The 72,089-nt window shown below is 46.3% G+C and overlaps 1 protein-coding gene across 4 annotated transcripts; it reads left to right on the forward strand.

The window, feature by feature from the left end:
• The first annotated feature begins 8,574 nt into the window (after window positions 1–8,574).
• Window positions 8,575–60,217, forward strand: CEP20 (centrosomal protein 20). Of its 4 annotated transcripts, none has more exons than XR_012724874.1 (5): window positions 8,575–8,646; window positions 11,371–11,568; window positions 14,619–14,703; window positions 23,978–24,118; window positions 26,397–26,620. XR_012724874.1 is itself a non-coding variant. In XM_075319121.1 (5 exons), exons 1-5 carry the CDS (start codon window positions 8,619–8,621, stop codon window positions 59,648–59,650), a joined length of 465 nt encoding a protein of 154 aa, XP_075175236.1. In that variant the 5' UTR covers window positions 8,575–8,618; the 3' UTR covers window positions 59,651–60,217. The 4 variants fall into 4 exon arrangements, 3 of the variants coding, with proteins under 3 accessions (XP_075175236.1, XP_075175235.1, XP_075175237.1); XM_075319121.1 differs by lacking the exons at window positions 23,978–24,118; window positions 26,397–26,620 and adding exons at window positions 31,617–31,750; window positions 59,631–60,217; XM_075319120.1 differs by lacking the exons at window positions 23,978–24,118; window positions 26,397–26,620 and adding exons at window positions 31,617–31,750; window positions 56,890–57,173.
• The last annotated feature ends 11,872 nt before the right edge of the window (window positions 60,218–72,089 follow it).

The following is a 72,089-nucleotide window of genomic DNA, read 5'->3' on the forward strand; positions in this document are numbered from 1 at the left end:
GTGCCATAAACACGGCTCATGCAGGGCAAAACGCACCTTTGACACATCCGTGAAAAACGTGCGTGGTTTTTCACGGACCTGTGAAAGAGGCCTAAGACTGTTATTTACTTGGATAGTATCATTGACTTACAAAGAACTGATCTGTTTGCCATATAGACACTTCACAGCACTGGGTTTCGCTCACACTGTCATTTAAAAAAATCGGTCTCATTCTCATCCACAAACTTGGGATGAGTGAAGTCCGTTTGGTATTCTGTATCTCATGCGAATGCTATGCGAGTGTGCAATTGTTTTTTTTCTCACTTAGTATCCATATGACATCTGTATACAGCTATTGTTCTATAGTACTATCATTTACAGGACCATGTATACAGTAATGTTCTATGCTACAGGATGATAATGTATCAGTAAAAAATGGAGGGGTTATGAATGGTCCATGTGACGTCTGTTTTTTTCTGGCACCAATAGACCTGAATAGATGAGTCTTGTAGGATACACGCGTCCATTCGCAACATGCTGAGATATATTCCTCAGGCTGACTACATCTGAGAAAAAAAAAATCGCAACTCTGCCCTGCCTCATTGAATAACCGTGATCCAACTGCAATCCCTTTTCTTTTCACATTGCACTTGTCCGAGTTATACGTCAGTGTGAGCATACCCTTAATCTTGAGTCACACAAGCAAAGGAAATAGCAGAAGAAAACAAAGCACATGGGTTCCGATTCCCCAAAGTTCATTGTATATTCATTTGAAAAGTCGCAACATTTTTGTGCAATGTTGAGTTGTTCAATAACGTTGCAACTTTTGGCATTTTCATGGCAGTTTTGCCCAAAATGGATGGAGCTGGGGTATGACGGGTGTGATAGTACAACTTGTTTAATTGTGGGCGCTACCTTACTACAGAAATCCTACTCCAGTCTCTGAGTGGTGAACGCTTTGGAGCAAGGCGCAAGGAGGCGCATTCCACTTGTCAGTTGCTCCTGATTCCATAAGGAGCCATGGACTTCTTATCAATCAGGAACATCTGCCTCCAACACCTACTCATTAACACAGTGAAATTCGAAGGTCTTAAAGAGGTGGTTCGCTACTCTGAAATAGTAGCCTAATTTCTGTAAAACTGATAGGGAAGGCTTTTTCTAAATACCTTGTGTTGCCAATTTTGTCTGAGCGGCTCTATCTAGGTCCACTCATCCATGAAGTGACTGTGACCTCTGGGAGAAGCATTGCCCTGATCTGCAGAAAAGCTGCTCTTCTCTCACACACGGCCCTCTGCTGGCTGTGAGACGAACTGACTCATGATGACTACAGTCATCACATAACCCTGTGCTACCATGGCAACCATCGTAAGTCACGTGATCACGTCACGTCGCGTCACGTCACGTGACTTCCGATGGCGCCGGGTAAGTGAATGTTGGCGCCGGATAAGTGAATGCTGGCGCCGGGTAAGTGATCAGCTGCTGCCTCTTATTGGCCGGCGGCTGATCATTGCAGTAGCTGTATACAGAGCTCGGCCCTGCACAGCACCTGGGAATCTGTCCTCCGATATAAAGCACTGACTACGCGGCCCCAGCACAGGCTGTGATTAGTAAGGGGTCTACAGGCCTACACGCCGCAAGCAGCATCAGGGGCCGCCAGCATGCGGCTACGGGCAGAGTCTTTGAGACCACTGCACTACGGGATATGTGGGAGGGTGTGGGGAAGGGGGGTGTGGACTCCAGGCACAGTACCCGCCCAGCAGGGCAGCAACATGAAGTCTGCTGTGCTGCTCGTCAACAAGGTCCTGCGCCTGTCTACGTGATGTCACAGGAAACAGTAAAATCACGTCAGGAGTGGTCACATGACCGATCTGAGCCGGGGGAGTGGGGCTGACAGCAGGGCAGGTAGGTAGTCGCTATCTACTTACCTGCCCCTATTAATGACTGGAGAAAAACAAGAGATACGGCAAGGAACATGTGTCAAAAATTCCATTTTATTCATAAAAATATCAAATGTAATAAAATCACAACAATATGTGATAAGAAGGACAAGGATCGGACAGAATGTGGGGAAAAAGTGGATATATCCACTTTTTCCCCACATTCTGTCCGATCCTTGTCCTTCTTATCACATATTGTTGTGATTTTATTACATTTGATATTTTTATGAATAAAATGGAATTTTTGACACATGTTCCTTGCCGTATCTCTTGTTTTTCTCCAGTCATTTATGCTTTATGGAGCAGGCAATTCCTTATGGGACACTACTGAGTGGTCCCATAAGCTAATACTTTATTATGGCCAATTTCTTGCTAATTACCTGCCCCTATGTAGCCTAATAGTGAAATGACAAAAAAAAGGCAAAATAAGCCGGATAACCCCTTTAAATAACCATTAGTGTAGGACTATAACAATTTTGGCCACATGACATTGAAAATGCTTTGTCACGCAGCTAAAGTCACAAATATTAGTGTATTGGTTACTTTGAAATCTTGCAGGTTTACATTTTTGTTGACTGTAACCACATTCACAACTTTTCAATTTAGATTCTTAAGGACAAAGAGGATTTTTAATGAGGTCAATTGCAAAGTTGCTTATTTTTACAAGGAACTTGAACTTTTTCCTACTTATAAACTTGACTCAACCCTTCTAAGACAGCTTTCCCCCTTAAAGGGAAATAAAATATATTGATATATTGTAGATTATACTATATGTAAATATGGCCATTTTAATTATGTGGGGCACACTGACAGTAGAGATTACTCTGACTGACACTGTTAAAAGAAGTACTGAGGAAGGCACTGCTATAGGGAAGACTCTGGAGGGCATTGTTGTGAGGAGAACTCTGGAGGGCACTGTTGTGGGGAAGACTCTGGAGGGCACTGTTGTGGAGAGGATTCTGGAGGACACTGGCTGCTGTAGGGAGGATGCTGGAGTGCACTGCTGTGGGGAGGACTGTGGAGCACATTGTTGTAAGGAGGACTCTGGAGGGAGGATTCTGGAGTGCACTGTTGTAGGGAAGACTCCGGAGTGCACTGTTGTAGGGAGGACTCTGGAGGGCACTGTTGTGAGGAGGACTCTGGAGGGAGGATTCTGGAGTGCACTGTTGTAGGGAGGACTCTGGAGGGCACTGTTGTGAGGAGGACTCTGGAGGGAGGATTCTGGAGTGCACTGTTGTAGGGAGTGAAATAAAGGTATTTCAGCTCACCTGCCGACTCCACTGCTGTGATCTCCTGGGTGCACGGATCCGCTGGAAGGTCCAGGCCAGCCAAGGTAATGGGAAAATAGAACGAAGGAAGGAGGGATCCAGCACAAATCCTCGTGGTTAAAAGTAAAAAAACATCCTTTATTTCAAAAATTTAAAAGATCATCAGAGACCCGAAGTAGGGAACATATTTACAGTGGGCGCATAGGCAAACTTTACGCGTTTCGGACTGGGGGGGTAAAAACAACAGAGTCCTTAATCATAAGTGACCTATGCTTAGCTGGAAGCAACTCATATAGGGGAGGAAGTGAAATACACACCAGGAAAAAGGGGGGCGGAAGTGAAAAAAGTCCATAGGTGGAAGGAACAAACCAAACCACCTGTACCCACTTCAATTAGGAGACAAAAGGACACTCAACATACATGAGATAGATATATAAATATACAACCATATTGTCATATACAAATAGACATCCAAATGTAGAAAAATCTTAGCCAAAAAAATCACATGGGAATAAATGGGTTATAAACAGAAAAGCAAGCCTTCCCTAACCACAGCAAATAAACGAAAATCAATATAAGCTGATAAAAAAATGAACACCATACAACATGATTGTAAGATAAAATCCGACAAAAGGCAAGATAATTAGTAAGTAGAAAAATATATATATACATATATGCGTATAAATAAATATGAATTATATAAGATGTTGATGATAAAGATGTCAATTTAAATGTCAATCTGAACAAAGGCAAGACCTTATGCATAAAAAATACGGGCATAATAATCCATACTAATATCCCTATGTGGTGATGTAATGCAAATCTAGGAGGGGGGGGGGGGAAACAAAACAAAAGAAAAAAAAAAAAAAAAAAAAAAAAAAAAAAAAAAGGGGGAGAAGGTAAAATGTATATAAGTGAAATACATATAATGTCAATGGCAAAAAAGCCAATCTGAAAGATGACAATATCTCACAAATAAATATGCGGGCTAGATGATTTATGCAGAAATCCTGATGTGATAATGTGCTGTACAGGGTAGGGAGGGGGGGGGGGGGGGAGAGGGGGGAGAGGGAGGGGGTATGATGGAATGTGAATAAATTTGTGAATAAATTTATCAGAAATCTGACCGTTAAGAGACATTTTTTCAATACTGATAAAGAGACTCAGGATGAGGATTTTGTCCCAACGACGACAGTAGATACCATCACTCACATTCCACTCCATTTGGATCTTAAAGAACAGATTGCAATTTCCAATCTTCAGGATTTGGGTGATCCATCTCCCGTACTAACTGAGCCTCCTCCCTTTTCTACTAGTAACCCACATTTTTACCCGGTGGCCTCCAGAGTGCCAGCAATGGACACTTTTCAGGATGTTATGGAGATGGAGATTAGACGTATCCTAACTTCTACCTCTGGATTTCAAGATAATCTATCCATATCAGAGAGAAAGGCGCTTAAGTCCCTGAAAAATAATGAGTACATTGTGATCCGGAAAGCGGATAAAGGGGGATCAGTAGTTATACTGGACAGTTCACTTTATGAAAGGGAGATAAACTCCATATTAGACGATGCCACTACTTACAGGCGTTTATCTAGTGATCCCTCGACTGCTTTCCTGGGCAAGTTACAGAACATATTGACACATGGTTTTGACAGGGGAATCATAAATAAAAAAACCTATGATTATCTCCTCATTGACAAACCTATATGCCCGGTGTTCCAGGGACTTCCCAAAATACATAAGGGCATTTTTCCACCTCCTTTGAGACCAATTGTGGCCAGTACGGGTTCCCTAACCAGCAATCTCAGTGACTGGGTGGACAACATCCTCCAACCCCTTATGAAGCGTGCAACTGGCTATATTAGGGACACCAAAAGCTTGCTACAAAATCTGGATAGAATAAATTGGACCACAAATTCATTTTGGATTACTAGTGATGTGATCTCATTATACCCCTGTATTCCACATGATAAAGCCTTACAGGCCCTTTTCTTCCATTTGGAGAAATACAGTTCTTTAGATGACCATTTTAAGGAATACATTCTTATGGTCACTGGGTTCCTTTTGAGACACAACCACTTCCAATTCAATGGTTCTTATTATCTCCAGATTTCAGGGTGCCCAATGGGTGCCAGCTTTTCTTGTGCCCTGGCCAATATTTATATGGCATACTGGGAGGAGCACTATGTTCACATTGATACCAACCCTTTCTTACATCAGGTCTCCTGGTATGCCAGGTATATCGATGACCAGTTATTGATATGTAATACCCGTGACCAAGGCACACCTCATGAGTTTGCAGAAGCCCTCAGTCTGTATTTTAACAACAATAGTCTAAATTTGAAATTTACTATAAATGTTCATTTACAGCAAGCACCTTTTTTAGACATCTGCCTATTTGGCGACTCCATTACTGGTACCATCGGTTCCACTCTCTATAGGAAACCCATTAGTGGCAACACATCCCTTCATGCGGATAGTTGCCACATCCCCCATACTTTACTCAACCTTCCTGTGGGAGAATTTTTTCGGGCAAAGAGACTCTGTTCCTCCGATCAAGCTTATTCTAAAGAAGCTTCCCACATTAAACACAGATTGAGAACCAGAGGCTATTCTAACCAAACAATCAATAGAGCATCGTCCATTGTGGACAATCGGACCCGTTCCAGTTTGTTACTAGATCGCATCAAACCCACCACATATAAAGAGAAGATCACTTTTTCCACTCCATATAGTGTGGATTTTTTCCACATTAGAGATGCGGTTTTGCGGTTTCTTCCCCTTCTCGAGCAGGATGTTACATTGAGGTCTGTTCTTTCTAAGGGAGTTAATATTGTGGCGAAGAGGGCTTGCACAGTCGGTAACATGATAGCACCGACCGCTTACACAGTTCGTAACCCTAAGAAAACATGGCTTAGTGTCTCAGGTTCTTATAAATGTAATTCCAATCGCTGCGGTTTATGTAAATTTATGAATAACACCAAGATCATCACTAATGTTGATAATACAGACTATAGGATCAATTCATTTATTAATTGTGCCACTACTCATGTCGTGTATAAAGCCACATGTTCTATCTGTAGCATGAGTTACATCGGTTGTACATCCAGACCTTTGAGAACCAGGATATCTGAACACACTAGGATAACATCTTGCTTTGAACCGACTAATTCTAATAGTCTTCCATCACAAAAACGTTCCCTGTCGGGCCTTACCCGACACTTCATGGAACACCATTCAGCGGATTTTTCGTCGCTCACAGTTACTGGCGTTGAGTTTGTTCCCAAGCCATTTCGAGGAGGGGACTGGTTTCAGGCACTTTTGCACACAGAGGCGAAATGGATACTTAAATTAAATACCAGACATCCGCATGGTCTGAATTATCGTTCCGATTTGAGATATATTTTCTGATTATTTATTCTGTCCATTCCCTCCATCATACCCCCTCCCTCTCCCCCCCTCTCCTCCCCCCCCCCCCTCCCTACCCTGTACAGCACATTATCACATCAGGATTTCTGCATAAATCATCTAGCCCGCATATTTATTTGTGAGATATTGTCATCTTTCAGATTGGCTTTTTTGCCATTGACATTATATGTATTTCACTTATATACATTTTACCTTCTCCCCCTTTTTTTTTTTTTTTTTTTTTTTTTTTTTTTCTTTTGTTTTGTTTCCCCCCCCCCTCCTAGATTTGCATTACATCACCACATAGGGATATTAGTATGGATTATTATGCCCGTATTTTTTATGCATAAGGTCTTGCCTTTGTTCAGATTGACATTTAAATTGACATCTTTATCATCAACATCTTATATAATTCATATTTATTTATACGCATATATGTATATATATATTTTTCTACTTACTAATTATCTTGCCTTTTGTCGGATTTTATCTTACAATCATGTTGTATGGTGTTCATTTTTTTATCAGCTTATATTGATTTTCGTTTATTTGCTGTGGTTAGGGAAGGCTTGCTTTTCTGTTTATAACCCATTTATTCCCATGTGATTTTTTTGGCTAAGATTTTTCTACATTTGGATGTCTATTTGTATATGACAATATGGTTGTATATTTATATATCTATCTCATGTATGTTGAGTGTCCTTTTGTCTCCTAATTGAAGTGGGTACAGGTGGTTTGGTTTGTTCCTTCCACCTATGGACTTTTTTCACTTCCGCCCCCCTTTTTCCTGGTGTGTATTTCACTTCCTCCCCTATATGAGTTGCTTCCAGCTAAGCATAGGTCACTTATGATTAAGGACTCTGTTGTTTTTACCCCCCAGTCCGAAACGCGTAAAGTTTGCCTATGCGCCCACTGTAAATATGTTCCCTACTTCGGGTCTCTGATGATCTTTTAAATTTTTGAAATAAAGGATGTTTTTTTACTTTTAACCACGAGGATTTGTGCTGGATCCCTCCTTCCTTCGTTCTATTTTCCCATTACTGTTGTAGGGAGGACTCTGGAGGGCACTGTTGTGAGGAGGACTCTGGAGGGCACTGTTGTGGGGAGGACTCCGGAGGGCACTGTTGCTGGGAAGACTCTGGAGGGCACTGTTGTGGGGAGGACTCTGGAGGGCATTGTTGTGAGGAGGACTCTGGAGGGCACTGTTGTGAGGAGGACTCTGGAGGGCACTGTTGTGAGGAGGACTCTGGAGGGCACTGTTGTGGGGAGGACTCCGGAGTGCACTGTTGTAGGGAGGACTCTGGAGGGCACTGTTGTGGGGAGGACTCTGGAGGGCACTGTTGTGGGGAGGACTCTGGAGGGCACTGTTGTGGGGAGGACTCTGGAGGGCACTGTTGTAGGGAGGACTCTGGAGGGCACTGTTATGAGGAGGACTCTGGAGGGCACTGTTGTGGGGAGGACTCCGGAGGGCACTGTTGCTGGGAAGACTCTGGAGGGCACTGTTGTGGGGAGGACTCTGGAGGGCATTGTTGTGGGGAGGACTCCGGAGGGCACTGTTGTGAGGAGGACTCTGGAGGGCACTGTTGTGGGGAGGACTCCAGAGGGAATTGTTGTAAGGAAGACTTTGGAAGGCATTGTTGTAGGGAGGACTATGGATGTCACTGTTGTGGGGACACTTTCCATTAAAGGACATGGGTCTTAGAAAATGAGAATGCTGTCCTCTTGCACTGTGTGGTGGACTATCCCTTTTTTCTTCCACTAGTTGACAGGTTTTTTTTGCTATATGATCCTGAAGTTTAATAATCTAGTCAAACATTGCGCTTAGTAACCACTTTCGGCGCTGTTCTCTGCACTACACGAGGTATCAGATTGTCTCCACAAACATGGCTGCCGCGCTGACGTCCCGCTTTCCTTTGTTCAGACAAAGTTATCGCTCTAGTGTTAGGTGTACATACTGCGGCAGAGCGGGACGGTCCCGCGCACGCGCAGTGCAGTGGCGGTTGCTGTTGCCACAGAAGGCGTCATGGCGACTGTGTCAGAGCTGAGGGCCGGTGAGTGCGGCTTGTCTTTATTATATAACCGCAGCCTCTGTGTTGTGTGTACTCAGACCTGAGCCGGCAGAGTCTGTCTGTGGAAGCTGCTGTGCCCCGAACTTCATGCGGAAGCGTCTTTATGCCTGGCAGGCTCCTGAGCCAGGTGTAACTCCCACTGTTTCCTGTTCTGGTTACCATGGCTACAGTCAGTTCATACAACTGTCAGAAGGTCTCCTTGGTGGTCTGGGACCCCCAGACTGTGAGGGCGCTGATACTTGACCCCAGTGCCCTTTGTTTCCTACGTCTCACACTTGGGAATAATCCAATAGGACCGACCTGTGGATCTATGGGGTCTGATCCCAAAAACGGGACTCTGAAATCCCCATCGTAATGGAGTTGTGTCCAGTCATTCATACAGCGTTCTGTTACCTGTGGTACTTCCATAGGCTGTGAACGTAGTGGAGGGGCACGGCATCGCCCATTGGGGCAACTTTAGGGCCCTGGGTCACGGGATCTGTAGGGGTCAAAGTCCCCAGACCCACTGAGATCTTCAGGATAGATGATTACTTGGAATAAAGGGTATTTCCTATAAGGCTGCTTTCACACATCCGTTTTTTGCTGAGCTGCACAATACGGCGCTTCACAGAAAAAACGCAACCGTTTGTTTTTTTTGCCGCCGGTTGCGTTTTTTCCGCATAGACTTGCATTAGCACCGTATTGTGCCGCATGGGCTTGCGTTGCGTCCGGTTTTTGCCGGATGCGGCATATTTAGCCCATGCAGCGGCCGGATGGAACGTTGCCTGGCATGTTTTTTTTGTGCGGTGAAAAAAAACGCATTGCGGGATGCGGCACGATTTACAATGCAAGCTTATGGACGCCGGATGCGGTTTTTTTTTTTGTTTTTTTTTTTTTTGAACTGCGCATGCTCAGTATCACGCCGCATCCATTAAAAAACGGACGGGCCGCATGGAAAAACATGCAACAGATCCATTTTTTTCGCCGCATCCGTTGCATAGGTTTTTGAGCCGGATTGTGCCTGATGCAAAAAAACTGATGTGTGAAAGCAGCCTATTGGTCATCTAGATCTATATCCCTATTTAAAGCGGTTTGATTATGTCCTATCAATGACCCATTCATAGGACGGACCATCACTGTTAGATATCACTAGTAAAGATCGGACACCCCAACCTGTTACAGTCTGCAACACCACAGCTCTGTGCACTGAGTTCTGCAGATCAGCTCTTATTACCTTAAAGGGAACCAACCAGCAGGATTTTCATATATAAAGTAAAGCCAGTGCTATACTGGTGCTAGGATGCTGAATGTAAACAGGGTCATTCCATGGTAACTTACGTTACATTCAGAAGCCAAAAACGGAGTTAATAATGGCTACAGACTGTTCTTTGAAGGCAGGCACAAATGTGAGTAAATGTATATTGTACATTGAACTATTCTCAATAGATTTCAACACAGTTTGATTTGTCAACAATACAAATTAAATGCAAAATATAATTTATTACATTTTGTATTTAATTTGTATTGTTGACAAATCAAACTGTGTTTGAAATCTATTGAGAATAGTTCAATGTACAATATACATTTACTCACATTTGTGCCTGCCTTCAAAGAACAGTCTGTAGCCATTATTAACTCAGTTTTTGGCTTCTGAATGTAATGTAAGTTACCATGGCATGACCCAGCATACCTTTTGTTTAGAGATTGAATGAATGTTTTATTTCAGAAATATATACAAGTAAAGTTCCAGCAATGCACTGCTATTTGATTGACAGGAGCAGGAATATGTGGGTCAGGTTTTGCTATCTATTCCTGCCCTTCTCTGCCTGCCCTGCCTTCCTCTCCTTGTCACTGTCATAGACGTTAATTCTGGTGCATAGAGACAGACGGGTAGGAATAGATAGGAAGACTGGACCCACATATTCCTTTCCTGTTGCACCTGTCAGTCAAATAGCAGTGCATTGCTGGAACTTTACTTGCACATATTTCTGAAACCTCCAATCTCAGAACAAAAGCTATGCTTACATTCAGCATCCTAGTGCCAGTATAGCACTGGCTTTACTTTATATATGAAAATCCTGCTGGTTGGTTCTCTTTAAGGAAGCGGTTGTTAAATGGTGTAGAGAACTGCGGTGCTGCCAAAGCTGGTTATAGATAATGGGTGGGTTCTTGGTGCCGGAAATACACTCATCTAATATTAATTACTTTTTACAAGTATAGCTAGCCAATATCATAGTATTGTAAAACCCTTTAAGTGCCACATTTTACAGGACCAGGTCCACTGTATCATTAGCCCAGATGAAAGCTGTTGGGGCTTTTGGTACAACAGATCTGTCTGTGCAACTACAATCTGTCCTCCTATCTGACATAGGATGTGGGGAGGTACGATCAGGTGGGAGATGTGAACAGGAGGGCTGCTGTGTTATGAATTAACTTTAAAGGGGTTTTCCCATCTCGTGTAGCTCTGCATTCACTTCTCTGACTTTCCCAGCTGTTGGACCCCCACCTGTTGATAGGTGACAATTGTTTTGACCGGAGAACCCCTTTTAATCATGGTATAAATAGCCACAGTGTCCAAAACGCTCCTTGTCTAGGCATTTTCTGCACAGAATAAAGCTAATTGCAGTGTTGGTCATGTTTCTATTGTTATATTGGATGTGTGTATTTTAGATGTAATACTTAGTTTTATTTTACATCTTATTTTCTTTTTTTTTTTTTTTTTTTTAGTTTTGACAGATACGTTGGATAAAAGAGGGGTTCTCGGACACCTCAAGGCTCGGGTGCGGGCTGAAGTGTTTGCAGCGTTGAATGACCAGAGTGAATCCAGACCAGAACTGTCGCATGAAAATCTCCTGATTAATGAAATGATCAGAGAATATCTAGAGTTTAATAAATACAAGCACACCTCATCTGTTTTATCAGCAGGTACGTGCGAAGCTAAACCTATAGGGATTTGCATTCCTTGCAGGGGGAAGGCCATACACTACTAAGTTGGCTTTCATGTGACATTTCAGAATGTTCCTAAAATGCCCTCTAACCTTTCCAGGTGAACTTAATGTGGATTCAGATTTTTAGAGAAGGTCACGTGTCCAACTGTTCAGTGTCTCAATACATTTTGCACACCTTCCTGTTCTCTAACAGGCAACTTAAAGGGAACCTGTCACCAGATTTGTTGACTATAAGCTGTGGCCACCACCAATGAGCTCTTATATACAACATTCCAGAATACTGTATATAAGAGCCCAGGCCACTGTGTAGAATGTAAAAATCACTTTTATAATACTCATCTGGTGGGGGCGGGCCAGTCCAACGGGTGTCGCTGCTCTCCAGTTCAGCGCTTCCTCTCTGCAGCGTATCCTACGTCATCCACACAGGCCAGCATTGAGGTACTGCGCAGGCGCACTTTGATCTGCCCTACTCAGGGCAAATCCAAGTATTGTAGTGCACATACGCAGGCAGTCTTTAACTTTACCTCGTGCCTGCGCATTACAGTACTTTGATCTGCCCTTAGCAGGGCAAATCAAAGTGCGCCTGTGCAGGACCTCAATGCCGGCCTGTGTGGATGATGTAGACACATTATCCACACTAGGGGATGGGTAGGAGGAGGATGGAGATCGCAGCAGAGAGGAGGCGCTGAACCGGAGAGCAGTGACACCCATCGGACCGGACCGCCCCCCTAGGTAAGTATTAGTGTTTATGTTATACAATGCGACCTGGACTCTTATATACAGTATTCTGGAATGCTGGATATAAGAGCTCACTGGTGGTGGCCGCATCTTATAGTTGCCAAATTTGGTGATAGGTTCCCTGTAATGGCAAAAAACTGTTGTACGGAGGACTTTAGAGGGCACGGTTGTTGGGAGGACTCCGGAGGGCACGGTTGTTGGGAGGACTCCGGAGGGCACTGTTGTTGGGAGGACTCCGGAGGGCACTGTTGTTGGGAGGACTCCGGAGGGCACTGTTGTTGGGAGGACTCCGGAGGGCACTGTTGTTGGGAGGACTCCGGAGGGCACTGTTGTTGGGAGGACTCCGGAGGGCACTGTTGTTGGGAGGACTCCGGAGGGCACTGTTGTTGGGAGGACTCCGGAGGGCACTGTTGTTGGGAGGACTCCGGAGGGCACTGTTGTTGGGAGGACTCCGGAGGGCACTGTTGTTGGGAGGACTCCGGAGGGCACTGTTGTTGGGAGGACTCCGGAGGGCACTGTTGTTGGGAGGACTCCGGAGGGCACTGTTGTTGGGAGGACTCCGGAGGGCACTGTTGTTGGGAGGACTCCGGAGGGCACTGTTGTTGGGAGGACTCCGGAGGGCACTGTTGTTGGGAGGACTCCGGAGGGCACTGTTGTTGGGAGGACTGCGGAGGGCACTGTTGTTGGGAGGACTGCGGAGGGCACTGTTGTTGGGAGGACTGCGGAGGGCACTGTTGTTGGGAGGACTGCGGAGGGCACTGTTGTTGGGAGGACTGCGGAGGGCACTGTTGTTGGGAGGACTGCGGAGGGCACTGTTGTTGGGAGGACTGCGGAGGGCACTGTTGTTGGGAGGACTCCGGAGGGCACTGTTGTTGGGAGGACTCCGGAGGGCACTGTTGTTGGGAGGACTCCGGAGGGCACTGTTGTTGGGAGGACTCCGGAGGGCACTGTTGTTGGGAGGACTCCGGAGGGCACTGTTGTTGGGAGGACTCCGGAGGGCACTGTTGTTGGGAGGACTCCGGAGGGCACTGTTGTTGGGAGGACTCCGGAGGGCACTGTTGTTGGGAGGACTCCGGAGGGCACTGTTGTTGGGAGGACTCCGGAGGGCACTGTTGTTGGGAGGACTCCGGAGGGCACTGTTGTTGGGAGGACTCCGGAGGGCACTGTTGTTGGGAGGACTCCGGAGGGCACTGTTGTTGGGAGGACTCCGGAGGGCACTGTTGTTGGGAGGACTCCGGAGGGCACTGTTGTTGGGAGGACTCCGGAGGGCACTGTTGTTGGGAGGACTCCGGAGGGCACTGTTGTTGGGAGGACTCCGGAGGGCACTGTTGTTGGGAGGACTCCGGAGGGCACTGTTGTTGGGAGGACTCCGGAGGGCACTGTTGTTGGGAGGACTCCGGAGGGCACTGTTGTTGGGAGGACTCCGGAGGGCACTGTTGTTGGGAGGACTCCGGAGGGCACTGTTGTTGGGAGGACTCCGGAGGGCACTGTTGTTGGGAGCACTCCGGAGGGCACTGTTGTTGGGAGCACTCCGGAGGGCACTGTTGTTGGGAGCACTCCGGAGGGCACTGTTTTAGGGAGGACTCCGGAGGGCACTGTTGTTGGGAGGACTCCGGAGGGCACTGTTGTTGGGAGGACAGTTGTTGATCCTTGAATCGCCCAATAAATTTTGATCAGTTATAATTGACATTAAACAGTCCTCATGATGCTGGTCACATTTTGATATGAGGCCAAGGTGACACCTAACAATTGAACAGCAGCACCACACCATTGCGAGACTTCAAGCAGGATGTTCTCAAACGGAAGTAGCCACTGGGCTTAGAGTGTCACCAGCACAGAGATGCAGAGAGACTGGAAGAGTCACAGAATGGCAGAGAAGTGGACGCCCTTTGGCTACATCCCACACTGATGACTGCTTCATTGTGAACAATGCCCTTTGGAACCAGATGATGAATGCCACACAACTATTTTTGTTGTCTTTTGTTTCAATAAAGTTTTTTAAGATGAGGAAATCATCATTGCCATTGCATGCTTTTACTTAAATACCCAACTTTCATGTAAAATATCACTGTACTGTGAACTTTTTACATTTCACCCAAAAGGCAAATATCCCTACCTTTTTGTGAGTAGTGCAAGTGCTACAATTTTAAATTGGCATCATAGTTGCATCCTGCATCGAGTATTTTATTATAAAATGTAGGTATTTTTTACATAAACTGTCAGTTGCTAAGTTATGACTTATATCCATTCTATATTTAGAAATAACATTATTTCCTTTTTTTTTTATAGAATCTGGTCTATCTGACGTCCCACTGGATCGCTCTTTCTTAGCGAGAGAGCTGAACCTTATTGAGGATTCAAGAGCTCAGTCGGTGTAAGTAGTAAGAATTTAACTCTCCGAATATAAAGTAAAAAAAAAAAAAAAATCAGGAAAAAGGGCAACCATATTTACCAAGATTAGGTCACAATATTAGTGCACTACAGGGTGCAGCAGGCCACCATGATAAAGGCTGAGGCAGCAGTATGTACCTTTTTTTTTTTTTTTTGCACATTTTTCCATCTTTTGTAGGTTTCTGGCAGGCCCATTGGTGTTGGCTTTGGGTGTTGTTGTGTCTTTCCTTATGGGGTGCACTTACATAGGGCTGGCCAACCTCTGATCTAATAGCATGGGCGTGACCAGTAGACTGTAAACTGGACACTGTGCACCACACTTGTGTGACTGGCATCCTATACAAGTCTTACTGGTTTCATGTATAATACTTGGCAATCACCCCCTCCATGAATGGTAGGTGTTCTGCCTTCGTCCACGTGTGAGCTGTGTGGACTCCGGCATACAGCTAACCTTCATCCACTGTTTCAATAAACAGACTGTGTTGCCTTTAAGTCTTTATTTATTAAATGATGATGGCTAGGTGGATGATCATAAGAAATGGATGATTGATTGGTAAAAACTATAACACAAGATACAAATCCAAATCAGTACAGGCATATCACAAATAACAGAATGACATACATAGTAGTACTGGTATTTACAGAATCTGCATAACATAGAGAGCAATGCATATGACTGAATACAACATTTACACTGCTGATGCTGCCCTACACCTGCTCTGCATGTATGACGGCCTATGTAATCTGAGTAGAGCCACTGTTACTTCACAGTGCCTACATAACAACTGTACACATATTCTAACATAAATATGTAGTTTAGTACAATGATTCCTACCGGGATCCACTAGTCAGGAGGAACGATTGAAGAAGAGGAACTGGAGCCAGCTAGCACCTCTGAATCCTATGGAGGCACCAAGACATCTGCATCTCCAACTCAGGAAGGGAAGGGAAAAGGGGCAGTCCAAGGAAGTATCTTTTCCTTAAAGCAACAGGCTCCAACCCACAGAAATACTGTGGAGATGTATGAGGAGAACACTTAAAACATAAGAAAGCCAACAGTGACCTCTTGTGGGCAACAAACGATATTTCCCTTATCCTATTTAAAGGGAACCTGTCAGCAGAAATGTCCCCTAAAACCTAACAGATTCCCCCTCTGCAGCTCCTGGGCTGCATTCTAGAAAGGTCCCTGTTATGATTGTGCCCACTTTCTGACCAAAAAAAAGTGTTTATAAAGTTGTACCTTTTTGGCTTCGGATTCGGTAAATCTGACACGGGGGCGGGCTGCCTGATGGCCGTTATTCTGCCCCCTGGTCCTGTATGCCGCCCCCATCGCTGATTTCCATACTTCTGGACGCCGCCCACTGCTCCAGCCATCCCCGCGCATGCCCAGTGCCAGTCTCACGGGACTGAGCAGTGTGACCGCTGGTGACGTGTGCGCAGGCAAGTGATTATGGACGGGACTGTGACTGTTATCAGCAAGTACCCGCCCATAATCTCGTGAGCGCGCAAACCTCTCCAGCGGTCACACTGTGCTCAGTGTAGATGCTAGACTGTATGGGCTGCTTCCAGGGATGACGTCCCTTTGTCACGTGATAGGGGCGTGTTCAAAATACTATCACGTGACAAAGGGACGTCATCCCTGGAAGCAGCCCATACAGTCTAGCATCTACACTGAGCACAGTGTGACCGCTGGAGAGGTTTGCGCGCTCACGAGATTATGGGCGGGTACTTGCTGATAATAGTCACAGTCCCGTCCATAATCACTTGTCTGCGCACACGTCACCAGCGGTCACACTGCTCAGTCCCGTGAGACTGGCACTGGGCATGCGCGGGGATGGCTGGAGCAGTGGGCGGCGTCCAGAAGTATGGAAATCAGCGATGGGGGCGGCATACAGGACCAGGGGGCAGAATAACGGCCATCAGGCAGCCCGCCCCCGTGTCAGATTTACCGAATCCGAAGCCAAAAAGGTACAACTTTATAAACACTTTTTTTTGGTCAGAAAGTGGGCACAATCATAACAGGGACCTTTCTAGAATGCAGCCCAGGAGCTGCAGAGGGGGAATCTGTTAGGTTTGAGGGGACATTTCTGCTGACAGGTTCCCTTTAATGAATAGAACACAACACTCCCCGCTTGGCGTTAACCAATGCCACTATTGGACTCCTGAGGGGATAACAACAACACAAGTTCAGTGACTGGTCTGGTGAACAGTTTGTTCTCTCCGAGCTTGCTCACTCTGACCTCTACCTTGCGTACTCTCCCATCCTTGCTGGGAAAGGGTTTGGTGACTAGACCGAGTGGCCACTCATTTCGGTGTGATTGACTGTCCTTTACAAGTACCACATCGCCAAGTCTGATGTTTGGATGGTCTTTCTGCCACTTTGTTCTGGTTTGCAGAGTGGAGAGATATTGTTTCCTCCATCTGTCCCAAAAGGCATTGGACACGTTTTGTACTTGCCTCCATTGTCTTCTGTAGAGGTCTTTCTCTGTGAATTCTCCAGGTGGAGCTCCTGGGACACAGGTTTTCTGTGTAAGTAACATGATAGGAGTAAGAACTGTTGAGTCTCCAGAATCTCCAGAAAGAGCTGTCAATGGCCTAGCATTCATGATAGCTGTAACTTCGGCTAAGAACGTAGTCAAGCTTTCGTGGGTAAGTCTGGTGTTTGCTTGCAAGAGGATAGAATCTAGAATATTGCGTGCAATTCCTATCATTCTTTCCCAGGTGCCTCCCATGTGCGAAGAGTGTGGCGGGTTGAAGGTCCAGGTGCATCCTTGCTCACCTAGGTCCTAGGTACCTCTCTACATTTGTAATGTCTAGATTGGAAGGGATTTGGAGTTCTCTTGCTGCTCCAATAAAGTTCGTGCCTCTATCAGAACGAATGTGCTTCACAGGGCCTCTGATAGCGATGAAGCATCGAAGTGCATTTATGAAACTTGAAGTGTCCATAGATTCTATTACTTCGATATGAACAGCTCTGACAGACAAACAGGTGAATAGAACTGGCCAACACTTTGCTTCGGCATGGACCTTCCTAGTGCGTCTTGTAGCTCCGGCTCGGTGCCGAACACATCCAGTCCAACGTTGGTGAAGGGGGGTTCAGTACTGAGCCTGTCAGGTGGAAGATTGGCCATCTTCTGGTTTTGAAACACGCCACGAAGTTTGCGACATGTAACGCAGTTGAAGGTGAGTTTGCTCGCGCTTCTCTTCGCTCCGACTATCCATAGTCCAGCCGCTCGTAGACTCCCTTCGGTAAACAAACAACCTTGATGTCTCACCAAGATGTGATGATGTTGAATGAGCAAGGTTGTGACGTGATGACGTCCGGGAATTATTACCGGGTGTTTCTCTGAGACCTCTACCTTAGCTTCTTGAATGCGGCCACCTATTTTCAGCAGCCCATCTTTGTCAATGAACGGGTCGAGTTTCCTCAACGCACTGTCTATAGGAATGGGTAGTCCTTTGTCGAGATTGCCTATTTCCTTGTTGTAGGCTTCATTTTGTACAACATGGAGTATTGTAATCTTGGCTTTCTCTAGGTTGGGAGCAGTAAACGCATGCTTGCAGTGATGCCAACCTTTACTGCATCTCTGATTTGTTGGTAGTTCGGACTTGTAAAACTGAGTCACGTGTAGTAAAAAGGCGATGGCCCTAACAAGTGAGTTCCAGGTTGAGAATCTACTGAACCGATGAGATCCGAGGTGACATCCTGAAACCACTGTATGAAGAGCTGACACTTGAGGACGAAGGTCGTCGTCGACATCTGGATCCACCAGTTCGAATGTATCGGGCCTGCTGATGTAGGATGTTGTCTGGTACAAGAAAGCAGGGCCTGTGAACCATGTAGTGTCCTTAAGGTGACTTGGTGCAACGGATCTAGTCGCATGGTCGGCGGGATTGTGATGAGTAGATACGTAATGCCACTGATCAGGGCAAGTTGATCTTCTTATTCTCAACACCCGGTTGCTGACGTAGCAGACGTAGTAGACGTAGAAGCGTCGTGTTTCGTTGCAGATGTATCCTAGTACCACCTTGCTGTCAGTGTAGAACTCTGCATCTTTGATCTCCTGATTCATTCCATCTGAGATAAGTTCAGCCAGCTCAACTGCAAGGACGGCAGCACAGAGTTCCAGTCTAGGTATCGTGTGTTCACGGAGTGGCGCCAGTTTTGTCCGACTCATGACGAACCCAATATGGATCTGTTCATTCACATCGGTGGTTTTAAGGTATACTACTGCTGCAATTGCTTTGACTGATGCATCACAGAAGATACAAAGTCTTTGAGATTTGACTTCTGTGGATGGCACAGGAGCGTACGGTCGGTTCACATGAAGATCGGTCAAGGCCTCGAGAGACTTCCTCCACTCTGCCCACAGGTCTGCCTTTTCTGCAGGAAGTGTATCATCCCAATCAGATGTCTCTTGGGTGAAGTCTCTTAGCATCATTTTACCTTGGACGGTAACTGGAGCCACGAATCCCAGAGGATCGTACAAACTATTCACAAAGGAAAGGACACCTCTACGTGTGAAGGATTTTTCTTCTTTGTTGATCTGAAAGGTGAAGGCATCTGTCTTCAATTCCCAAAGTAGTCCTAGGCTCCGTTGCATGGGAAGAGAGTCGATGCTCAGGTCTATGCCCTTCAGGTCACTGGAATAGTCTTGAGAGGGAAAGGCTTCCATCAGTTCTCAGCTATTGGATGCAATCTTATGCAACCTTAAGTTGGACTGAGCGAGCATTTCTTGAGCTCTTTTTAGAAGACTGATTGCTGCCTCGTTTGTGGGTGTGGATTTCAAGCAGTCGTCTACGTAGAAATCCTTTTCCACAAAGGATCTGACATCCGACCTGTACTTCTCTTCACCTTCTTTGGCGGAATTCCTGAGACCGTAGATAGCCACTGCGGGGGAAGGACTATTCCCGAAGATGTGTACCCTCATCCGGTACTCTGTCTTTATCTGGGTCGTTGTCACGGTACCAGAAGAACCTCAGGTAGTTTCTGTGTTTCTTTTTGACGAGAAAGCAGTGAAACATCTGTTGGCTGTCAGCCATAAATGCCACCGTATCTCTGTGGAAACAGAGTAGAACTTCCAGGAGTCTGTTGTTGAGGTCTGGGCCAGATAGTAGGACATCATTCAACGAGACGTCTTCGCACTTGGCACTTGAGTCGAACACCACTCTTATTTGGCCTGGCTTTTTAGGATGGTACACTCCGAAGATGGGTACCAGCGTTCCTCAGAGTCTCGTAGTGTAGGTGTGATCTCTGCATGGTTATTTCGGAATATCTTCTCCATGAAGGTAAAGAAATGTTCTCTCATCTCGGGAGACTTCTTGAGCTTGTGTCTGAGGGAGATAAATCGACTGTAGACCTGTTCCCTGTTGTTGGGTAGGCGTTGTCTCCGTGGTCGGAATGGTAAGGGTGCCACCCAGCTGTTCGACTTGTCTTTGGTTATTTCTTGGTCCATGATGTCCAAGAACATCCTGTCTTCTATAGACATTGCTGTTTTGTTGTCCTCTTTGGTCCTGTGGAAGACTGTACAGCCTATGTGGTCTTGTTCGCCCTCACAAGCGTGGTCTTTGTTGGAAGGAACTGCGAAAAGACATGGCAGAGGAGTACTGCTTGGTAATTCCTTTACCAACAGACTGTTGTGACATGGTCGGAAGAAAGACGGACGTCCATTTTCTAGTGTGTTGGTGAGCATACTATTGACTGAGGCTGGCTTGTGTGCTCCTCCTAGACCGACATCTCCTATTACGACCCATCCTAGGTCAAGTCTCTGCGCATATGGAGCGTTCTGGAAGCCGTTAATGGACTCTCTAGCCTTATGCACGCGTAGCATGTCTCTTCCAAGGAGTAAGGCTATTGGAGCCTCTGAGTCCAGTTCTGGAATCAGGTGAGCTATACGCTTCAGATGGGGGTGATGAGCTGCTACCTCTGGTGAAGGTATCTCGGACCTGTTGTCAGGAATCTGGTTGCACTCCAGTATGGTAGGTAATGATAGGCAGATCTGGCCATCTATGGATTCCACCTTGTATGTGCTGTCACATTCTGCACATTTCACGCTAGCTTCGCAGTTCCTGGCCATGTGCGATGTTGCAGCACAGCATTTGAAGCATATGTTGTGTTCCTTGAGGAAGCCTTTGCGATCCTCTAGAGACTTCTCCCTGAAGGCTCTGCATTTTAGTAGAGGATGTGGTTTCCGGTGTAGAGGACACTGTTTACTGATATCCTGGGGTTTGTTCTCTTCTGGAGGATGCTTACTCTCTTTGTGAGCAGGACCTGAGGAGACAATGTTAGTTTTGTGGACTGCCACGGGTGTCCTACTGGGTTTGACACCGGGGGCGGTGGTACATGACAGAGTAAAATCAAAACTAGGGTCATTTCTCATTTTAGCTTGCTGAGCTACAAAATCTACAAATACGGCAAAAGGAGGGAATGGCGCGTTATGTGTTTGCTTATACCGTGAACCATGTGAGACCCACTTTTCTTGTAGATTGTAAGGAAGTTTTTGCACTATCGGATTGACACCCCTAGCGGTATCCAAGAATGCCAATCCGGGCAAATCTCCTTCCTCTTGGGCAACCTGTAACTCTACTAACAGATCGCTTAGCTCTCTTAGCCTTTGAAAGCCTTTGGGTCCTATCTTAGGGAAGTCATCAATTCTTTTAAACAGAGCATTTTCAATAACTTCTATGGACCCATAGCATTCATCAAGTCTCTTCCACACCAAGTGTAGACCTTTGGGTGGGTTTTTAATGTTAATGTCTCTTAGTCTTTTGGCGTGTTCTACCGATTCACTACCAAGCCATTTTACCAGGAGGTCTAACTCCTCACTACAAGAAAGGTCCAAACCTCTTATGGTGTTCTGGAACGAGGCTCGCCATGACCTATAATTCTCGGCACGATCATTGAACTTTACAAGTCCTTTTGTGACCAGATCTCGACGAGCAAAGAACTTTGCAAAGTCCATGGTGGCTTGGTCAGTGCTGGTGCGAGCCGGTGTATGGTCGTGTCTATTGTGTGGTGTATCACCATACCTGTAGGGTGTTTCCGCCTTCGGAAAGTCAGCATAGTACCTCCCCGGAGAGGAAGGTGTCTCTTTGTGGTAAGATGGTGGTTGTACCTTCCGCTCTGTGGAATAGTAGTTTTGGTGAACCTCCTCGTGCTGTACACTCTCTTGCTTGAAGCGGTGTAATTCGAGGTTGGATGGCTGGCCGTCTGCGTAGTCTGTTCGGTGAAGCACATCTGAGCTGTCGTCTATCCTGGAGTATTGGTAGATGTATTCTGCGATGCGCTGTGCTGGATCCTGCTGGTTTAGGTCCGGCCCAAGAACATCGCTGCGTCTTTCTTCGGGGTGCTCTGCCGCTTCCAGGAACTCTGCCTTGGCTATTGCGGCCGCTGTCTCCTTTTCTACGGCAAGTCTTTCTAGAGTCAGTTGCAGACGTGCACTCTCTGCTTATTGTTCTGATTGCAGACGTGCACTCTGTCTGTTTTAGTTTGAGTTGCATTTCCTGTTCAGCGAAGGAGGACCTCACTTTAGCTGCTTCGGCCTTAGCGCGGGCGACGGCAGCAAGCTCCCTAATTGAGGATTTAGTAGAGCTTGCCCGTGACCTTGTCTTCAGGGAAGACGCTCGGCTGACAGACATTGTGCACTTGGCTGCAGACTATTTTAGCGGGAAACAGAGTCTATTTGCGGACGGCCTTCCGCGTGGTGGAGAGTGGAATGGTGGTTTCTGGCGTACTGCGGTCTAGTCACTGCGGCTGTATGGTGGCTGCTGCGACATCCATATGCGGTACAGCGTGGATGTTAGCGGTCCCGTACTACAGCCTGCGACCGGCTATCTTTACTGGAGCTGGACTGCGCTCTTGTTCTATGTAGCTGTATGGCGGCTGCTGTAATACCCGTGTGCCGTGTAGCGTGGGTGTTAGCTGTCCCGTACAGTTCGTACAATCGCTGCCTGCGACCAGCAGCCCGTTTTTACTGTTCTGCCTTCGTCCACGTGTGAGCTGTGTGGACTCCGGCATACAGCTAACCTTCATCCACTGTTTCACTAAACAGACTGTGTTGCCTTTAAGTCTTTATTTATTAAATGATGATGGATAGGTGGATGATCATAAGAAATGGATGATTGATTGGTAAAAACTATAACAAAAGATACAAATCCAAATCAGTACAGGCATATCACAAATAACAGAATGACATACATAGTAGTACTGGTATTTACAGAATCTGCATAACATAGAGGGCAATGCATATGACTGAATACAACATTTACACTGCTGATGCTGCCCTACACCTGCTCTGCATGTATCACGGCCTATGTAATCTGAGTAGAGCCACTGTTACTTCACAGTGCCTTCATAACAACTGTACACATATTCTAACATAAATATGTAGTTTAGTACAATGATTCCTACCGGGATCCACTAGTCAGGAGGAACGATTGAAGAAGAGGAACTGGAGCCAGCTAGCACCTCTGAATCCTATGGAGGCACCAAGACATCTGCATCTCCAACTCAGGAAGGGAAGGGAAAAGGGGCAGTCCAAGGAAGTATCTTTTCCTTAAAGCAACAGGCTCCAACCCACAGAAATACTGTGGAGATGTATGAGGAAAACACTTAAAACATAAGAAAGCCAACAGTGACCTCTTGTGGGCAACAAACGATATTACCCTTATCCTATTTAATGAATAGAAGACAGAACAGTAGGTGTGTGAGTGGTTGGCACATCAATATTTTTCACAAGGACAGCCTCTGCCTTTGTCATAGGAGCCTGCTGTATCCTGAGGTGTATTAGTATTGTGACCTGACGTTGGTCATTACAGCTGCCTTTTTTCATTGAGAATTTTTCCTGTTGTGCCTCTCGCCCATTAAGGCCAGCATTTCACCATGCATGTATGTGATATACTGTATGTCTGGTCTGATCATTTACCGTCCAGGTGTTATATGTACACTCCCTGACAAGTTTTGTCGCTTATTCATATTATGTAAATAAAAGCTTGGACTTTAAATTCATCCATTGGTTTTATAAATTACTCTTTTGAAAGCTGAAGCCCTCCCAAATTTGGGTTAGGTTATGAAAATAAAGTTGCTGCAAAGCTGAAATATTGATCATTTAATGAACATAGATCACAGTGAAGAATCTAGCTCGTATCTTTCATAGGGTTTGTTTGTTTATTTGTTTGTTTTTTATGTATTACACTGCCTACTTATGATTGGTCGGTATGTTGGTGCTATATAAATAAAATTATTAATATCCATTCAGGCAAAAAGTGAAACGCTCCAGAAATTAACCTCCATTGCCCCCCCATGAATGAAGGGGAAGTTAGTGTGAAGCCCCGCCGGTGCTGTGTCGGTGTCGGTGCGTTACCTTCAGGGACTCCACGTTGCTGGATCTCCGTCACTGGTAGGAAATCTTCTGTTTTGATCGTGACGCCACTCTCAGTATTGCGGCCAGTTGGGACCGCCACTGCAGATTGAGGGTCGCCTGAGGCTGATGGTGTGTGCAGTTGGATGTAGTAGCCTCCTGAGAGTGAGGCAAGCCCCAGGGCCCTGTGTAGGTTTGTAGTACCACAAGTCGCAGAATGACCACACAGGCAGGATGTCTTTCAGGGTTTTTACTCACTTCAGGTGGCAGGGTGAGTAACCCGGGCGTAGCTGAGATGAACCAGGTAGGAACCAGGCATCCTTCAGGCTGACTTTATGAGGGTGACTACTGACTCGCCTTCCTTAGCCCTTGGTGGTTTGGGGTGACCCCGACTTTTAGTCCCTATGGGGGTCGCCCAGGGAAGATGCTGCAGCCTCTCTCCCCTTCGTTCGCCGTATGCTTGTTCCCCGGACCAGGCCACTCCAGCCTCTTGCCTCCTATGACCTATGGGCCCTCACTGCGGTTACGTGGCTGCGGCTTTTGTGGTGATGTGGTGTGGGCTTTGAGAGCCCCACACCGGCAGGTTTAGCAGAAGAAAGCTGGATCTATCTTCGCTTCGGGATCTGCCGCCCGGTTGGGCCTGGTGCTCTCTAGCAGTCTCCTTACTTCCCACTCCGTGCACTCTCTAGCTGAAGCTGGCTTTCAGGCAGCACTCCTAGTTGACCGTTCTCCCCCGTCTGTAGCCACTGCGCGGGCGCTGTTAGACAGCAACAGCCCCACAGGTCTGCTCCTCACTGAGCCCTATGGAGTTCTGCTCTAACTGACTCACTGCTCCTCCTCTCCTGTTCTTGCCTACGCCACCTAGCAACCAGACTCTCTTACCACACCCCTTGAGAGGAGATGGAGGCTCTACCCCCTCCACTATTCCAGTGAAGGTGAAGGCTTGCCCCCTCCTGGGATCCCCAGGGGTCCTCTCATGGGTACATGTGTGAGACCTGATCACTATGCGCCTGTGTTCCACACCCCTGTCAGCCTTCTGGATTACCTGTATTGTACTGTCCCCAGCATGGGTGCAGTACTCAGTGGTGCCTGACCAGGTCAGGGGCGCCACATTCCCCCTTAGTTATCACCAGCACGTCCTCGGGCTGCAAGACAACATTTTAAAATGCATAAAACATTAAAACATGTAAAACATTTTTAAAAGCACCAGATATCAGACATCACCACCCTCCACCCACAAGTCCGTTAACCCACCCAAAACCCTCTCAGGAGGCAGGTCACCGGTCCTGTTGGTAACCAGGTCTGGGCCATCTACTTCCCCAGACCTTTCCTCCAATCTTCCTCTCCCGTTGGCCGCGACTTCAGCCACTTCTGGCAGGATGTAGAGGCGGCTTTCATGGGCTGGTGGTTTCAGGGTATACCTGGCCTGGTGGATCCGCGCCGTCAGCCTCTTCTGGCAGGATGCAGAGGCGGCCTCCACAGTTGGTGCTGACCAGGTACCCTCTTTGTGGTGGTGAGCCAAGGCCCCATAAACAGGCGTGCTCTCTGGTCGCAGGTGAGCCAAGGCCCTTTTCTACGGACGGGCCCCCCTGGTTGCAGACGAGCCAAGCCCCTAAACAGGCTGGCCCTGGTGGTGGTGCCACTGGTGTAACTATTTACACTGCGAGAGTTTGTGGCTATAGCAAGTTCATAGCCTTAAAGTTTATTTCTCACAATAGTTTTTGTGGGCGCATTTCTTAAACGTTGCAAACAAAACTTGTCAAAACTTCAACTGGTAACTTGCTGTATTTCTTTACTTCTCTCTACTCTACTCCTCCGTTTCACCAGGGCGTGGGCATGTAGGGCACCGGCACCCGTGACTTTCTTGCTCTCCATCGTCGTCCGTGGTTGTTTCATCTGTAGGTTCTTTATCTTTCCTTTCTTGGTCTTCATCTGTTTCCTTTTCTGCATCTGTTTCTGTATCTCTGTCTTGTCTTTCTTGTCTTTCTTGTCTTTCTTGTCTTTCTTGTCTTTCTTGTCTTTCTTGTCTTTCTTGTCTTTCTTGTCTGGGACATGGTGCTACGTCTAAGGCATAGTAGCCCCTTTCTCCTTGATGCAAGGTGAACTGTACTAAGTCCCCAATCTTCAAATTTCTGCCTGAATGTCCTCTGGGCAGGTGGGCTTGAACATCTCTCCGATTTACAAATATGCCCTCTTTTATTCCTTTCACTACAATGAAGCCGTATCCGCTTTTCAAGTTGAAGTCCTCTACTATTCCTCTGTAAAGGGGTCCTCTGACCTGGGCTCTGGACTTTCTCAGTAACCTTTTCTCCCGTAGGTCTCTGGCTGTGACTTCTCTCTGCTCTGGAGACTGTGGTGCAGGGGAAAACTGGGTTCTACTGCGGCGCTGTGTCTTGCGGCCTGAACTCTGCGTGGTACAGCTTGCAAACTCCCAGGTGAGACTTTTAGGCAGATCTTCGTCAGCGGACGGTGTCAGGTCTTCCTCATCCCAACGTGAGTAGGGTAACATCTCCGGCTCTGAGTATTGCTCCACTGCTGGTGGCTCCGGAGTCAGCTCCTCAGCTTCCTGGCCTCCTCTCCCCCTTAGTTCTTCGCTGCACTCCTTTGGTGGCAGTGCTGGGGATGGGCTTTCTTCAGCAGGCCCAGGCGGGGGACTCTTTGGCGTGGTTGCTGCAGGGGTTGCCGGAACCCTCTTGGGGGTGTACGGAGGGAGCAGATACCGATCCACCATCTCTTGTGGAAACTGGGCCTCTAGGTCAGCCTTCAGCTTCCAGTATTCGGGGTCCTCTCCTATCAGGGTCTTCCTAGCAGGGACCTCCTTGGACTGGGGAGCGGTGTCTGCTCTGGCCTTGCAGGCCGGGGAAAATAGTGATGCAATCTCTTGGCGGGCCGCGCCCTGTATGGCGGCGGCCTGGTCTTGGCGGGCCGCGCCCTGTTTGGCGGCGGCCTGGATCAGTGTCACTGTTGCAGGGGGCTCTGTGCAGGCTGGGCTGGACGTCGCTGCAGCGATCGGAGCTTGGCGGGCCGCACCCGGCGGGGCTGCGGCCTGGTTCAGCATCTCACTTGCGGCGCGGACGAGTGTCGCTGCTGCGGTGGGGTCTTGGCGGACTGGGCTCAGCAGGGTGGCAGCCTGGGTCAGTGTCACACCTGCGGCACGGATCAGTATCGCAGTGGTAGTCGGACCTTTGCGGGCCAGGCGGGGCATGGCTGCGGCGGCCTGGATTTGGCGGGCCGCATCTAGCGTGGCTGCGGCCTGGTTCGGTGGCGCCGCGCCGGGCGCCTCTTCCGGGACCGCGGGCGTGGCAGCAGGGGTCGGGGCACTTGTGCTGGCCGGGGCATCACTCGACTCACCCATCTGTGGCAGCATCGGGGTCTGCGTCGTCGCCGCTCGGTCTGACATGCGTCGCGCGGCTCCCTCCTCGTAGGTCCGCACCGCCGCAGCCATCTCCAGGAGCTCCGTGCGTTCTTCCCTAAGCTGTCGCACAATCCCGGCCTCCAGCTGGTCGCAGAAGATGGCAAGCTCCCGGCACCACCAGGCAGCAGTGCCTGGTTCTGGGTATCCGCGTCTGGATTCCATTTCTGCTCTCCGCAGCAGCAGGTTTGTGGCTTCCTTTCTCTCTCGCCGTTTCTGGACGCTTCCGCTTTCTTTGCTGGCAAGCTCCGAACTCTGCAGAGGATCTCTGGGTAGCCACACCTCTTCGTGGGCGGTAACTTCTTCCAGCGCGGGCTGCTGTTGTTTTTCAGCGCGCTTTTCATGGTGGCAATATGGCGGCGCTTCCAATTTTTCAAGCGGACCGCCCAGGCACATGGTCACCTGTCTGAACAGGTCTAGTCCTTATCCTGTTCGTGACGCCAGATGTGAAGCCCCGCCGGTGCTGTGTCGGTGTCGGTGCGTTACCTTCAGGGACTCCACGTTGCTGGATCTCCGTCACTGGTAGGAAATCTTCTGTTTTGATCGTGACGCCACTCTCAGTATTGCGGCCAGTAGGGACCGCCACTGCAGATTGAGGGTCGCCTGAGGCTGATGGTGTGTGCAGTTGGATGTAGTAGCCTCCTGAGAGTGAGGCAAGCCCCAGGGCCCTGTGTAGGTTTGTAGTACCACAAGTCGCAGAATGACCACACAGGCAGGATGTCTTTCAGGGTTTTTACTCACTTCAGGTGGCAGGGTGAGTAACCCGGGCGTAGCTGAGATGAACCAGGTAGGAACCAGGCATCCTTCAGGCTGACTTTATGAGGGTGACTACTGACTCGCCTTCCTTAGCCCTTGGTGGTTTGGGGTGACCCCGACTTTTAGTCCCTATGGGGGTCGCCCAGGGAAGATGCTGCAGCCTCTCTCCCCTTCGTTCGCCGTATGCTTGTTCCCCGGACCAGGCCACTCCAGCCTCTTGCCTCCTATGACCTATGGGCCCTCACTGCGGTTACGTGGCTGCGGCTTTTGTGGTGATGTGGTGTGGGCTTTGAGAGCCCCACACCGGCAGGTTTAGCAGAAGAAAGCTGGATCTATCTTCGCTTCGGGATCTGCCGCCCGGTTGGGCCTGGTGCTCTCTAGCAGTCTCCTTACTTCCCACTCCGTGCACTCTCTAGCTGAAGCTGGCTTTCAGGCAGCACTCCTAGTTGACCGTTCTCCCCCGTCTGTAGCCACTGCGCGGGCGCTGTTAGACAGCAACAGCCCCACAGGTCTGCTCCTCACTGAGCCCTATGGAGTTCTGCTCTAACTGACTCACTGCTCCTCCTCTCCTGTTCTTGCCTACGCCACCTAGCAACCAGACTCTCTTACCACACCCCTTGAGAGGAGATGGAGGCTCTACCCCCTCCACTATTCCAGTGAAGGTGAAGGCTTGCCCCCTCCTGGGATCCCCAGGGGTCCTCTCATGGGTACATGTGTGAGACCTGATCACTATGCGCCTGTGTTCCACACCCCTGTCAGCCTTCTGGATTACCTGTATTGTACTGTCCCCAGCATGGGTGCAGTACTCAGTGGTGCCTGACCAGGTCAGGGGCGCCACATTAGCGTATTAGGTGCTTTAAACTTTAAAAGGCCATTTTCCTGAGTCGTCAAAAAGGGGCATGCTATAATCAGATGGGCTTGATGCTTTAAGAAGGACATATATCTCATGCTCGGTCTGCACCTGTTCACACTAGACTGTTTTTCTTAGATTATGGGGTCATGCCTTCTAATTGAGCACCCCTACTCCTCAGCCTTAGGCGATTTTAATTCTTTTGTTAGCAGGTTCCTACTCTCCCATAAAATACAGGGTTTTTTGGGGTTTTTTTTTAACACAATGAGAGGCATTATAGTTTGATAGGGACCCGACATTCAGAGTTCACCTTGGCATTGGCTGTTGGGCTCACATAAAACTGGCCATTTTTGTGTGCTAAGTGTCTCAATTTTACACGTTTTTCATAGCAGTAATGGATGTCTATATTCCCATATTCATTGTTTACATATCTTAGCACTGAAGTGTGCAACTGTCTCTTTTATGTTAATATATCGCATGCCCCATATGAATCTGTTCACACGAGTTTTAGGAAGTGCCATCAGTCTTTTTCTTACGTCTTGTTAAGGAGCTAGGCCGAGGCCACACGGGGGATTACTGCGATCCTCACATGACACTTTGCTCACGCTGGCAGCACACCGGGAGCCGAAAGTCATGCGAGTGTCACTGTGACCGAGGTTTGACCGTGCAATCGGACCTCAGCTGCAGGGGGCGGGCTGGCACTGAGGAGGAGGGGCGGGTGAGTGCAGAGGTGGGGCGGGAGGGATTTATCTCCGTTTCTCCTCAGTAGCCGGCTATTGCCATTCTCGCACTGCACTCACAGTACACCGGTGTACTGCGAGTGCAGTGCGATTTTTCTCTCGCCCCATAGTCTTGAATGGGTGCAAGAGAAACAAGGATCGCATTACACCCGCAGCATGCTGCGATTGTTTTCTTGGTCCGATTAGGGCTGAGAAAATAATCGCTCACGGGTGCTGGTACACAGGCTAATATTGGTCCGAGTGGAATGTGATGTTTTACCGCTCTCAACTCGCACCGATTTTCATGCCGTGTGGCTTAGGCCTTATGCTGTAATCAGATGGGCATGATAGTTTAAGAAGCTCTTAATTAATTAGGCGCTTCTGAAAAGTGGTGTGCACCTCACCACAAATCTTACACCAGTCATGGACTGGAATAAGATTTCTGCTGTAAAGCACACAGCTAGTCATGAATTAGACGAGCTGTGACGTCATACCCTCATCCTGCCCCAGTCTTGCAAACATTTAGCGACCTATCAATGTGTTTTATGCCAGAATTCTTTCTAAAACACTTTGCTGAAATGGGGTCAATATCTCCACAACTGAGTGAAGAAATAATAATAAAATAAATTAAAACTGTTTTATTCAGCTGTTCAGTTCCATTATCGTGATGGAGCCAGATTAGCATGTAAAAAGTGATAAAAGGTCATTTTTAAAGAACCTGTCAAGTGATTTCTGCTGCTCAAACTGCTGATTGCACGATCGCAGATAAGTATATTATTCTATCACAAAAGGCTGAGGGCTGAACCAGTAAGCATACAAATAAATGCAAAGGGAAAGAAAGAGTATCCTGCTAAACCAGTATGACCAAAAGTAATCTTTATTAAGCAAAATATTCAACCGAACGCATGGCATGACAAGTTAAAAGCTTGTAGCTGAAGAATGTTTTTGAATGTTGTTAACTTTCCATGTTGTGTTCTGTTTCATATTTTGTTTAATAAAGATCATTACTTTTGGTGATCCTGGTTAAGTAGCATACTCTTTTTCTCTTTCTTAAGGATATTATTCTGAAACACTTTGGTATTTTAGAGGAAATATACTTTGAAATGCCCCTGACCGGCTCTTCCCAGCACCACACTAGGTGATTGACACATATCCTCCTATCTACACAGGAGGGAGAGACCTGTCAATCACCTGCAGTGGAGCTGGGAAGTGTCGGACAGTAATGGAGCCGGACTAGTTTCATCCTCAGATGGATTTTCAAAGTATATTTTGTATGAAACAGTGGAACCTGGCTGCAATCATGTTGCCTGTGGTTTCGGCTGCATGGATCTCGTAATTTGTTACCTTTTCATCTGTAGAATAAGAAAACAATTGATTTTTTTTTTATTAAAGAGGTATTTCCATATCCAAGATCCTATCCCAATATATAGTAGTTGAAATGATATCAGCAAATGCCTCCAATTTGAAATGTAGTATAGTTCTCCTGATTAGCTATGTCACTTACCTCATATGCAGGGCATTGCAGTAGCTTAGATATCCATTGTTATGACTAGCAACTGTCACTATACGAGTGGCTGTAACCATGGAAACCTAAGCTGCAATGCCCTGCACATGAGGTAAGAGACATAGCTATATCAGGAGAACTATACTACATTTCTAATTGGAGGTATTTACTAATAATATTATGACACCTACTACATATTGGGATAGGACCTTGGAGATGGGAATATCCCTTTAACCTTAGCCTCAGGGTTAATTTCTTATAATGCTGTTGTATGTTATTTATTCTTCCTCTTACAGACCAATCCTATATGGATTGCTGGCTCACTTCTTACATGGGCACAGAGAGATGCCTTGTCCCTCAGCGCTGCGGCAATCCGCACAGAGATTTACACAGAAACATCCCGAATACTCTGCCAACAGAATTGCAAAAGGTAATTAATAAGTTAATTTTATTTTCTTGCATGGATGAATGAGACGGTCATATCAGACGGCTTCTCAGTGGTCAGACAGACTGGTGATCTACATGGTGTGGAATTAATGAGTCTGTGGTCAGACCACTTTCCCTTCTGATCTGAGCAATATATGATAACTATGTATTACAGTTTACATTTGTAGCTATTGCTTTACAGTTAAAGGGAACCTGTCACCAGTTTTTTAGTGTATGAGCTAATCACACCACCTTCCTTAGCACCTGTGCTGCATTCTATAAAAGCGGTATATTATACCCTGACCCCTCTGCAAATCCCCAAAAAACCTTTTGAATAGCTCCCGCGCTGTATGCAAATGCAACCAGTCCCATCCGAAGGGCGTCATTGTAGTGGTTCCTGTCCCTCTTCTCTGCTGGTAATCACCGTCCTCATGATGTGATTGATTTGAATGGCACGTCCTGTGTCATCCTCATAGCTGGACAGTCTTGTGCCTGCGCAGGAAGATTGTGGTTTGCGCAGGTGCACTTTGCATTGCCCTGCTGCTGGCAGAGCCTGAAATCTTTGTGCGCATGCGTCGGCAGCAACCCGCACCAGGGCAATGCAAAGTGTGCCTGTGCAAACCGCAATCTCCTTGCGCATGAACAAGATTTGTTCAGCTATGTGGATGATGCAGGGCGCGTCAACCACATCGGTAGAACAATGATTACCAACGAAGAGGGGGGACAGGAGCCACTGCAACGACACCCAGTAGACCGGTCGCAGTTGCATACCGCATGGGAGCTATTCAAAGGTTTTTTGGGGGGGATTCGCATGGGGGTCAGAGCATTATATACCACTTTTTAGAATGCAGCATAGGTGCTAAGGAGGGTAGTGGGATTAGCTCATACACTAAAAAACTGGTGACAGGTTCCCTTTAATCCCATCTGGTAGCTTATTGCTTTGATGTACCAGTACATTATGACTGCTGGAGACTCTAGTGATCCTGAATGTAATGGTCACAGTTCCCGGCTGTACCTGGAGTGCGGACGGTGCCATTCACTGCAGTGCTATAGGGCTTCTGAGCAGAAGTGGTAAGGAGATATCTGCGCTATACATTCTCCGGATCAGTGGGGGTCCTGATACACATGAACTATAGTCAGCGTACCATCATGTCATATCTTTCCAAATTTTTTTTCAGAACACCTTTCCTAAAATGCATTTAAATTGCCTTTAATTCTGTATATAACTGCCCTTAGGTTCGCATTATAGTGAATTAGAATTTCGGTCTGGTTGAGCGCTAATGAATGGGCTGTCAGCTTTGTGGATAATTTGTTTTATTATTAGTATTAATAAAAAAGGTGAACTCCTGTTTTATACAATGCGTTTCAGCAAAGTCTCTGTTGCTTTCCTCCTTAGGTTCGCATTGTTAGGCACGCCTATAATGATGGATATTGACAAATCGCTTCAGTTGCCATTAGGGGGAGCTACAGATCCGTTACATCTTATTACAGTGCAGCCTCCTTAGAAGTTTTCTGCAGACGTTTTACTGATTTTGTGTTAGATTATTTTAGAAATAGGATGCATGAAGTCTAAACATCCCTGTCCTGTCAGAACCCATCAAGTCAGTCCATAGGCCTTTGTTTAGGCTGCAGAGCCTAGAGGAGAGGAATGCGCTGCCCAGTCCTGCGATTCTGTCCCGCTGGCATTCGTTATTATGACTCCTTTCCTGTAGCTATAGAGACAGCCATGGCGGGTGACAGATATTTTCGTTATTCTGCATTACAGCAGCCTGTATATTATTTTTACATGATATCAGGCTTTCTTACTGCTTATTGGTTGGGCAGCATGAAAAGTGTTAGTTATTGGTACTTGGTGAGTGTAAGGTCTTATTCAGATGTCAGTTTTTTCACTTTCGAGAAAAATGGATCTATTTCATTGGTGATTTTCAGCAGCATTTGGTCAGAGTTTGGTCAGAGTTTCATCGTTTTTTTGATGAAAACATAAATACTGTATTTTTCGGATAATGAGACGCAGTTTTCCTCCCCAAAATTTGGGAGGAAAATGAGGGGTGTGTCTTTATAATGCAAATGTAGCTTACCGGGAAATGGAGAATGAGCGCTGTGCTGGCTGCGGCGGGGGGCTGTGTTGGCTGCGGCGGGGGGCTGTGTTGGCTGCGGCGGGGGGCTGTGTTGGCTGCGGCGGGGGCTGTGTTGGCTGCGGCGGGGGCTGTGTTGGCTGCGGTGGGGGGCTGTGCTGGCTACGGGGGGGGGGGGGCCTGTGCTGGCTATCGGGGGGGGGGGGCTGTGCTGGCTACGGGGGGGGGCTGTGCTGGCTACGGGGGGGTGTGCTGGCTACGGGCGGGGGCTGTGTTGGCTGCGGGCGGGGGCTGTGCTGACTATCGTGGGGCTTGTGTGGAGCAGGGTGGTGCGGCGGGTGAGATGCTCGGTCGGCGGTGTGGGCTTCAAATAATGGCACCCGGAGTCGGCGCGTGCGTAGAAGTAGCGCTCAGCTCCAGATCTCATCTGCGCACGTTCTGCCCCTGGCCCATTGATCTCCCAGCAGCAGACTGAAGGAAAATGGCGCATGCGCAGATAAGATCTCTGCTTCTCATTGAGCCTAGAGCACTCCGGGCGCCATTTCTTTGAAGCCCGCTCTATCAACAGAGCATCTGTGCCACCCGCCGCTCCACGCAGCCAGCACAGCCCCCACCACAGCACCTGCAGCATCACCCTACTCCAGAACCGCCCCTTCCCCTGTGATCCTTTTCCACCACCGCTGCCGACCCCACTCCGGTAAGACACCAATCAGAGTAAAAGACTAACCTCTTTTTTTTTTTTTTTTTTTTAATCTCTAAATTTCTGGTGCACCTTTTATAAAACGAAAAGTAAGGTACATAAAAAAATCTGTCCGGGAAAAACAGACAGCTTGTAGATGGCATCCGTGTGCTGTCCATTTTTTTTTTTTTATCAGACTTTCATTGCCGATACTCAGATCAACATCTGAGATGTGTCCACGGTTTTGCACCGATCACTTGATTTGAGGAAAAAACTGAACATGTGAATAGCTCCATAGACTGTCATAGGTACTAGTGCTATCCATGGAAAAAGCAAATTGCACGTGTAACTGTCGTGTGAATGAAAGGAAACGGGAAAACTGCAAATGAGACATCTCTCCACAAACTCCTAGCAATTTACAGTACAAAACACGTGAATGGGTTTTGAAAAGCCCAAACACATAGCGGAGAAATGTTCATTACATTGCCCAAAAAGACAAAATAGTTTTCACCTTTGTAATGTTTAGGGTGAAATCCATAGTGCTTTCAGCATACAACACAGAAAATTCTGTTGCATCTGAACTCGCCCTTACAGTAACAATTTCTAGGGACTGCAGGGTGTGAAGTACGGGAGGAGATCTTGCCAATCGGCAGTAACTGAGAACACCACTCCAGCTTTTTCTTTCTTTTTTTTCAGTGCTGGGGTTGCGCTTTCAATGCAAGTCTCCTGCCCCCGGTCATCTTTTTCAGCGTCGCTTTGGTCCCGCAGCACCATCTTATTCCCATAACTTCTGATTGGTCAGACGTTAGGTTACAAGCTCTCAATACAAGTCTATGAGAGCCAGAACGTGGCTCTCATAGATTTGTATTGAATTATGACCACTGATACCAGGAAGTAACATTTTTCTGTTTGCTGAGGCCCCGCCCCTTCTGGTCACATGGGCATGACCTCACCACAGGTCCTGCTAGTGAAAAGTGAAATCAATTGTATAATACTTATGCTAATTCTAACTGGGGGAGGGGATAACTCTGAATACCCCTCAGATATCTGCTCCTCAGCTGCTGTCACTCAAGAAGTTGATGATTTTATAAACTTTACTTTCTTGGATTTCAAAACCTCTATATCTGAGCTGCCCACTGCAGGTATGTATAGAATCAGCCTGATAGTGCCGGTATAGCACTGGCTTCTGGGCTTCTGGTTATATGCGAAAATCCTGGTGATTGGTGCACTTTAAGATTGTTCTGTGCTCATAGATTGTTGTTCTCTGCAGCATGACAGGGCGATGTGCTGTTGAGAACAGGTTTTCTGTTGTGCTGTTGAGAACAGCTTAAAAATCATTTCACCTGACAAACGAGCGCACTGCTTCTTAATTTGGTGATTAACAAGCGGTTTACACTGACCGATTATTGGGGAATGAGCGCTCCAAAAAAAGCTCTTTCAATAATTGTGCAGTGTAAATGCACCTCTAGAAGATAAGCACATCTACCTTTTTTGCTTAATATGATCGTTTGGTTTTTGTTTTTTTACTTTTTGGGACTTTTACGATGTCTCACTGTCTGCTGTAATCAAAATAGTTAAAATGTGGCAAAATGATTCGAAAGCGCCCAACTGGTTATAAATGAGGCACATCATGCTCAGCCCATACATAAGCCAAAATCTAAGCCAGCTGTCACCTGCACTGATTTCCACTATGTCACTACATCTGACGTAAGGTATAGAACATCCATCCATTTAGTTCTTCTGAATCTAATTATTAGGAAAGTGGCAGAGGTAGTAGTGGAAGGAGGACAAAAAGTTGAAAAAGTTTGCTCAATATACTATTGCAAAAAAAAAAAAGCTATTTCTTGAATATCGAAAATTGTGGCAAATGGCTCCTTGTGACTTGAATGTTCTCTGGCATCTGGGTTGAAGAAATATTCAGTCTATATTGTCCTCTTGAATATGTGCTTGTGGACGTTGGGATAAGTAGCCTGTATGAGCTCTGAACATCCTGATCTTTATTTCTTGGAGGTCTTGTACACCCCAGGCACTGCTTGTCTCACTTGTAGGCTGCACTCACACGAGCATATAACATTGCCAAGTGCTATCCAATGTTTTATCGCATAGTACTCGGACCAGTGTTCTACAGATCTGCAATATTTTGTTTTTAAATGCTGATTCGGCATGAGAAAACAATTGCAACATGCTGCGAGTGGCCCCGATAATTGAATGGGACACACCCATACTAGTCTATGGGTGCGTGCTCAACATTGGACTGCACTAATGTTATCTGAATGCAGTCCAATTACAGCAGACAGACACTGGAGAAAGTAAGTTCTGCGCACTTGTGCCCTGATGTTCTTATGCAAGAGATTTGGATCAGACTAAGGGCAGCTTTGCACACTACGACATCACAGGTGCGATGTCGGTGGGGTCAAATCGAAAGTGACGCACATCCGGTGTCACTTGCGATGTTGTAGTGTGTAAATCCTAGATGATACGATGAATGAGCGCAAAAGCGTCGTTATCGTATCATCGGTGCAGGCTCCGACATTTCCATAATGCTGGTGCCGCGACAGGTACGATGTTGTTCCTCGTTCCTGCGGCAGCACACATCGCTGTGTGTGAAGCCGCAGGAGCGAGGAACATCTTACCTGCCGCCGGCCACAATGGGGAAGGAAGGAGGTGGGCGGGATGTTTACATCCTGCTTATCTCCGCCCCTCTGCCGCTATTGGCCGCCTGCCGTGTGACGTCGCTATGACGCCGCACTACCCGCCCCCTTAGGAAGGAGGCGGGTCGCCGGCCAGAGCGACGGTCGCAGGGCAGGTGAGTGCATGTGAAGCTGGCGTAGCGATAATTTTCACTACGCCAGCTATCACAAGATATCGTACCTGCGACGGGGGCGGGGACTATCGCGTGCGACATCGCAGCATCGGCTTGCGATGTCGCAACGTGCAAAGCCCGCCTAAGGTAACACACTGTCAGATTGATCCAACATTTGCATAATCTGCCCCTTTCACTCGCAAGAGAGAATCTGTGGCCATGTGACCAAGCCCTTACATGAATTAACCCCTTTACGACCGCCGATACGCCTTTTAACGGCGGTAAATAAGGGTACTTTTTCCGATCCGCCGCTTTTTAACGGCGGTCGGAAAAAAGGGTCTAGCGCCCCCCAGAGTCAGAAAATTTCCGGGGTCTCAGCTGCCGGGGGTAGCTGAGACCCTGGAGATCATGATTCGGGCCGGTTTTTCCGGTCCCCGCTCACCTGATGACCGGTATACACCGTATACCGATCATCAAGTTATAGTAAATGACCGCGCCGGTAAAAAATGATTTATCTCCCATCTGGCATGATCAAACATGCCAGATGGGAGATAAATCTTTTTCCCGGTTCCCTCCGGTCCCCCGGTGTCCCCAAAGTGCCCCCCCCGACCCCCAACCCCCTCCCGAAAATCCAAGATGGCCGCGCGCACCGGCAATCACAGCAGCGCGCCGGCCGCATTTACACTGTTCCTATGGTTTCTGTCGTATGTGCCATAACACATACGACAGAAACCTGCTCCCTAGGCCCCGCCGGGTCCCCCCCTACCCCCCCCTGGTGTCCCCCGGTGTCATACATACCTGTCGGAGCCCTGATCCCCCGCGGCCCCCTCCTCCGGCTCCTTCTCTGCAGACTCCGGTCACATGTGCAGAGCGCGGCTGACAGCTTCCTGTGTTCAGAGAGCTGTGCTGGCTGCTCGCACTCTGCAGCTGTGACCCAGGGAGGGTGGGTGCAGATTCTTTGCACCCACTCTCCTAAAATGGAGGGTCTGCCCTCCTAGAAAATGGGGGATACGTTCCCTGAACGTGTCCCCCATATTCTAGAAGGTCCAGAGGCGACGTGGGACATCCAAATGGATTATTGTGGATTTTTTTTTTTTCTTTTCAATAAATTGGTCAATCAGGGAATGTTTGGGGGAGTGTTTTTTCAAATAAATTTTTTTTTGTTGTCAATTTTTTTTTTATTACTGTCAATTAGTTATGTCGGGTATCTGATAGACGCCGTGACATAACTAATTGCTGGGCTTGATGCCAGGTGACATTACAAACCTGGTATCAACCCCATTCATTACCCCGTTAGCCAACGCACCAGGGCGCGGGATGAGCTGGGGCGAAGCGCCAGAATTGGCGCATCTAATGGATGCGCCACTTCTGGGGCGGCTGCGGCCTGCTATTTTTAGGCTGGGAAGAGTCCAATAACCGTGGCTCTTCCCATCCTGAGAATACCAGACCCCAGCTGTCAGCTTCACCTTGGCTGGTGATCTAATTTGGGGGGACCCCACGTTTGTTTTTTTTTTTTAATTATTTATTTATAAATAATTAAAAAAAAAAAACAGCTTGGGGAGCCCTCCAAATTGATCACCAGACAAGATGAAGCTGTCAGCTGTGGTTTGCAGGCTACAGCTGTCTGCTTTACCCTAGCTGGCTATCAAAAATAGGGGGGACCCCACGTCATTTATTTTAATTCTTTTTTTTTTTTTGGGCTAAATACAAGGCTAGGCATCCTTTAGTGTCACATGAAAGGCAGGTAAGGGGAGCTTCCTCGTTCCTGCGGCGTCACACATAGCGATGTGTGCTGCCGCAGGAGCGACGAACTACATCGTTACTGCTGCAGTAACGATAATCGAGAATGGACCCCCATGTCACCGATGAACGATTTTGCACGTTTTTGCAACGATGCAAAATCGCTCATCGGTGTCACACGCAGCAACATCGCTAATGCGGCCGGATGTGCGTCACCAATTCCGTGACCCTAACGACTCCGCATTAGCGATGTCGCAGCGTGTAAAGCCCCCTTAACAGTGAGAAATTTTTTGATACAGCAACAGTTTTGTGAAGTACCTGTGGATTCAAAATGTTTACTATACTCCTGAATAAAATCCTTGAGGGGTCCAGTTTCCAAAATGAGGTCACTTGTGGGGGGTTTCTGATGTATAGGTGCCCAAGGGGCCCTGCTAATGTGACATGGTGCGCGCAATTTACTTCAACTTTTCCAAAATTCAAATGGTGCTCCTTCCATTCCAAGCCCTCCCATTTATCCAAACAAAGGTTTTTGGCCACATGTGTGGTATCCCTGCGCTCACAAGAAATTAGATAACAACCTGTGGGGTACACGTTTTGTTGTTGCCTCTTGAAAAAGTGAAAAATGTGTCGCTAAATCAACATTTTTGTGAAAAAAATGAAAATTTCAATATGGCAACCTAAGCTTATCAAATTCTGTGAAGTATTCGTGGATTCAAAATGCTCAATATACACCTAGATTAAAGCCTTGAGGGGTCTTATTTCCAGAATGGGGTCACTTGTGGGGGACCTCCACTGCTTAGGCACCTCAGGGGTTCTCCTAATGCAACATGGCGTCCGCTATTGATTCCAGCCAATTTTGCAGTCAAATTGCACTCCTTCTCTTCTGAGCCCTGTAGTGTGCCCAAACAGTTGATTTCCACCACATACAAGATATCAACAAACTCAGGAGAAATTGCGCAATAAATTTCATGGTGATTTTTTTCCTGTTACCCTTGTGAAAAAAAAAGCTACCTGGTTGAAGTAACAATTTTGTGGTAAAATTTTATTTTTTTATTTTCATGGCTCAACGTTATAAACTTCTGTAAAGCACCTGGGGGTTCAGGGTACTCACCAAACATCAAGATAAATTCCTTGAGGGGCCTAGTTTCCAATATGGGGTCACTTGTGGTGTTTTTTTGCTGTTTACGTACCTTAGGGGTCCTCCAAATGCGACATGGTGCCCGCAATCTTTTTCAGCCAAATTTCCTTTCCAAAATTCAAATATTGCTCCTTCCGTTCCAAGCCCTCCCATTTCTCCAAACAAAGGTTTCAGACCACAAGTGAGGTATCACCGCGCTCATAAAAAAGTGGGTAACAAACATTGGGGTCACATTTTTGGAATTACCTCTTGAAAAAGTGAAAAAATTGATGCTAAAGCAACATTTTTGAGAAAAAAATGAAAATTTTCAATGTGACAACGTAACGTTATCAAAATCTGTGAAGTACCTGTGGATCCAAAATGCTCACTATACCCCTAGATAGAAGCCTTAAGGGGTCTAGTTTCCAAAATGGTGTCACTTGTAAGGGGTTTCTGCTGTTTAGGTACCTTGGCGGACATGTAAATGCAACATGGTGCCCGCAATCTATTTCAGCCAAATTTGCTTTCCAAAATTCAAATATTGCTCCTTCTGTTCCGAGCCCTCCCATTTGTCCAAACAAAGGTTTCTGACCACATGTGGGGTATCGGCGCGTTCATAAGAAAGTGGGTAACAAGTTTTGGGGTTCATTTTGTTGTGTTATTTCTTCTAAAAGTGAACAAATTTGGGGTAGAGCAACATTTTAGGTAAAATTTTATTTTTTGCTTTTTTTCATTCCACTTTGCTTTAGTTCCTGTGAAGCACCTGAAGGGTTAATAAACTTCTTGGATGTGGTTTTGAGTACTTTGAGGGGTGCTGTTTTGAGAATGGTGTCACTTTTAGGTATTTTCTGTCACTTAGGCCTCTCAAAGTCACTTCAAATGTGATGTGGTCCCTAAAAAAATGGTTTTGTGAATTTTGTTGAAAAAATGGGAAATTGCTGATGAACTTTGACCCCTTCTAACTTCCTAACCCCAAAACATTTTGTTTCAGAAATTGCGCTAATGTAAAGTAGACATGTGGGAAATGTTATTTATTAACTGTTTTGTGTGACATAACTCTCTGGGTTAAGGGCATAAAAATTAAAAGTTTGAAAATTGCAAAATTTTCAAAATTTTCATCAAATTTCCGATTTTTTCACAAATAAAAGCAAAAAATATCGTTCTAAATTTATAACTATCATGAAGTACAATATGTCACGAAAAAACAATGTCAGAATCACCGGGATCCGTTGAAGCGTTCCAGAGTTATGACCTCATAAAGTGACACTGGTCAGAATTGCAAAAAATGGCCTGGTCATTAAGTACAAAACTGGCTTCGTCCTTAAGGGGTTAAAGGGAACCGGTCACCAGTTTTTTCACTATGAAACCAAAAGTGTCACCTTCTGCAGCTCCTGGGCTGTATTCTATGAAGGTGCACCTTGTGCCCTGACTCCCCATGCAGACCCCAAATATAACTTTATAAAACCTGGCCATTATTATTATTATTATTATTATTGTTTATTTATAGAGCACCATTGATTCCATGGTGCTGTACATGAGGGGGTTACATACAGAATACATGTACACGTTACAATAGACAGACTAGCACAGGGGGAAGAGGGCCCTGCCCTTGCGGGCTTACATCCTAAAGGATTTTGGGGAGGAGACAGTAGGTGGGGTGTAGGTGGGGCGGCAGCTCCGCACGGTGGTGGGGCGGCAGCTCCGCACGGTGGTGGGGCGGCAGCTCCGCACGGTGGTGGGGCGGCAGCTCCGCACGGTGGTGGGGCGGCAGCTCCGCACGGTGGTGGGGCGGCAGCTCCGCACGGTGGTGGGGCGGCAGCTCCGCACGGTGGTGGGGCGGCAGCTCCGCACGGTGGTGGGGCGGCAGCTCCGCACGGTGGTGGGGCGGCAGCTCCGCACGGTGGTGAAGCAGTGAGGTCATTGAAGGTTATAGGCATTTCTGAACAGATGAGTCTTTAGGTTCCGTTTGAAGCTTGCGAGTGTAGTAGATAGTCTGACGTGTTGAGGCAGTGAGTTCCAGGAGACTGGGGATGCTCGGGAGAAGTCTTGGAGTCGGTTGCATGAGGAGCGAATGAGAGAGGAGGATAGAAGGAGATCTTGGGAGGACCGGAGGTTACGTTTTGGAGTGTAGCGAGAGATTAGTTCAGAGATATATGGAGGAGACAGATTATGGATAGCTTTGTAGGTCAGTGTTAGTAATTTGACAGGTATGCTAATGACCGGTGGGGCTCAAATGGGCATGCTCTTTTTTAGTCACCTGTCTCTCCTTGTGGCCTTCTTCGCCATCCTCCTTTCATTTCATCATCCGCCGTCATCATGCACGTTGCTCGGCTAAATCTCACGTTTGTGCAGTCATTCCCCTGGCTCGCGCAGGGCGCCCTCGCGCCAGCCAGTGCAATGTTTGCGCATGCGCGAGATTATGGTTGGGTATGAGGATGACGCACGAGACATCATGCACATTACCAACCATAATCTTGCACATGTGCAAACACCTCATAGGCTTGCACGAGGGTGAACTGCGCCTGCGCGAGCCAGGGGAATGACTGCACAGACGCAAAATTTGGCTGAGCAGCGTGCATGATGATGGCGGCGTCATCATCACCTCAATCATGAAAAGAGGATGGCGAAGAAGGCCACAAGGAGGGACAGGAGACGAAAAATAGCATGCCCATCTGAGCCCCACTGGTGAAAGGGGCAGATTATGCAAATGTTGGATCAATCAGGTTCCCTTTAACATACAATTCTTACAAAAGGTTCCGCTTTGATGTAAAGTTGTATGAAGGTGTGAATGAATGGCGCATGTCTCAATTCACACAGATTTCTCTACTTGCGGATCACATTTCCATCTGATATTTTTGGATTTGATTTTGGCTTGCACAGAACCAATGGCAATCTTCTTGAAATATCAGCAGTCACCATCCAGACTTTTCCTTGTGTGTTCTGCTTAAATGGAACAGATTGCAGAACTGTTTAGAAAAATGTAAAAGAAACACTTAAGCTTTTAATCGCTATCCTCGTATGTTTATATACTTGTAAGCGTTTATGAAGGAGGCTCGGAAAGGGCATTATGTCGGGAAATTGTTCTGAATTTCAGAAACTGCAAATCTCCTAATCGCTTCTTACCTTTCATTTGAATAAAATGGGCAGCTTAAAGGGAACCTGTCACTAGTTTTTTGCCCTATAAGCTGCGGCCACCACCACTGGGCTCTTATATACAGCATTTTAAAATGGTAGGTTGCAGTTGTGCCATACTCCCTCCATTTTTGAATGATGGATTGAACAGTGCTCCGTGAGATGTTCAGAGCTTGGGGTATTTTATTTGGGGTTTTTTTTTTATAACCTAACCCTGCTTTACTCTTAGCCACAACTTTACCCCTGACCTGTCTGGTGGGTTCCTTGGTTCTCATGATGGTGTTTGATCCCTAAGGTTCTCACACAAACCTCTAAGGCCTTCAGAGAACATTTTGTAGTTATACTGACAAATTACACACAGGTGACTAAATTTACTAATTAGGTGACTTCTGGAGGCAATTGGTCACCCAGGATTTTATTTACGGCTATCAAATTACAGGGGCTGAATACAAATGCAAGGCACTATTTTCAGATTGATATTTTCAAAATACTTAGAAAGCCATATATAATCTACTTTATACTTCACAAATACTTGCTACTTTGTGTCGGTATGTCAAAATCCCAACAAAATACATTTAAAATTGTGGGTGTAACGTGGAAAAGTCCATGGGGGTATGAATAGTTTTCAAGGCACAGTAAGTGGCTGCCTTTCCCCAGCCTTTTTTCCCTGCCTTCAGCTGCATTAAAGGGAACCTGTCACCAGATTTGTTCCCTTTTAAACTGTAGCTATCACCAGCAAGCCATTATATACAGCATTCTAGGATACTGTATATAAGAGCCTAGGCTGCTCTGAATAATCTAAAAAGCAGCTTTTATTACTACACTCACCTCTGGGGTGGTCCAGTCCCATGGGCGTCACTCTTCTTGCTGCGACGGCTCCTATCTTCTTGTGATCGCCATTCTCTGTCTTGCTTCGTCTGGATGACTCATCTTACGTCATCCACACGGAGGTCTCCATTGCGCTCCTGCACTTCTGAATGCTGTATATGAGGACTTACTGGTGAAGGCCGGAGCTTATAGGGGACAAATCTGGTGGCAGGGTCCCTTTTAGTATAAGAACGTACTTATTTGGAGTACAGATCATGGCAGTGATGGGTCAGCAGCTCTCTTTTTTTTTTTTTTTTCTTTTTATGCAAAATAAAAGCTGTTTTTTACAGCACCAACAAACGCTATACGATTTTAGAAATCTCATGCTCACCCTTGTTTTTCTTTTTTTTCCTGACTTAACTTCTGAACTGCAGCGTTTTTTTTTTTATTTGTAGCCTGTCAATTTTTTTCAGTATTTTTGCAGCATATTTCACACAATTACAAAGTTAAAAAAACACTGCAAAAAACGCAATGACTTTTTTTTCGCAGCATTTTTTAAATAGTTTAATTGAAACTAACTCTATTAAACATGTACTGTAGACAAAGCGCACATGCAGTTCCATGTATTGTAGACAAAGCGCGCATGCAGTTCCATGTACTGCAGACAAAGCGCGCATGCAGTTCCATGTACTGCACACAAAGCGCACATGCAGTTCCATGTACTGCAGACAAAGCGCACATGCAGTTCCATGTACTGCAGACAAAGCGCGCATGCAGTTCCATGTACTGCAGACAAAGCGCGCATGCAGTTCCATGTACTGCACACAAAGCGCACATGCAGTTCCATGTACTGCAGACAAAGCGCGCATGCAGTTCCATGTACTGCAGACAAAGGGCGCATGCAGTTCCATGTACTGCACACAAAGCGCACATGCAGTTCCATGTACTGCAGACAAAGCGCGCATGCAGTTCCATGTACTGCAGACAAAGCGCGCATGCAGTTCCATGTACTGCAGACAAAGCGCACATGCGGTTCCATGTACTGCAGACAAAGCGCACATGCGGTTCCATGTATTGTAGACAAAGCGCACATGCGGTTCCATGTACTGCAGACAAAGCGCACATGCAGTTCCATGTACTGCAGACAAAGCGCACATGCAGTTCCATGTATTGTAGACAAAGCGCACATGCAGTTCCATGTATTGCAGACAAAGCGCACATGCAGTTCCATGTACTGCAGACAAAGCGCACATGCAGTTCCATGTATTGTAGACAAAGCGCACATGCAGTTCCATGTATTGCAGACAAAGCGCACATGCAGTTCCATGTATTGTAGACAAAGCGCACATGCAGTTCCATGTACTGCAGACAAAGCGCACATGCAATTCCATGTACTGCAGACAAAGCGCACATGCAGTTCCATGTACTGCAGACAAAGCGCACATGCAGTTCCATGTACTGCAGACAAAGCGCACATGCAGTTCCATGTACTGTAGACAAAGCGCACATGCAGTTCCATGTACTGTAGACAAAGCGCACATGCAGTTCCATGTATTGTAGACAAAGCGCACATGCAGTTCCATGTACTGCAGACAAAGCGCGAATGCTGTTCCATGTACTGCAGACAAAGCGCGCACACAGTTCCATGTACTGCAGACAAAGCGCACATGCAGTTCCATGTACTGCAGACAAAGCGCACATGCAGTTCCATGTACTGCAGACAAAGCGCACATGCAGTTCCATGTATTGTAGACAAAGCGCACATGCAGTTCCATGTACTGCAGACAAAGCGCACATGCAGTTCCATGTACTGCAGACAAAGCGCACATGCAGTTCCATGTATTGTAGACAAAGCGCACATGCAGTTCCATGTACTGCAGACAAAGCGCACATGCAGTTCCATGTATTGTAGACAAAGCGCACATGCAGTTCCATGTATTGTAGACAAAGCGCACATGCAATTCCATGTATTGCAGACAAAGCGCACATGCAGTTCCATGTACTGCAGACAAAGCGCACATGCAGTTCCATGTATTGTAGACAAAGCGCACATGCAGTACCATGTATTGTAGACAAAGCGCACATGCAGTACCATGTATTGTAGACAAAGCGCACATGCAGTTCCATGTACTGTAGACAAAGCGCACATGCAGTTCCATGTACTGTAGACAAAGCGCACATGCAGTTCCATGTACTGCAGACAAAGCGCACATGCAGTTCCATGTATTGTAGACAAAGCGCACATGCAGTTCCATGTACTGTAGACAAAGCGCACATGCAGTTCCATGTATTGTAGACAAAGCGCACATGCAGTTCCATGTACTGCAGACAAAGCGCGCATGCAGTTCCATGTACTGCAGACAAAGCGCGCATGCAGTTCCATGTACTGCAGACAAAGCGCGCATACAGTTCCATGTACTGCAGACAGCGCGCATGCAGTTCCATGTACTGCAGACAAAGCGCGCATGCAGTTCCATGTACTGCAGACAAAGCGCGCATGCAGTTCCATGTTCTGCAGACAAAGCGCACATGCAATTCCATGTATTGCAGACAAAGCGCACATGCAGTTCCATGTACTGCAGACAAAGCGCACATGCAGTTCCATGTATTGTAGACAAAACGCACAGGCAGTACCATGTATTGTAGACAAAGCGCACATGCAGTTCCATGTACTGTAGACAAAGCGCACATGCAGTTCCATGTACTGTAGACAAAGCGCACATGCAGTTCCATGTACTGCAGACAAAGCGCACATGCAGTTCCATGTACTGCAGACAAAGCGCACATGCAGTTCCATGTATTGTAGACAAAGCGCACATGCAGTTCCATGTATTGTAGACAAAGCGCACATGCAGTTCCATGTACTGCAGACAAAGCGCACATGCAGTTCCATGTACTGCAGACAAAGCGCACATGCAATTCCATGTACTGCAGACAAAGCGCACATGCAGTTCCATGTATTGTAGACAAAGCGCACATGAAATTCCATGTATTGCAGACAAAGCGCACATGCAGTTCCATGTACTGCAGACAAAGCGCACATGCAGTTCCATGTACTGTAGACAAAGCGCACATGCAATTCCATGTATTGCAGACAAAGCGCACATGCAGTTCCATGTATTGCAGACAAAGCGCACATGCAATTCCATGTATTGCAGACAAAGCGCACATGCAGTTCCATGTATTGCAGACAAAGCGCACATGCAGTTCCATGTATTTTAGACAAAGCGCACATGCAGTTCCATGTATTGTAGACAAAGCGCACATGCAATTCCATGTATTGCAGACAAAGCGCACATGCAATTCCATGTACTGCAGACAAAGCGCACATGCAGTTCCATGTATTGTAGACAAAGCGCACATGCAATTCCATGTATTGCAGACAAAGCGCACATGCAATTCCATGTACTGCAGACAAAGCGCACATGCAGTTCCATGTATTATAGACAAAGCGCACATGCAGTTCCATGTATTGCAGACAAAGCGCACATGCAGTTCCATGTACTGCAGACAAAGCGCACATGCAGTTCCATGTATTGTAGACAAAGCGCACATGCAGTTCCATGTATTGCAGACAAAGCGCACATGCAGTTCCATGTACTGCAGACAAAGCGCACATGCAGTTCCATGTATTGTAGACAAAGCGCACATGCAGTTCCATGTATTGTAGACAAAGCGCACATGCAGTTCCATGTACTGTAGACAAAGCGCACATGCAGTTCCATGTACTGTAGACAAAGCGCACATGCAGTTCCATGTACTGCAGACAAAGCGCACATGCAGTTCCATGTACTGCAGACAAAGCGCACATGCAGTTCCATGTACTGCAGACAAAGCGCACATGCAGTTCCATGTACTGCAGACAAAGCGCACATGCAGTTCCATGTATTGTAGACAAAGCGCACATGCAGTTCCATGTATTGTAGACAAAGCGCACATGCAGTTCCATGTATTGTAGACAAAGCGCACATGCAGTTCCATGTATTGTAGACAAAGCGCACATGCAGTTCCATGTATTGCAGACAAAGCGCACATGCAGTTCCATGTATTGTAGACAAAGCGCACATGCAGTTCCATGTACTGCAGACAAAGCGCACATGCAGTTCCATGTATTGTAGACAAAGCGCACATGCAGTTCCATGTATTGTAGACAAAGCGCACATGCAGTTCCATGTACTGCAGACAAAGCGCACATGCAGTTCCATGTACTGCAGACAAAGCGCGCATGCAGTTCCATGTACTGCAGACAAAGCGCACATGCAGTTCCATGTACTGCAGACAAAGCGCACATGCAGTTCCATGTATTGTAGACAAAGCGCACATGCAGTTCCATGTATTGCAGACAAAGCGCACATGCAGTTCCATGTACTGCAGACAAAGCGCACATGCAGTTCCATGTATTGTAGACAAAGCGCACATGCAGTTCCATGTATTGTAGACAAAGCGCACATGCAGTTCCATGTATTGCAGACAAAGCGCGCATGCAGTTCCATGTACTGCAGACAAAGCGCGCATGCAGTTCCATGTACTGTAGACAAAGCGCACATGCAGTTCCATGTATTGTAGACAAAGCGCACATGCAGTTCCATGTACTGCAGACAGCGCGCATGCAGTTCCATGTATTGTAGACAAAGCGCACATGCAGTTCCATGTACTGCAGACAAAGCGCACATGCAGTTCCATGTACTGCAGACAAAGCGCACATGCAGTTCCATGTATTGTAGACAAAGCGCACATGCAGTTCCATGTATTGTAGACAAAGCGCACATGCAGTTCCATGTATTGTAGACAAAGCGCACATGCAGTTCCATGTACTGTAGACAAAGCGCACATGCAGTTCCATGTACTGCAGACAAAGCGCACATGCAGTTCCATGTACTGCAGACAAAGCGCACATGCAGTTCCATGTACTGCAGACAAAGCGCACATGCAGTTCCATGTACTGCAGACAAAGCGCACATGCAGTTCCATGTACTGCAGACAAAGCGCACATGCAGTTCCATGTATTGTAGACAAAGCGCACATGCAGTTCCATGTATTGTAGACAAAGCGCACATGCAGTTCCATGTATTGTAGACAAAGCGCACATGCAGTTCCATGTATTGTAGACAAAGCGCACATGCAGTTCCATGTATTGTAGACAAAGCGCGCATGCAGTTCCATGTACTGCAGACAAAGCGCGCATGCAGTTCCATGTACTGCAGACAAAGCGCACATGCAGTTCCATGTACTTTAGACAAAGCGCACATGCAGTTCCATGTATTGTAGACAAAGCGCACATGCAGTTCCATGTATTGTAGACAAAGCGCACATGCAGTTCCATGTATTGCAGACAAAGCGCACATGCAGTTCCATGTATTGTAGACAAAGCGCACATGCAGTTCCATGTACTGCAGACAAAGCGCACATGCAGTTCCATGTATTGTAGACAAAGCGCACATGCAGTTCCATGTACTGTAGACAAAGCGCACATGCAGTTCCATGTACTGTAGACAAAGCGCACATGCAGTTCCATGTACTGCAGACAAAGCGCACATGCAGTTCCATGTATTGTAGACAAAGCGCACATGCAATTCCATGTACTGTAGACAAAGCGCACATGCAATTCCATGTATTGCAGACAAAGCGCACATGCAGTTCCATGTATTGCAGACAAAGCGCACATGCAATTCCATGTATTGCAGACAAAGCGCACATGCAGTTCCATGTATTGCAGACAAAGCGCACATGCAGTTCCATGTACTGTAGACAAAGCGCACATGCAGTTCCATGTACTGTAGACAAAGCGCACATGCAGTTCCATGTACTGCAGACAAAGCGCACATGCAGTTCCATGTACTGCAGACAAAGCGCACATGCAGTTCCATGTACTGCAGACAAAGCGCACATGCAGTTCCATGTACTGTAGACAAAGCGCACATGCAGTTCCATGTATTGTAGACAAAGCGCACATGCAGTTCCATGTACTGTAGACAAAGCGCACATGCAGTTCCATGTACTGCAGACAAAGCGCACATGCAGTTCCATGTACTGCAGACAAAGCGCACATGCAGTTCCATGTACTGCAGACAAAGCGCACATGCAGTTCCATGTATTGTAGACAAAGCGCACATGCAGTTCCATGTACTGTAGACAAAGCGCACATGCAGTTCCATGTACTGCAGACAAAGCGCACATGCAGTTCCATGTACTGTAGACAAAGCGCACATGCAGTTCCATGTACTGCAGACAAAGCGCACATGCAGTTCCATGTACTGCAGACAAAGCGCACATGCAGTTCCATGTACTGCAGACAAAGCGCACATGCAGTTCCATGTACTGCAGACAAAGCGCACATGCAGTTCCATGTATTGTAGACAAAGCGCACATGCAGTTCCATGTATTGTAGACAAAGCGCACATGCAGTTCCATGTATTGTAGACAAAGCGCACATGCAGTTCCATGTATTGTAGACAAAGCGCACATGCAGTTCCATGTATTGCAGACAAAGCGCACATGCAGTTCCATGTATTGTAGACAAAGCGCACATGCAGTTCCATGTACTGCAGACAAAGCGCACATGCAGTTCCATGTATTGTAGACAAAGCGCACATGCAGTTCCATGTATTGTAGACAAAGCGCACATGCAGTTCCATGTATTGCAGACAAAGCGCGCATGCAGTTCCATGTACTGCAGACAAAGCGCGCATGCAGTTCCATGTACTGCAGACAAAGCGCGCATGCAGTTCCATGTACTGTAGACAAAGCGCACATGCAGTTCCATGTATTGTAGACAAAGCGCACATGCAGTTCCATGTACTGCAGACAGCGCGCATGCAGTTCCATGTATTGTAGACAAAGCGCACATGCAGTTCCATGTACTGCAGACAAAGCGCACATGCAGTTCCATGTACTGCAGACAAAGCGCACATGCAGTTCCATGTATTGTAGACAAAGCGCACATGCAGTTCCATGTATTGTAGACAAAGCGCACATGCAGTTCCATGTATTGTAGACAAAGCGCACATGCAGTTCCATGTACTGTAGACAAAGCGCACATGCAGTTCCATGTACTGCAGACAAAGCGCACATGCAGTTCCATGTACTGCAGACAAAGCGCACATGCAGTTCCATGTACTGCAGACAAAGCGCACATGCAGTTCCATGTACTGCAGACAAAGCGCACATGCAGTTCCATGTATTGTAGACAAAGCGCACATGCAGTTCCATGTATTGTAGACAAAGCGCACATGCAGTTCCATGTATTGTAGACAAAGCGCACATGCAGTTCCATGTATTGTAGACAAAGCGCACATGCAGTTCCATGTATTGTAGACAAAGCGCGCATGCAGTTCCATGTACTGCAGACAAAGCGCGCATGCAGTTCCATGTACTGCAGACAAAGCGCACATGCAGTTCCATGTACTTTAGACAAAGCGCACATGCAGTTCCATGTATTGTAGACAAAGCGCACATGCAGTTCCATGTATTGTAGACAAAGCGCACATGCAGTTCCATGTATTGCAGACAAAGCGCACATGCAGTTCCATGTATTGTAGACAAAGCGCACATGCAGTTCCATGTACTGCAGACAAAGCGCACATGCAGTTCCATGTATTGTAGACAAAGCGCACATGCAGTTCCATGTACTGTAGACAAAGCGCACATGCAGTTCCATGTACTGTAGACAAAGCGCACATGCAGTTCCATGTACTGCAGACAAAGCGCACATGCAGTTCCATGTATTGTAGACAAAGCGCACATGCAATTCCATGTACTGTAGACAAAGCGCACATGCAATTCCATGTATTGCAGACAAAGCGCACATGCAGTTCCATGTATTGCAGACAAAGCGCACATGCAATTCCATGTATTGCAGACAAAGCGCACATGCAGTTCCATGTATTGCAGACAAAGCGCACATGCAGTTCCATGTACTGTAGACAAAGCGCACATGCAGTTCCATGTACTGCAGACAAAGCGCACATGCAGTTCCATGTACTGCAGACAAAGCGCACATGCAGTTCCATGTACTGCAGACAAAGCGCACATGCAGTTCCATGTACTGTAGACAAAGCGCACATGCAGTTCCATGTACTGTAGACAAAGCGCACATGCAGTTCCATGTATTGCAGACAAAGCGCACATGCAGTTCCATGTATTGCAGACAAAGCGCACATGAAATTCCATGTATTGCAGACAAAGCGCACATGCAGTTCCATGTACTGCAGACAAAGCGCACATGCAGTTCCATGTACTGTAGACAAAGCGCACATGCAATTCCATGTATTGCAGACAAAGCGCACATGCAGTTCCATGTATTGCAGACAAAGCGCACATGCAATTCCATGTATTGCAGACAAAGCGCACATGCAGTTCCATGTATTGCAGACAAAGCGCACATGCAGTTCCATGTATTTTAGACAAAGCGCACATGCAGTTCCATGTATTGTAGACAAAGCGCACATGCAATTCCATGTATTGCAGACAAAGCGCACATGCAGTTCCATGTATTGTAGACAAAGCGCACATGCAATTCCATGTATTGCAGACAAAGCGCACATGCAATTCCATGTACTGCAGACAAAGCGCACATGCAGTTCCATGTATTATAGACAAAGCGCACATGCAGTTCCATGTATTGCAGACAAAGCGCACATGCAGTTCCATGTACTGCAGACAAAGCGCACATGCAGTTCCATGTATTGTAGACAAAGCGCACATGCAGTTCCATGTATTGCAGACAAAGCGCACATGCAGTTCCATGTACTGCAGACAAAGCGCACATGCAGTTCCATGTATTGTAGACAAAGCGCACATGCAGTTCCATGTATTGTAGACAAAGCGCACATGCAGTTCCATGTACTGTAGACAAAGCGCACATGCAGTTCCATGTACTGTAGACAAAGCGCACATGCAGTTCCATGTACTGCAGACAAAGCGCACATGCAGTTCCATGTACTGCAGACAAAGCGCACATGCAGTTCCATGTACTGCAGACAAAGCGCACATGCAGTTCCATGTACTGCAGACAAAGCGCACATGCAGTTCCATGTATTGTAGACAAAGCGCACATGCAGTTCCATGTATTGCAGACAAAGCGCACATGCAGTTCCATGTACTGCAGACAAAGCGCACATGCAGTTCCATGTATTGTAGACAAAGCGCACATGCAGTTCCATGTACTGCAGACAAAGCGCACATGCAGTTCCATGTACTGCAGACAAAGCGCGCATGCAGTTCCATGTACTGCAGACAAAGCGCACATGCAGTTCCATGTACTGCAGACAAAGCGCACATGCAGTTCCATGTATTGTAGACAAAGCGCACATGCAGTTCCATGTATTGCAGACAAAGCGCACATGCAGTTCCATGTACTGCAGACAAAGCGCACATGCAGTTCCATGTATTGTAGACAAAGCGCACATGCAGTTCCATGTATTGTAGACAAAGCGCACATGCAGTTCCATGTATTGCAGACAAAGCGCGCATGCAGTTCCATGTACTGCAGACAAAGCGCGCATGCAGTTCCATGTACTGCAGACAAAGCGCGCATGCAGTTCCATGTACTGTAGACAAAGCGCACATGCAGTTCCATGTATTGTAGACAAAGCGCACATGCAGTTCCATGTACTGCAGACAGCGCGCATGCAGTTCCATGTATTGTAGACAAAGCGCACATGCAGTTCCATGTACTGCAGACAAAGCGCACATGCAGTTCCATGTACTGCAGACAAAGCGCACATGCAGTTCCATGTATTGTAGACAAAGCGCACATGCAGTTCCATGTATTGTAGACAAAGCGCACATGCAGTTCCATGTATTGTAGACAAAGCGCACATGCAGTTCCATGTACTGTAGACAAAGCGCACATGCAGTTCCATGTACTGCAGACAAAGCGCACATGCAGTTCCATGTACTGCAGACAAAGCGCACATGCAGTTCCATGTACTGCAGACAAAGCGCACATGCAGTTCCATGTACTGCAGACAAAGCGCACATGCAGTTCCATGTATTGTAGACAAAGCGCACATGCAGTTCCATGTATTGTAGACAAAGCGCACATGCAGTTCCATGTATTGTAGACAAAGCGCACATGCAGTTCCATGTATTGTAGACAAAGCGCACATGCAGTTCCATGTATTGTAGACAAAGCGCGCATGCAGTTCCATGTACTGCAGACAAAGCGCGCATGCAGTTCCATGTACTGCAGACAAAGCGCACATGCAGTTCCATGTACTGCAGACAAAGCGCACATGCAGTTCCATGTATTGTAGACAAAGCGCACATGCAGTTCCATGTATTGTAGACAAAGCGCACATGCAGTTCCATGTATTGCAGACAAAGCGCACATGCAGTTCCATGTATTGTAGACAAAGCGCACATGCAGTTCCATGTACTGCAGACAAAGCGCACATGCAGTTCCATGTATTGTAGACAAAGCGCACATGCAGTTCCATGTACTGTAGACAAAGCGCACATGCAGTTCCATGTACTGCAGACAAAGCGCACATGCAGTTCCATGTATTGTAGACAAAGCGCACATGCAATTCCATGTACTGTAGACAAAGCGCACATGCAATTCCATGTATTGCAGACAAAGCGCACATGCAGTTCCATGTATTGCAGACAAAGCGCACATGCAATTCCATGTATTGCAGACAAAGCGCACATGCAGTTCCATGTATTGCAGACAAAGCGCACATGCAGTTCCATGTACTGTAGACAAAGCGCACATGCAGTTCCATGTACTGCAGACAAAGCGCACATGCAGTTCCATGTACTGCAGACAAAGCGCACATGCAGTTCCATGTACTGCAGACAAAGCGCACATGCAGTTCCATGTACTGTAGACAAAGCGCACATGCAGTTCCATGTATTGTAGACAAAGCGCACATGCAGTTCCATGTACTGTAGACAAAGCGCACATGCAGTTCCATGTACTGCAGATAAAGCGCGCATGCAGTTCCATGTACTGCAGACAAAGCGCACATGCAGTTCCATGTACTGTAGACAAAGCGCACATGCAGTTCCATGTATTGTAGACAAAGCGCACATGCAGTTCCATGTACTGTAGACAAAGCGCACATGCAATTCCATGTACTGCAGACAAAGCGCACATGCAGTTCCATGTATTGTAGACAAAGCGCACATGCAGTTCCATGTATTGTAGACAAAGCGCACATGCAGTTCCATGTATTGTAGACAAAGCGCACATGCAGTTCCATGTATTGTAGACAAAGCGCACATGCAGTTCCATGTATTGTAGACAAAGCGCACATGCAGTTCCATGTATTGTAGACAAAGCGCACATGCAGTTCCATGTACTGTAGACAAAGCGCACATGCAGTTCCATGTACTGCAGACAAAGCGCACATGCAGTTCCATGTACTGCAGACAAAGCGCACATGCAGTTCCATGTACTGCAGACAAAGCGCACATGCAGTTCCATGTATTGTAGACAAAGCGCACATGCAGTTCCATGTATTGTAGACAAAGCGCACATGCAGTTCCATGTATTGTAGACAAAGCGCACATGCAGTTCCATGTATTGTAGACAAAGCGCACATGCAGTTCCATGTATTGTAGACAAAGCGCACATGCAGTTCCATGTACTGCAGACAAAGCGCACATGCAGTTCCATGTATTGTAGACAAAGCGCACATGCAGTTCCATGTATTGTAGACAAAGCGCACATGCAGTTCCATGTATTGTAGACAAAGCGCACATGCAGTTCCATGTATTGTAGACAAAGCGCACATGCAATTCCATGTATTGCAGACAAAGCGCACATGCAGTTCCATGTATTGCAGACAAAGCGCACATGCAATTCCATGTATTGCAGACAAAGCGCACATGCAGTTCCATGTATTGCAGACAAAGCGCACATGCAGTTCCATGTATTGCAGACAAAGCGCACATGCAGTTCCATGTATTGCAGACAAAGCGCACATGCAGTTCCATGTATTGTAGACAAAGCGCACATGCAGTTCCATGTACTGCAGACAAAGCGCACATGCAGTTCCATGTATTGTAGACAAAGCGCACATGCAATTCCATGTATTGCAGACAAAGCGCACATGCAATTCCATGTACTGCAGACAAAGCGCACATGCAGTTCCATGTATTGTAGACAAAGCGCACATGCAGTTCCATGTATTGCAGACAAAGCGCACATGCAGTTCCATGTATTGTAGACAAAGCGCACATGCAGTTCCATGTATTGTAGACAAAGCGCACATGCAGTTCCATGTATTGTAGACAAAGCGCACATGCAGTTCCATGTATTGTAGACAAAGCGCACATGCAGTTCCATGTATTGTAGACAAAGCGCACATGCAGTTCCATGTATTGTAGACAAAGCGCACATGCAGTTCCATGTATTGCAGACAAAGCGCACATGCAGTTCCATGTATTGTAGACAAAGCGCACATGCAGTTCCATGTATTGTAGACAAAGCGCACATGCAATTCGTACTAAAAATATACAGCAAAAAAAAAATGGGGGGGGCGAAATTACTGCAAAAAGGGTGTTTTGAACTGCCAAGAAAAAGGGTCTGGCTACAGAGAAAAACTCAGCAAAAATGCTGTATGCACATAACATGCAATGAATTTCAATAGACAATCTGCTGGGTAACAGAGCAATGTATGGGGCCAAGCAAGTAAGGAGAGGTTTGTAAGGTATTATGGTATTTATTATGAATGGATAGATTGCATTGTGAGAATTGTCTACACCTGGGTTAGTAGAAAATGAGAATCTGAATCATATTTTATTCTAGATTTACCTTTTGATCTTCTTTTCTTATTTTCAGGTACTCCTCTAGAACCCACAAATATTGTTCAGCCCGGCTCTGCAGATTCACACGTATTCCAGGACACATTCAGATAACGACCTGTTATTCATAATTTTATTTATTATTGATTTGTATTTATTTTTAAAATTTTATTTTTCAGCTCAGTAAAGCAAAAAAATGGTAATTTTGTTGCAATACATTTTTCAATACCTGAATTGGCAGTATTGAGTGCTTTGATTTTTATATATATATAACTTTTTTTTTAATTACTATTTATATAATAAAATGGTAATAAATGATGATCCTCATTGTCCTCATTGTCATTTTGTTGATTCTGTAATTGGTACTGTTGAATGAGTAGCTACAGTCATATGAAAAAGTTTGGGCGCCCCTATTAATGTTAACCTTTTTTCTTTATAACAATTTGTGTTTTTGCAACAGCTATTTCAGTTTCATATATCTAATAACTGAGGGACTGAGTAATATTTCTGGATTGAAATGAGGTTTATTGTACTAACAGAAAATGTGCAATCCGCATTTAAACAAAATTTGACCGGTGCAAACGTATGGGCACCTCAACATAAGTGCCATTAATATTTTGTAGATCCTCCTTTTGCAAAAATAACAGCCTCTAGTCGCTTCCTGTAGCTTTTAATGAGTTCCTGGATCCTGGATGAAGGTATATTTGACCATTCCTGTTTACAAAACAATTCCAGTTCAGTTAAGTTTGATGGTTGCCGAGCATGGACAGCACGCTTCAAATCATCCCACAGATTTTCAATGATATTCAGGTCTGGGGACTGGGATGGCCATTCCAGAACATTGTAATTGTTCCTCTGCATGAATGCCTGAGTAGATTTGGAGCGGTGTTTTGTATCATTGTCTTGCTGAAATATCCATCCCCTGCGTAACTTCAACTTTGTCACTGACTCTTGCACATTATTGTCAAGAATCTGCTGATACTGAGTTGAATCCATGTGACCCTCAACTTTAACAAGATTCCCGATGCCGGCATTGGCCACACAGCCCCAAAGCATGATGGAACCTCCACCAAATTTTACTGTGGGTAGCAAGTGCTTTTCTTGGAATGCCGTGTTTTTTTTGCCTCCATGCATAACACCTTTTTGTATGACCAAACAACTAAATCTTTGTTTCATCAGTCCACAGGACCTTCTTCCAAAATGTAACTGGCTTGTCCAAATGTGCTTTTGCATACCTCAGGCGACTCTGTTTTGGGCGTGCTTGCACAAACTGCTTCTTTCGTATCACTCTCCCATACAGCTTCTCCTTGTGCAACGTGTGCTGTATTGTTGACCGATGCACATTGGCACCATCTGCAGCAAGATGATGCTGCAGGTCTTTGGAGGTGGTCTGTGGATTGTCCTTGACTGTTCTCACCATTCTTCTTCTCTGCCTTTCTGATATTTTTCTTGGCCTGCCCCTTCTGGGCTTAACAAGAACTGTACCTGTGTTCTTCCATTTCCTTACTATGTTCCTCACAGTGGAAACTGACAGTTTAAATCTTTGAGACAACTTTTTGTATCCTTCCCCTGAACAACTATGCTGAATAATCTTTGTTTTCAGATCATTTGAGAGTTGTTTTGAGGAGCCCATGATGCCACTCTTCATAGGAGATTCAAATAGGAGAACAACTTGCAAGTGGCCACCTTAAATACCTTTTCTCATGATTGGATACACCTGCCCCTATGAAGTGCAAAGCTCAATGAGGTTACAAAACCAATTTAGTGCTTTAGTAAGTCAGTAAAAAGTAGTTAGGAGTGTTCAAATCAAGAAATTGATAAGGGTGCCCATACTTTTGCACCGGTCAAATTTTGTTTAAATGCGGATTGCACATTTTCTGATAGTTCAATAAACCTCATTTCAATCCAGAAATATTACTCAGTCCATCAGTTATTAGATATATGAAACTGAAATAGCTGTTGCAAAAGCCCAATTTGTTATAAAGAAAAAAGGTTAACATTAATAGGGGTGCCCAAACTTTTTCATATGACTGTAACTATTCGTACTCGCTATGCTGTTAGCGAGTACTGTCCGCTACTTCCATATTCGTTACGAGTAGCGGGCGCAATGTAAGTCAATGGGAAATGCTCGCTAAGTAGCGAGTAACCTGAAAGGCGTACTTTTCGTGCGAGTAGCGAATATTACGGCTTTTGGGTTATTTGCTACTTAGTATTTCCAATTGACTTACATTGTGCCCACTACTCGTAACGAATATGTGAGTAGTGGACAGTAGTCGCTAACAGCATAGAGTATGAATAGCTAACTACTCGCTCAACACTAGTAATTGCATTTTTTCTAATGACTAAGTCCAATATTACAAAAGCTCTGGTATGCAGTAATATACTCGTAACCATCAGTTGAGGGTTTTGTTCTTGTGTTAAACTAAAGCTTTTTATATGGAGCAGAATTTACTGGTAATTTGATTTAGTTGGATGAATATAATTTACCGTCTGTAATGTTCTGTGCTCTGTCGATACAAAATGACAAATTAAACCAGGTACAGGGGTTCGGTGCTTCTTTTCGGTGTGGCTAAAAATTCAGTTTATTTTCTAACATGCCCGTTTTCCAGCTATTTCTGTCCTCCGGTAATGTCAGAGCTGCCTATCAAGGTACAAAAATCAAGAGATGGATATAAAAATAACTAAGAGTAGTTGGGGTGCCCTGAGGTGTTTAACAGGGTTGTTCCCTATACAGGCAAGCCCTTCTCAGTCTGTATGTTTCCCCCTTTTTAAAACCAGATTTATACTCCCTTATCTGAATCGCTGATGTTGTGGGGATGTGTGAGCTACAAAGGCACAGGAAACTTGGTCAACGTTGAAGGAAAGATGAATGCAGCACCCTATCAGAAAATACTGGAGGCAAATTTGCACTCATCAGCCCGGAAGCTGCACATGGGACATACTTGGATGGTCCAACATGACAACAATCCAAAAGACAAGGCCAAGTTGACCTGTCATTGGCTACAGCAGAACAAAGTGAAGATTCTGGAGTGGCCATCTCAGTCTTCTGACTTTAATATCATTGAGCCACTCTGGGGAGAACTCAAGCACACAGTTCATGCAAAAAGCCCAGGAATTTACAGGAACTGGAGGCTTTTTGCCAAGAAGAATGGCCAGCTTTACCATCTGAGAAAATAAAGAACCTCATCCACAACTACACAAAAGACTTCAAGCTATCATTGATGTTAGAGGGGGCACTACACAGTATTAAGAACTGGGGTATGTGAACTTTTGACCAGGGTTATTTGGATGTTTTTGGTTGCCATTATGATTTATAAAGCAAAAACACAGTAGTTTGACAATAAATGGCTTCATCCAACCACTAACCAGGAGTGGAAAAAAGTTTTTGTGTTATTCAGATTCTCTGAAAAAAGGCCAAGAAAACACAAAATCTGCCGGGGTATGTAAACTTTTGAGCACAACTGTATTACTGTTCATATTTTACATTAGGGGATCTTTTGCCCACCAATCGTTTATTTTTCTCTTATGCACCACTTCACAATCACTGTCCTAGGAGAGCTCATCTCCGCACTGATTCAGGTACATTGTGTTTCTAAACTCTTGTAACTTTCTGCGATTAACATGACTTTGAGGTTTTGCCAAAATTACATCAATCTGTCCAACGCTGAAGAGGTTAATTGCTGACATTAAATTATTGGGATTCAAATTCGCCAACCTGTTTCTTTCCTGAGAGTAAGCCAAAACTTTTGAAAGTGACCATGTATGGGGAAAATGCAACAACAATTTATACGTTGCAGTATATGCTTCCATCCAGCAGACTTCTCTCTTCCATCAAGTTCTCTTGTCCACATTCCTGAGACTTCTCCGAAACATTTTCCAGTGGAGCATTAAAATGTTTGCGTCTTGTAGAGAAAAGAAAATGCCCCTGTCTTCTCAGCACAGTGTGATTTGTTCATGTAGATTATGGTTTACTACATGTGTTCACATAATATAAAACATGAAGTAAAGGCACCACTAAAAAATATAATCAAATATTGAGGGGTGCTACAAAAACTATGTAAAGATTAGCACAGAAAAAAAATGAGCCACATAGTATATATCAGTGCACTATAAATAATGACTTTATAATGATACTAGAAGGTGGCCCGATTCTAACGCATCGGGTATTCTAGAATTTACGTATTGTGTAGGTAATGTATGATTTTTGTTATACAGTTAGGTCCAGAAATATTTGGACAGTGACACAATTTTCGCGAGTTGGGCTCTGCATGCCACCACATTGGATTTGAAATGAAATCTCTACAACAGAATTCAAGTGCAGATTGTAACGTTTAATTTGAAGGTTTGAACAAAAATATCTGATAGAAATTGTAGGAATTGCACACATTTCTTTACAAACACTCCACATTTTAGGAGGTCAAAAGTAATTGGACAAATAAACCAAACCCAAACAAAATATTTTTATTTTCAATATTTTGTTGCGAATCCTTTGGAGGCAATCACTGCCTTAAGTCTGGAACCCATGGACATCACAAAACGCTGGGTTTCCTCCTTCTTAATGCTTTGCCAGGCCTTTACAGCCGCAGCCTTCAGGTCTTGCTTGTTTGTGGGTCTTTCTGTCTTAAGTCTGGATTTGAGCGAGTGAAATGCATGCTCAATTGGGTTAAGATCTGGTGATTGACTTGGCCATTGCAGAATGTTCCACTTTTTTGCACTCATGAACTCCTGGGTAGCTTTGCCTGTATGCTTGGGGTCATTGTCCATCTGTACTATGAAGCGCCGTCCGATCAACTTTGCGGCATTTGGCTGAATCTGGGCTGAAAGTATATCCCGGTACACTTCAGAATTCATCCGGCTACTCTTGTCTGCTGTTATGTCATCAATAAACACAAGTGACCCAGTGCCATTGAAAGCCATGCATGCCCATGCCATCACGTTGCCTCCACCATGTTTTACAGAGGATGTGGTGTGCCTTGGATCATGTGCCGTTCCCTTTCTTCTCCAAACTTTTTTTCTTCCCATCATTCTGGTACAGGTTGATCTTTGTCTCATCTGTCCATAGAATACTTTTCCAGAACTGAGCTGGCTTCATGAGGTGTTTTTCAGCAAATTTAACTCTGGCCTGTCTATTTTTGGAATTGATGAATGGTTTGCAACTAGATGTGAACCCTTTGTACTTACTTTCATGGAGTCTTCTCTTTACTGTTGACTTAGAGACAGATACACCTACTTCACTGAGAGTGTTCTGGACTTCAGTTGATGTTGTGAACGGGTTCTTCTTCACCAAAGAAAGTATGCGGCGATCATCCACCACTGTTGTCATCCGTGGACGCCCAGGCCTTTTTGAGTTCCCAAGCTCACCAGTCAATTCCTTTTTTCTCAGAATGTACCCGACTGTTGATTTTGCTACTCCAAGCATGTCTGCTATCTCTCAGATGGATTTTTTTCTTTTTTTCAGCCTCAGGATGTTCTGCTTCACCTAAATTGAGAGTTCCTTAGACCGCATGTTGTCTGGTCACAGCAACAGCTTCCAAATGCAAAACCACACACCTGTAATCAACCCCAGACCTTTTAACTACTTCATTGATTACAGGTTAACGAGGTAGACGCCTTCAGAGTTAATTGCAGCCCTTAGAGTCCCTTGTCCAATTACTTTTGGTCCCTTGAAAAAGAGGAGGCTGTGCATTACAGAGCTATGATTCCTAAACCCTTTCTCCGATTTGGATGTGAAAACTCTCATATTGCAGCTGGGAGTGTGCACTTTCAGCCCATATTATATATATATATATATATAATTGTATTTCTGAACATGTTTTTGTAAACAGCTAAAATAAAACTTGTGTCACTGTCCAAATATTTCTGGCCCTGACTGTATATATAGATGTTGTTGTGTGTAGTTGCTAAGTGTTTGTGTAGGGCGCTGTAAATGTTCTGGGTGTTGTCTGGGTGTGGGTGTGTGTGAGAGCGGTGTTGTTTGTGTGTTGCGTTGTGTGTGTTGCGTTGTTTGTGGAGCGCTGTGTGTCTGCAGTGTTTGTGTGTGTGTTGTGCTGTGTGTGGGTGTGGGTGTGGCTGTGGGGTGCGTGTGTGTGTTTTGGGTTGAGGTCTGTCTTGTGCAATGTGTGTGTGTTGCGCAGTATGTGCGTATATTTGTGTATGCCTCGGTGTTTGTGTATTGGGTGTTGTGTGTGTGTGTGTGGGTGTCTGTGTAGGGCGGTGTTTGTGGTTCCCAGTGTGTGTGTGTGTGGTGTTGTGCGGTGCGCGTGTGGCGGTGTGTGTGTTTTTGGGGGAGGTGTGCACCCCCATCGTGCTCCATCCCCCATGCTGCGCACCCCCATCATGCTCCATCCTTCATGATGCGCACCCCCCATCGTGCTCCATACTCCATGCTGCACACCCCCCATCGTGCTTCATCCTCCATGCTGCACACCCCCCATCGTGCTCCATACTCCATGCTGCACACCCACCATCATGCTCCATGCTGCACACCCCCCATCGTGCTCCATGCTGCACACACCCCCATCGTGCTCCATCCCCCATGCTGCACCCCCCCATCGTGCTCCATCCTCCATGCTGCGCACCCCCCATCGTGCTCCATCCTCCATGCTGTGCACCCCCCATCGTGATCCATCCTCCATGCTGTGCACCCCCCATCGTGCTCCATCCCCCATGCTGCACACCCCCCATCATGCTCCATCGTCCATGCTGCACACCCCTCATCGTGCTCTATCCCTCATGCTGGGGCCGCCGGGGGCAGGGTCGAGTGTGCCAACGTGTGCCGGGGTCGGGGCCGAGCGGGCGAGGCGTCAGCGTATGCCGGCTCCCTGCACATGTGTACCGGGAGCCGGTGTACGCTGGTAACCATGCTACACATCGGGTAACAAAGGGAAGCGCTTCCTATAGTTACGCGATGTGTGTCATGGTTACCAGCGTACACCGGCTCCGTCACGATCCCAGCATCGCAGAGTTATGTCCGCCGGGGGCGAGCGGGCGAGGCGTCAGCGTATGCCGGCTCCCTGCACATGTGTACCGGGAGCCGGTGTACGCTGGAGTGGGCGATGCGTGTGGAGGGCCGTTGCGAGTGGCCAATCCATGTGGGGGGCGAGGCCAGGCCAAGCGGGAGCGAGCGATGCGTGCGGAGGGCCGTGGCGAGCGGCCAATCCATGCGGGGGGTGGGGCGTGTGGAGGGCCATGGCGAGCGGCCAATCCATGCTGGGGGCGGGGCCAGGCCGAGGCAAGCGGCCAATCCGTGGGGGGGCGGGGCCAGGCCGAGCCTAGCAGCCAATCCGCTGGTTGTCACTGTAAGGACACAATTTTGAAGCAAGACAGACAGAGTAAGGCAATTATATATATATTAGAAGGTGGCCCGATTCTACGCATCGGGTATTCTAAAATTTACGTATTGTGTAGTTCATGTATGATTTTTGTTATATATATATATATATATATATATATGTTGTGTGTAGTTACCAAGTGTTTGTGTAGGGCGCTGTACATGTTCTGGGTGTTGTCTGGGTGTGGCGGGGGGTGAGAGCGGTGTTGTTTGTGTGTTGCGTTGTGTGTGTTGCATGTGTTGCGTTGTTTGTGGAGCGCTGTGTGTCTGTAGCATTGTGTGTGTGTTGCGTGGTTTGTGTGTGTTTTGGGGGGAGGTATGTTTTGTGCAGTGTGTGTGTTGCGCGGTATGTGCGTATATTTATGTATGCCGCGGTGTTTGTGTGTTGGGTGTTGTGTGTGTGCAGCGTTGTCTGTGTGTGTGTGGGTGTCTGTGTAGGGCGGTGTTTGTGTTTCCCAGTGTGTGTGTGTTGTGCAGTGCACGTGTGTGTTGAGGGGAGGTGTGCACCTCCCATCATGCTCCATCCCCCATGCTGCGCACCCACCATCGTGCTCCATCCCCCAAGCTGCGCACCCCCCATCGTGCTCAATCCCCCAAGCTGCGCACCCCCATCGTGCTCCATCCCTTAAGCTGCGCACCCCCCATCGTGCTCCATCCCCCATGCTGCGCACCCCCCATCGTGCTCCATCTCCCATGCTGCGCACTCCCCATCGTGCTCCATCCGCCATGCTGCGCACTCCCAAACGTGCTCCATCTCCCATGCTGCGCACTCCCCATCGTGCTCCATCCGCCATGCTGCGCACTCCCAAACGTGCTCCATCCGCCATGCTGCGCACTCCCAAACGTGCTCCATCCCCCATGCTGCGCACCCACCATCGTGCTCCATCCCCCATGCTGCGCACCCCCCATCGTGCTCAATCCCCCAAGCTGCACACCCCCATCGTGCTCCATCCCCTAAGCTGCGCACCCCCCATCGTGCTCCATCCCCCATGCTGCGCACCCCCCATCGTGCTCCATCTCCCATGCTGCGCACTCCCCATCGTGCTCCATCCGCCATGCTGCGCACTCCCAAACGTGCTCCATCCGCCATGCTGCGCACTCCCAAACGTGCTCCATCCGCCATGCTGCGCACTCCCAAACGTGCTCCATCCGCCATGCTGCGCACTCCCAAAGGTGCTCCATCCGCCATGCTGCGCACTCCCAAACGTGCTCCATCCGCCATGCTGCGCACTCCCAAACGTGCTCCATCCGCCATGCTGCGCACTCTCAAACGTGGTCCATCTGCCATGCTGCGCACTCCCAAACGTGGTCCATCCGCCATGCTGCGCACTACCAAACGTGCTCCATCCGCCATGCTGCGTACTCCCAAACGTGCTCCATCCCCCATGCTGGCCGCAGCATCAGCCTCTGTGCTGGCCGCAGCATCAGCCTCTGTGCTGGCCGCAGCATCAGCCTCTGTGCTGGCCGCAGCATCAGCCTCTGTGCTGGCCGCAGCATCAGCCTCTGTGCTGGCCGCAGCATCAGCCTCTGTGCTGGCCGCAGCATCAGCCTCTGTGCTGGCCGCAGCATCAGCCTCTGTGCTGGCCGCAGCATCAGCCTCTGTGCTGGCCGCAGCATCAGCCTCTGTGCTGGCCGCAGCATCAGCCTCTGTGCTGGCCGCAGCATCAGCCTCTGTGCTGGCCGCAGCATCAGCCTCTGTGCTGGCCGCAGCATCAGCCTCTGTGCTGGCCGCAGCATCAGCCTCTGTGCTGGCCGCAGCATCAGCCTCTCTCCTCCCAGCCTACCCCAGCCTCAGCCTCCCCCAACATCAGCCTCTCTTCTCTCAGCCTCCACCCTCCCAGCCTTCCCCAGGATCAGCCTCTCTCCTCCCAGCCTGCTCCAGCACGCCGTGCTCCTCTGCCGACACTCACAGATCCGATCGTATACACTCACACACACTCACACCCACCCGATCGCATACACTCACACCCACCCGATCGCATACACTCACACCCACCCGATCGCATACACTGACGCACACACACATTGACGATATTACACATACGCGCTCATACTCACAACATCCGGAGATACCACATGCTTCTGGCCATGTGATCCTCCGGCAGGTCCTGAAAGCTCACAGCACAGTATCGCGGCCGAGAAGCAAGCGATATCCCAGGATGTTGTGAGTGTGTGGATGTGATGTGTGTGTGAGAATGAGTGTGATGTGTGTGTGTGTGTACTCACCTGGGGCTCCGTGTCAGTTGGGGGAATGCGTGCGGGGGGCGGGGCCAGAGCGAGTGTGCATTGCGTGAGGGGGGCGGGGCCTGCAGAGAGCCGGGGCGAGAGGCCAATCCGTTGGGGGGGCGGGGCCATGGCGAACCCAGCGGCCAATCAGCTTTGTGTCACCGTAAGGACACAATTTTGGAGCATGACAGACAGACAGACAGAATAAGGCAATTATATATATAGATAGATGGTATCAACACAAGCAAAACAATCAAAGTAAAGACATGGTATCAACACAAGCAAAACAATCAAAGTAAAGACATGGTATCAACACAAGCAAAACAATCAAAGTAAAGACATTTTTATATATAATATATATATATAATTAGAAGGTGGCCCAATTCTAACGTATTGGGTAGTATAGAGTGAGTATGTAGGTTAGCAGATTGAATAATAAGGTAATGAATGGACTGGATGGGTTAGGTTTAATTTACTATTCTTATTGTTTATTGGTTTTAAAATTACAAACAACAGAAGGAACAGTGTTAATAGATGAGTCTAATGTTTAATGATGTCCATGGCTTGTAATGAAAGAAGGCCATGAACAGTGTAAAGTTAAGTAAAAATATGCTGATGCTGTGATGTGGCCCAATGCTGGTATGTGCCCCCATCGTGGTGCAGCCACCATCCTGACATGTGCCCCCATCCTGCAGGGTAATGAGTGCGGGGGGTGGAGCCCAGCGGGGCCATGGCGCTAAGGACGTCAGGGCTGGGGACTGCATGGCTGGGGACAGGTGACTATTCGTGTGTGTTCGTTCAGTGTATACATGCGAGGGGGGGGTGGAGCAGAGTGGGGTAATGTGTGCGGGGGGGCAGAGGCGAGCGGTGGGTATGTGTCGGCTGGGTTGCCAGTGTGTGTGTGTGTGTGCGCTCCCGGGAGTGCAGAACTCACTGGGGAGTCGGGGCTCCGTGTGGGTGCGGGGAAAAGTGTCGGGCGTCGTCCTGTCGGCCCGTAGTTCGAGCTGTTCAGTCAGCTGAGCCGTTGGTCGCAGGCTCTTTAGCGCGCGGTCTGGCAACGGTTGTCACTGTAATGACGTCATTTTGGAGCAAGACAGACAGAATAAGGCTAATATATATTTAACATATATATATATATATATATATATATATATACATACACACACACACAGGCATACAAAAGTTTGTCTCCTCTGATCAAAATTACTGTTATTGTGAACAATTAAGCTATATGAAAATGAAATGATCTCTAAAAGGCAAAAAGTTTAAGATGACACATTTCTTTTGTATTTTAGGCCCCAAAAAATACATATACACTAAAAGTTTGGGGTCACCCAGACAATTTTTGTCTTTTCCATGAAAAATCATACTTTTTTTTTATCAAATGAGATGCATAATGAATAGAAAATATAGCCCAGACATTGACGAGGTTAGAAATAATGATTTTTACTTGAAATAATAATTTTCCCCTTCAAACTTTGCTTTCATCACAGAATCTCCCTTTGCAGCAATTACAGCTTTGCAGAATTTTGGCATTCTAGCTGTTAATTTGCGGAGGTAATTTGGAGATATTCCCCCCCCCCATGCTTTCCCCCTCCCGCAAGTTGGATTGGCTTGATGGGCACTTTTTGCGTACCATACAGTCAAGCTGCTCCCACAACAGCTCAATAGGGTTGAGATCTGGTGACTGGGCTGGTCACTCCATTACAGATAGAATACCAGCTGCTGCTTCTTCCCTATATAGTTCATGCATAGTTTGGAGGTGTGCTTTGGGACATTGTCCTGTTGTAGGATGAAATTGGCTCCAATCAAGCGCTGTCCACAGGGTATGGCATGGCGTTGCAAAATGGAGTGATAACCTTCCTTATTCAAAATCCCTTTTACCTTGTATAAATCTCCCACTTTACCACCACCAAAGCAACCCCAAACCATCATATTACCTCTACCATGCTTGACAGATGGCGTCAGGCACTCTTCCAGTATCTTTTCAGTAGTTCTGCGTCTTACAAATGTTCTTCTGTTTGATCCAAACATCTCAAACTTCGATTTGTCTGTCCTTAACACTTTTTTCCAATCTTCTTTTGTCCAATGTCTGTTCTTTTGCCCATATTAATCTTTTATTAGCCAGTCTCAGATATGGCATTTTCTTTGCCACTGTAACCTGAAGGCCAGCATCCCGGAGTCGCCTCTTCACTGTAGACATTGACACTGGCGTTTTGTGGGTACTATTTAATGAAGCTGCCAGTTGAGGACCTGTGAGGCGTCGATTTCCCAAACTAGAGACTCTAATATAATTGTCTTGTTACTCAGTTGTGCAGTGCGGCCTCCCACTTCTTTCTACTCTGGTTAGAGCCTGTTTGTGCTCTCCTCTGAAGGGAGTAGTACACACCGTTGTAGGAAATCTTCAGTTTCTTGGCCATTTCTCGCATGGAATATTCTTCATTTCTAAGAACAAGAATAGATTGTCGAGTTTCACATGAAAGTTCTTTTTCTGGCCATTTTGAGAGTTGAATGGAACCAACAAATGTAATGCTCCAGATATCTAAGTGAGCCTACACTTTTGAATTATAGTGTATATTTTAATCTTAAACATTTTTAAATTAACAAGAAAAAACTTGGCCAAAGCAAACGTTTGGGCATTCTACATTGTTAGTATCTAGTAGCACACCCTTTTGCAAATATAGTAGCCATCTAAGTCTTTCAATCCTTCTTTGGAAAAGTATTCCAGTTCTATGAGATTCCTGGGTCGTCTTGCACGTACTGCTCATTTGAGGTCTAACCACAGATTTATAATGATGGGGACTGTGAGGGCCACTGTAAAACCTTCAGCTTGCTCCTTTTCAGGTCATCTATTGTGGATTTTAACTTGTGTTTAGGATCATTATCCATTTGAAGAAGCCATCAAGAATTTGTTGAAATTTCATTCTTTCCTCTACCCATGAAATATTCCATTGGCTGCAACACAACCCCAAAGCATCATTGATCCATCGCCATGCTTAAAGGTTGGCGATATGTTCTTTCTCTGAAATTCCTTGACCTTTTTTCGCCACACATACATCTGATCATTGTGGCCAATGAGTTCTACTCATTGTTCCACAGGACTTGTTTCCAAAGTGCATCAGGCCTGTTTCAATGTTCTTTTGCATACTTTTGACTCTGAATTTTATGGTGAGGACGTAGGAGTGGTTTTCTTCTGATGACTCTTCCATGAAGGCCAAATATGCAGGTGTCTCTTAACAGTAGACTAATGTACCACAACTCCAGAGTCTGCTAAATCTTCCTGAAGGTCTTTTGCAGTCAAACAGAGCTTCTGATTTGCCCCTGTAGCAATCCTACGAGCAGCTCTCACAAAATTTTTTCTTGGTCTTCCAGACCTTATCTTGACCTCCACTGTTCCTGTTACCTGCCATTATTTAATTATGTTTCAAATTGAGGAAAGGGCAACTTGAAAACGCTTTGATATCTTTTTATGTCCTTCTCCTGCTTTGTGGGCCTCTACCATTTTCAGAGTGCTAGGCAGCTGCTTAGAAGAACCCATAGCTGGGTTTTATAAAGCTGTAAAGTTTGCATCACCTTGCCTTTCCTAACAATGATAGTGAACAAGCCATAACCCTAACAGGATAATTAAGGTCTGAAACCTTGGTCAGTTATCTGAGAAAACTAATCTACAAGGGTGTAAAAACTTCTGCATCGGCCCATTTTCTATTTTGTAATTTTTAAAATGTAAAAGCTGAAAATATATATTTTTTTGCTTAAAATGTGTCATATTTAACTTCATGCCTTTTAGCGATGATTTCATCTTCAACTTGCTGTACTGTTCACAATAACAGTAATTTTGATCATATTAATAGATAAGTCAAATGGGGTGACAGATTTCTTTTAAGGTACAGGTCCATTTAAATTAATCGATGGAGATTGTCAGTGTTACAATACACTGCAATACCATAGCACTGAAAAGTATTGCTTAGGTGAGTAATAGTTTGCAGATTCTCGTTCCCTAAGGGCACAATTTAAAAATATGAAAAGTTGAAATCCCCTTGCCTTTTCTCATAATGTAAAAGCAAAATGTATATAATAAATAATTGAACGTCAAAATAAATGAATTTTTTTTAATTTATTTATTTTTTTAAACAACATAAATGAACATTTTTGGTATTGTCGCATGTGTAATTCCCTGAACTAATAAAATATTAATATTTTAGGTTGTCACATAAAATTGTTACAGATCTCAGAGAATGGTGATACAAAGCAAAACATTTTTTTTAACAAAGTTCTAAAATATTTTATCAACTAAAGGATTTTACAATAACTTATAGATTTGGTGTTTCCGTAATCCTAATAACCGTAAAGATATTACCAGTTGATTTTTACTCCACAATGAAAACTGTAAAAACTAAACCCCCAAAAAACAATAGCGGAATTGTTTTTCACCAATTCATCGCACCTATTTTCCCGTATTTCCCTGCATCATATGGTAAAATTAATGGTGTCATTCCAAACTGTGACTTCCCACAAAAAAAAAGTCGAAAAGAAAAAAAAATTTCTGGCTCTTGGAAAAAAAAGGAAAAGGTTTTCATTTTTATTTTATAAATCGATAGCAGAAATGAAATAAAGAAACTTTGAAATATATCTAATCAGAGAAATCTGCATTTTTCCAGCAGGGCTGATCATTTATTCGGATAATTCTTAATTCCTCGGTAAAATCTGTATTTAGTGAAGTCAGATTATTACATTACTGAGAGAGGAAATGGCAGTAACTACCATTAAGATTCTACGTAGAGCAGAGTAGGGGGCAGAGCTCTGCCTCTAGCTCCACTCTTTGCCTCTAGCACCTCTCTATGTCTCTAGCTCATCTCTCTGCATCTAGATCCACTCTGCCTCTAGTTTCTCTCTATACCTCTAGCTCCTTTCTCTGCCCCTAGCTCCCCTCTGCCTCTTCTCTCTGCCCCTAGCTCCTCACTCTGCCTCCAGCTCCTCTCTGCTTATAGTTTCTCTCTCTGCCTCTAGCACCTCACTCTACCTTTAGCCCTTCTCTCTGCCTCTAGCTCCTCCCTTTGCCTCTAGCTCCTGCCTCTAGCTCCTGCCTCTGCCTCTAGCACCTCTCTACCTCCAGCTCCTTTCTCTGCCTCTAGCTCCTCTCTCTGCTTATAGCACCTCACTCTACCTCCAGCTCTTTTCTCTGCCTCTAGATCCTCCCTGTAGCATCCCCCTTTACCTCTATCCCTTCTCTTTCCCTCTAGCACCTCACTCTACCTCTAGCTATCTCTGCCTCTAGCTTTTCACCCTCCAGTCTACATAGAATCGTATTACAACAACATTTTTTGGGGCAAGATACACTCCAACAAAAAAAGAGTTCAATATTTTTTTACAAATAAAAACTATTTTATTTTTTATTCAGAAATGTTAAAAATATTAAAACCATGATTAAAAATAATATATAGTGATGCTTCAAACAGGAGGGACTAGATATCAGCTTGTAGTTTACATAATATAAATAGTTATACATGCACAGGTAAAAAATATACCCTATATAATTGATAAATAAATATAGATTTATCAGAAATGTTCTGCCTAAAATACATATGGTTAATTTAAACCTATTTAATATATATATAATATAGCAATTGCTGATAAAACCAATTTATTTATACAGAATAATCAACAGGGATCCTACTGAGTGT

This window comes from Anomaloglossus baeobatrachus, chromosome 7, assembly GCF_048569485.1.
Source record: "Anomaloglossus baeobatrachus isolate aAnoBae1 chromosome 7, aAnoBae1.hap1, whole genome shotgun sequence".
Classification (NCBI taxonomy): Eukaryota; Metazoa; Chordata; class Amphibia; order Anura; family Aromobatidae; genus Anomaloglossus; species Anomaloglossus baeobatrachus.

What these genes read in the sequence shown, in the direction of transcription:
- CEP20 (XM_075319120.1), top strand. Translation starts at nt 8,619, where the DNA reads ATGGCGACTGTGTCAGAGCTGAGGGCCG. An exon ending in TGTGTCAGAGCTGAGGGCCG is followed by an intron (nt 8,647 to 11,370) that starts GTGAGTGCGGCT and finishes TTTTTTTTTTAG; the next exon opens with TTTTGACAGATACGTTGGAT. An exon ending in CTCATCTGTTTTATCAGCAG is followed by an intron (nt 11,569 to 14,618) that starts GTACGTGCGAAG and finishes TTTTTTTTATAG; the next exon opens with AATCTGGTCTATCTGACGTC.